General features: G+C 45.6%; 2 protein-coding genes across 2 annotated transcripts in view; both read left to right on the top strand.

Moving 5' to 3' along the window:
• Positions 1–2,440: 2,440 nt before the first annotated feature.
• Positions 2,441–37,397, top strand: CASP7 (caspase 7). Its single transcript, XM_045803179.2, has 7 exons — positions 2,441–2,567; positions 8,378–8,487; positions 27,143–27,279; positions 27,746–27,874; positions 34,419–34,594; positions 34,986–35,115; positions 35,793–37,397. The coding sequence occupies exons 2-7, from the start codon at positions 8,378–8,380 to the stop codon at positions 36,014–36,016; spliced, it is 906 nt and encodes a 301-aa protein (XP_045659135.2). The 5' UTR covers positions 2,441–2,567; the 3' UTR covers positions 36,017–37,397.
• A 12,036-nt stretch (positions 37,398–49,433) lies between these two features.
• Positions 49,434–51,487, top strand: part of PLEKHS1 (pleckstrin homology domain containing S1) — a 23,336-nt gene continuing 21,282 nt past the window's right edge. The window contains exon 1 of the mRNA XM_045802835.2: positions 49,434–50,036. The gene's annotated coding sequence lies outside the window, so the exon portion shown is untranslated. The remainder of the gene's footprint in view (positions 50,037–51,487) is intronic.

Genomic DNA, 51,487 nt, shown 5'->3' with positions numbered 1-51,487 from the left:
ATCACATAACAGGCTACTACCCCTACCTAGAGCTGAGATACAGAGCCCCCCACCACTTCCCACCCCAGGGCTAAGTTCCAAACCCTGTTGGAGAGAGTATGTCTGTGGCTCACTAGATGGCAGAAAAGTCACTGTGGTGCCACGCTGGTGGAACTTGCTAGAAATCTATCCTCTAGAACCTTCTGGAACTCTACCCTCTGGGTGCTAGAGAGAGCTGTTCATAGGAAGGTCTGTCACTGGAAGAATTCTGCTGTAAAACCATCTGAAGGAGTGCCTTCAGCATTGCTGGGTTCTGCTGGCTACCAGGCAGAGCAGTAGCTGGTCACTGGAGAAGCCTCTGTGAGAGCCCGATTCTCCAGGAAAGAACAGGAAGGAAAATTCATTTATTTTTTTAAGGCAACCTGATTCTGGTTCTGCCTGTAGCAAGTCTGTGATATGGGCCATTTCTCTGAGCCTCAGATTCTTTATAAAATGAGCAGAGGGATTGGATATTAAGGCCCCTTCCAAAATCTAACATCGTGTTTCACTCTATTTCACGAGTAACCTGCAAAACTTACATTTATAAATTAGTAACTAATTTTCTTTACTGGTAGGAAGTTTTCATTTCTTAATAATTCACAATTGAATTCCTTTAAAAAGCAAACTATCTTACTGTCTACAGGACTTAGTTATCACGGACATTTCAGAAACACGGATGCTAAATAGAGTAATGCAGCCTATCTTAGCCTGTGTGGGCTGCTGTAATAAAATACTATAGACCATGTAGCTTATAAACACCAGGAACTTATTTCTCACCGTTCTGGAGGCTAGAAGTCCAGGATTAGGGTGCCAGCATAACAAGGTTCTGGTAAGAGCCCTCCTTGGGGATGCAGACAGCAACTTCTTGTGCCTATGTCCTCATAAGCTGACAGGGACTAGAAAGTTCCGTCCAGCCTTTTTTTAACTAAGGGCACTAATCCCACTCTCCAGGGCCCCACCCTCATGATTTAAGCATTTCCCAAAAGTCCGAACTCCTAATGCCATCACGTTGAGCATTAAGTTTCAACATATTAATGGGGGGGGGATGTTTAACCAGGAACACAAACTTTCAGCCTATTGCATGGCCACACTGGAAATAGTGTAACTGTTTAAAATATTCAGGAATTCAAGATTTTTGCAGAATAAACTATAATTATGCCCTGACCCTTACCTGGGGCCAGCCTTCCTTAAGCCAAGAAAGTATCCTTACCTGGCGAGATTCTAGAGACAATACTGAAGTCTGAGGCCCAGGTAAAGCAAGCAAACACAAAGAAAAGATGTGGTTCTTGCCTGATCTCACGCCATGAAGGTTTCCTTTCATTCAAGGTGTTGAAAGTTCTTTAAAAGCAATTATTTCTGGGATAGATAAAAGTGTGATTTCTTCTCAGATACTCACACCGGAGTCTGACCGAGTTAATTAGTTGCTGTCCTGAGGAGCCTCGGAGAGAAAGGCATTGGAGGCACCGGCCGGAGCCCCAAGGGCGAAGAGAGGCAAAAGTGTGAGTGGTGCGCATGTGCGCATGCGTGCGTGCACGTGCGTGGGGACGCAGGGATAGGAATGAGGTGAAACCCGGGAAGAGCATGGTCCCTCCCGCGTTACCAAGTCGCGGGCACATGTCCAGTGGCTGACAGTTGGGGGCGCTCCATAAATATAGCGGGACGGATTCTGGCGCTACCTCCAGACAAGTTCTCCGAGTTGCGAGGCGGGAACTCGCCTAAGGGAGGAGTTCGGGGTCCTACCGTCCACACGCGAACCGAGGCGTCCCCAAGAGTGGACACCGGAAGCCCACCGGCAACCCCACGGCTGGCCCCAGAAGCCCGGCCCGGAGAAGGTAACCAGCTGCTGCGGGCGCCGAGCACACTCCCTTCCCCAGGGTTGGGGCGCCCACAGCACAGATTGGGGTCGAGAGCCTGGCTGGGGAAAAGCCCTCTGGCTGTGGGACTGGGTCCCTGATACTGGATACTGGTGCGGAAGCCCGAATAGAGGTGCAGACGGGGTACAGTAGAGGCAGGAGAGAAGGAGGGGCGCCCCTGGCGAGCACTGGGGCGTCGAGCGCCGCGAAGTCCCCGGAGCGCGCTCTTCCGCGTGCGCGGCTGGGGCTCTGCGCGGGGCCGGTTTGCAGAGCGCGTTCCCGGGTCACTTGGAGTGCTGCTGGCGGTGCAGAAGGTGCTCTCCCCGGGGACCGTGAGCGCGGCTTCGGGGTCGTAGAGCTGTCGGCCAGCTTTACCCAGCACGCTCTCCGGGTGCGCGGCCAACTTCGCCAGGGCGCCTTCCCCCCGGGCGACGCGCGCCGACCGTGGTGCAGACCCGGCGACCAGTTCTGCAGGGGGCGCTCTCCCGGGACGGTTCGCGCGTTGGAGCGGGTCGTTGGGCTCGCTAGCAACTCCGGGGAGCGCACTAGCGCGAGCGGGAGGAGACTGCCCCGCGCGACTCCGCCCCCTGCCGCTCCGGGCCTTTTAGTTTCGCTTTCGTTGGGGCGGCCCCAGACCCTCGCCGTCGAGGGACCGAGACGGACACCCGCTCTGGACGCCCGGCCGCCGCGGACACGGTAACTTCGGCCCCTGCCTCCATTTGCGCCCCTCCCGCCCCGGCCGCGCGCGCGCGCTCCTTCCCTCCCGCCCGCCGCGATCTCCCCTCCCACCCAGCCCGGCGCCCCTCCCAGCCCCCGACCGGCTCTCCTCCCACCCCCCCTCCCCCTGGCCCGCCGGCGTTGAAACTTTGGGGAGAGGGATGGGCGCCGCTTGCTCGGCTCAGCTGGTCCTCCCTTCCCTGCTGGCCGCGGGATTTGGAAAAGGGGGCGTGGATTGAGACCGGAGAGAGGGGATGGGGATCTCGCCGGGCTGACAGCGAGCGCCCCGGTGTCAGACAGCCCAGGGCGCCGGTCTCCGCGCCGCAGTTTGTCAGCTGTGGGCCTCGGCCCTCTCTGTGCCTGTCTGTTAAATGGGAATGGTGGTGACCGCGGGCTGAGTGAGGGTCGCTGCGAGGACGGAAGGAGGTGACTGATGCATATAGCAGTGCCTCGGTCTGGGCTCAGTGTGCAGGAGCTTCTGTCATCCTGGCTGGGGCCTCTGGTGCGGGGCTCTTGAAGATCCCTGGAGGAAGTAGAAAAAAGGCAGGACCACAGGCGACCTTGCAACCTTTAACCGTTGTATTCAAGTTTGTCGTTTATGGGGCAGTAAACTTACTTGTGGGTTATACTGGTCAGGCCTCTTCCCTTGAACTCTTGCTCTGGTGGACTCCGTGGCCCTAGACTTTGTTTGCTTACAGGCAGTTTCCTCCTTCAGGGGCTCTTGACCTTCAGCCTCCATAGGCAGCCCTCACCTATGGTTCATAATCCACCTCTGCTTCCTGTTAGTTGTGTGGCCCTGGGCAGGTTACTTAAACTCTCCGAAGAAACCGATGTTTCTTCTGCAGTATGGGGTGAAGGCTCGAGCCTCCTAGCAGTGCTGTGAGCCTTTGGTGACAGGGGGATACTGAGTGCCAGGAGAAACCCTTCTCCAAGTGCCAAAGGTGAGAGGTGGAGGTCCTCGGGGCTGCGTCTCTTTGAGCCTTTTAGGAAGATTCTCTTCCCTGGGGCAAGAGTGGGGTGCAAGTTGTGTTATGTCACTTTTCAGAGGAAGCAGGTGCAGTGAGTCCATCTCCCACCCATAAAACACACACACACACACACACACACACACACACACACACACACACACACAGAGTTCAGGATATATCTGGGGAGTGATTTCCTACCAGATGTGTACCAGTTGCCTATTAAAATGTGTTTAGAAATAATCACTAGAGGAATTTTTTTTCATTCTACACAAAGGCTGCTTAAGATATGGATGTGATTTTAAAATATGGGTGAAGGTTGACAGCTGAATGTTTTCTTAGTCTTGAATTCTGCCAACAGTGGTAATAATAAGGAATATTTATTGAACATCTAGAAGGTGCTACACTATGCTTAGCACTTTACATGCATTTTTCCATTCATTCCTCACACTCAGCGTGTGACTTAGGCATCATTATCTTCCCATTTCACAGATGAGGAAGCTGAGGCTCAAAGACATTGAGCACTTTGTTCAAGGCCCCATGGCTAATAGATGGAGGAGCCAGTTTAACCCCTGATCTGTTCTTCCCATGACTGGGCTCTCAGCTTGGTTGTGTTGTCTGTCCTGTATCAACAATTTATTCAGGGCACTGAATGATTCAAACATTTTAAGTACGTTTTAGTTAAAACATTTATAAAGAAATATTTCTTGGGGCGCCTGAGTGGCTCAATTGGTTAAGCATCCAGACTCTTGATTTCGCCTCGGATCATGATCTCAGGATCGAGCCCCTGCATCAGCCTCAGTGCTGGGTGTGGAGCCTGCTTAAGACTCTCTCTCTCCCTCTGCCAATCCCCAGTCTGCAAATAGGGTCCTAGTGGATCCTAGTGACAATAAGAGCGACAATAGCGAACCTAGTGCTTACATAGAGCTCCTGGCAGTGCTGATGCTTTCTCTGCATCACATGTTGATTCATTTAACGAGAAGATAGACACGTTTAATTGAAGACAAATGTGCCGTGGGATAAGCAGTAGCCCTGGCGTGACTGACTGCTCTTGGCAGCCTGAGCCCTACGAAGGGGACAAACACCAGAGAACAACAGTAGGCCTGCCCTCACCAGGCACAGCAGAGGTGAAATAGGCCCAGATTTTCTTGGTGGGCCCTGAGGATGAGTGGAAATACAGGGTCAACACCAAGTCTTGGCTTGACTGAAATGATCTGGCCAAAATCAGGCACCCCACCGGGTCAGCAACCCCTGTTCTGGGTGAACTTGATTTTACCAGAATTCAAGCGCAGCCTCATAGGAGTCAGAAAGTCACTGAGTGTTTGCTGTTCCCACTGTCTAGGAAGTGGGGACACAGAAGACCCTTGTAGCCTAGTGTTTGGAGGGAAAGCTCTGGAAAGCCTCCCACCACTGAACCATAGAAATAAGCCTGAATTTTATGTCCCAGTACCCAGTCCAAAGTCTCCTCCACGTGGATGGGAAGGACGAGGCATTTCAGCTGCACCCCGGCTCTGATGGAGCACGTGCACAGTTCCCTTCTGCCTGCAGAGCCCCATCCCCACGTTTCTCAGACCTCTGCTCAGATATCTCCTCCCCTGAGAACCTTCCCTAATTCCTCTGAGGCTCAGTCGGGTCCCCTGGCATGGCCACAGGATCTCATGGCACTCACCACAGTGGCAGCTCCACACTGGTGCCATCCTTTTCTCAGAGCCTGTCTGCCATCAAGGCAGCACCAGGTCAGCATGCTCCCAGCTGCGTCCCCAGCTCCTAGCACGCAACCCGATGTGTCAGAGCCCCCATAAATATCCACTGAATGAATGAAGAGGAGTCGCCAAAACTCTTCCCAGCACTCCCCACAACATCAGAACCAATGTCTGGCTTTCTTAGGAGCTGTTTTGCTTAGGGTTGTCCTTTTTAAAAAAATTGGTCGGGGGCGCCTGGGTGGCTCAGTCATTAAGTGTCTGCCTTCGGCTCAGGGACTGATCCTGGGGTGCTGGGATGGAGCCCTGCATCAGGCTCTCTGCTCTGCTGGGAGCCTGCTTTTTCCTCTCCCACTCCCCCTGCTGTGTTCCTCTCTTACTGGCTGTCTCTCTCTCTGTCAAATAAGTAAATAAAATTAAAAAAAAATTGGTCACATTGTTTTATCATTATATGTCCTAGACTTAGCCTTGAAGACTTAGCATTAGCAAGAGGCCCAAGGCTTAAATTCCACATGTCAAACGTAGCATCTTTTCCTCATGGATTTTGTCTGACTTTAACTTGTTAATTTTGAAAATATGTCTGTGCTTTGCTAACCACAATCCCCATGGAAAAGTAATTCTATATAAAGGAGATGAAATAAAAACTATTGAGTGTTTCTGCATGCCTGGGTTTATGCTTCTCTGATCTGGGGATGAGGTTATCTCTGTTTCCAAGAAACATTTTGCAGTCTAATCTGAAAAATCTAACCACCGCCAACCGGACACTTTTTGGGTATTGAGAAATAAGATGAGCACCCAGCTTCTCACAGTCCTTGTAGAGAGCTGGTGGGGGACCCTCCCTCCCTCTCAGTTCTCTCCTCACCGTCCAGCCCACCGCTAAGGGAAGCTGCAAGGTGACGTGATGATGCCACTCAGAACTCAAGGCCTCCAGGTCAGCACTTTGCCATCTTGGACGCCTCTCCTCAAGCTGGATTCCTTCTCCTCCCCACCTCCAGAAGTCCTTACTTGTGCTCTGGCGCACAATGTGTTCTGTCGAGTGGATGCCTTCTTGTTTTCCAACTGAGTGAAAACATCCCTGGGTGAGCCTAACAGGAATGAGGACCTGCGCCTGCCCACTGTGGCCCACTCTGTCTATGCAATTGCTCGGAGACTGAGACCAGCAGAAATTGGACTCTGGAGGGGTTTTCCCGTCGTTACTGAAAGCCAAGCCCTTCAGGGGGAGGAAACAGGACTTGATTTAGGAAAAACAACTTTAGTATACAGGCTCTACTTCCATCCAGCCTCATCACTTTTAGCTGATTCTTTTCCCTTCGGACATTGATTTCTTCCAGCTTTCCATTCAATTAATATTTATTCAGTAACACCATTTGTCTGTTGGTTGCTTCTGCTGTGATGAACTTGGAACTGTTGTGTTTGGGCTAAACAATAAGCGGAGTGAAAATAAACCAAAGACCAAGAGAATGGGGATGGGGGGACCTGATGAGATAGGTGTAATCAAGGCAGACTGCCCTGTGGAGGTGCCATTTAAGCTGAATTCTTAAGACTGATTATTAGCAAGCTGAGCAAAGATGTCATGTCCAGCAAATGTGTGGGTGGTGACTTCCAGAAAGAGAGAACGGTGAGCCCTGACAGAACCTGAAATGAGCATAATATGTTTAAGGACACTGAGAGGCTGGATGGTGTGATGGTAGAGGGCAGGAGGTGCTCTGGGGTGAATACTGCTGGCTTCAGATCCAAGTCCTATTTACTAGTTATGTATCCTAGAACAAGCTGTATCCCTTTTTCTAGCCTCACCTATCTCGTCTCAAAAGAGCAGTGATCGTAGGGGTGGTCTAACAGCATCATTGAGAGTATTAAATAAGATAATGCTTACAAGACAATTAGCATGTAAATACTAATTCAGTTTCTATTCTTTTTTTAAGATTTTATTTATTTAAGAGACAGAGAGAGAGAATGAGCAGGGGGGAGGGGCAGAGGAAGAAGCAGACTCCCTGCCAGGTAGGGAGCTTGACGCAGAGCTCTATCGTAGGACCCCCAGATCATGACCTGAACTGAAGGCAGACGCTCAACCAGCTGAGCCACCTGGTGCCCAGTCAGTTTCTATTCTTACTGTTATATTTTCTTCTTTAAAGTAGAGGAAGTAGTAGATTAGTAGGAGATGCTACTTTTTTTGTAAAGGGCCAGGTAGTAAATATTCTAGGCTTTTCAGGCCACGTGGTCTCTGTCACAATTGCTCGACTCTGGTTGTGGCAGGAAAGCAGCTATAGACAATATGTAAATGAATGGATATCTCTGTATTCCAATAAAACTTTATTTGCAAAAGCAGGTAGTGGGCCATAGTTTGCAGACTCCAGTAGTAGATAACAAAGGGTCTTAAAATCCTAGGAGATGGGTTTAGATTTGAGCTTTTTAGATGGTAGGGATCTCTTGAAGTTCCTTTTTTTTTTAAAGTTTTTATTTATTTATTTGACGGAGAGAGAGAGAGAGCACAAGCAGGCAGAGTGGCAGGCAGAGGGAGAGTGAGATGAAGGCTACACTGAGCAGAGAGCCCCACCCAGGAACCCTGGGATGACCTGAGCCAAAGGCAGACAGACGCTTAACCAGCTGAGCCACCCAGGTGCCCCTTTTGAAAATTCTTGAGTGGGAAAATAATTTTGGTAGAACCACGTAAATAAAAAAATCTGATACAGATGGCTTTATACCCCAGGCTGCTCTTGTGTTTAAACTGGGTTTGAGTGATGCCAGGAAAAGGATGAGACCCTTATAACCTGTCGGGAATGTAGGGGGAGTTTCTGGTCACTACAAACCTTGACCTACCTCCCACAGCTTCTCATATAGGGAACCTCTAACAAAATCACGGAGGCCGGGCGCAAAGCTCCCTGAGGGCACGGATTTTGATTCCGTAGCTGATGTCTCACCCATCTCCGGAACAAAGCCGGAAATAAAGCTGGTGCTCAAGCATTTGAATGAATTGTTGGTACAGTAGACCTGGAGCCCAAATATGCCAGACTGCTCACCTGCAGCCTTAGTTAAAAACTGTATCCTTGCGAGTGCTGCTTAAAAATACCCCGAGGCTAGTGATACCACAAAATAGCAACGGTCTGGTTTGTTTTTCTCCTTCCAGATGGCAGACGATCACGGCTGCGGTGTGGAGCAGGCAGCTGGGGACGCGGGCAGTCCAGATGCAGTTGACGCTAAGCCAGACCGGTCCTCCTTTGTCCCGTCACTCTTCAGGTAAGTTTCCTTCCTTGCCCTGGGCCTCTTCAGCCCCCCATGCCCCTGCTACCACCACACGCACATGGGGAGAGAGACATTCTGGGCAGGAGGCCTGTGCTGTGCATGGAACATTTGCACAGAATCCTGCCAGCTATCTGTGACAACACTGGGATTCCCGTGTGCACTCCCTGTCTCTGGGGGCAAGCCCAGACTGGGGGGGTCTCTTGCTCGGTGGCTGTGCATCGGGGTGGCAGCTGTCCGGGAGTGAGGAGCTGTCCTCAACAGAGGTGATGTGCAGCCGGCCTCCTCTGGGGCAGAGTATGGGCTGCTGCTGCCAGTTGGGACCAGGTTTGGCTGAAAGGCTGAATCCAGGGACACGAGACAGGAGGTATTAGCATAGCACTCCCTCAAAGCAAGCACCCTGTCTAGTGATCTCACTTTGTCTTTTCTTGAGTTCACTTCTAAAATTCTAAATTTTGCATTTAATAATAATAAAATCTTCGGTTATTACATTCTTGTATGCCAGCTCAGTGTTGCATGTTGTAGCCCTCATAATCCCAGGAGATAGTTCTACTGTTATCATCACTGAATAGGTAGGGAAACTGAGGAACAAAGGTTTACTCGTTTGCTTCTCTGAGGATAGTTCATAAATGGTAGAACTGAGATTAGAATGTACATGGTACCAGCACCACTCAACAGCTCTCCTGTGCTTTCCATTTAAAAGTGGAACTGCAGGGACACAGAGGAGCCCCTTAACTCCTTTCAACCTTGGTCATGGAATGGCAGGCCGTAGGGCTTCCTGGCAGGAGGCTGGAGTGCTTTGTGGGTCAGAAGCATCTGACTGTTTGGTATCTCCCAAGCCAAGCCGCACCTGGGAGGGACAGTCACAGAGATAAAAGTTGAGGTTAGGGAGTGCTCCCAAGCAGTGCTCAGGAGGGGAAGAGTTGGTGAGGAAGGGCAGCCTGGCTCCCTGCGACATGCCAGAGAGAGCCTGGGGTCATACCATCCCAGACAAGACTCGAAAAAGTGGGAAGATCCCCAGCATCCTGGACCCAAATTCCGCTGGCCTTGGTGGCCATTTAGGGTCAAGAATACCCAAGCAAATGATCAGAACACACAGCTCCAACCCCCGAGAACTTTTGAAAGCCATCAGGTCAATCGATCCAAGCTAAACCACCCCCCAGTGCCAGCCCCTTAGAACAGCGGCCATCAAATGCTTCGTTCATGTAGCTGCAGAGTAAAACGACATGTGCACTCGTACATTTTAAGGTGACACAGAAATTTCTTGTCATAGTTGTAAAGGATGTGAAAATATTTCAGTTTTCCCAGCTCTTTGCATGAAGCGGGTTGCCTCTCAGTGACAGAGAAGAGGAACCATGTAATGGCCATTTCACAAGTCTTATTTAGTAAAACCTTTTGATGTACTTCCCAGAAATTATAAAAGCCCGTGGTGTGTTGTAATTATTGACATTTAAAAATCGCTTGTTTATATGTATGCAGTGGAATCTAAATCCACAGGAGTTTTTGGTTGTTTTTTTTTTAAGATTTTATTTATTTGAGAGAGAATGAGTGCGGGGGGGCTGGACAGAGGGAGAGGGAGAAACAGACTCCGTGCTGAGCAGGGAGCCCCATGCAGGACTCGATCCCAGGACCTTGAGATCATGACCTGAGCCGAAGGCAGATGCTCAACCGACTGAGCCATCCAGGCATCCCATCCGCAGGAGTTTTATAACCACGTTTCTCCATTAAATTGGACTCGAGCAAGCTGTCTTTAATAGCTAGAATTTTTGTTGGTTTTTTTTCCTTTGAACTCTTGTGTTTCCATTTATTTCCCCCACAGTGTTTTACTCTGTTGTAATGGATTTAGTTGCTTGAAAGTCTTTTATTGATCGCCTCATCATGCATCCCTGTAACATATAGGTGTGTACGTAGACATATGCATAAATTGTAAGGCCTTTTTCCAGGTATCATGAGTATTAAATTTCTCCTACGTTAAGTTACTAATAATTTCTCCTAGACTAAGTTTCTGTCTGGCTATTATTAATTCACAGTTGGTCCAAACAAATGTTGACAAATCGTCAGTGCTATTAAAGCGTTATTCATCAAAATAATTATTAAAATAGAAATTGCATTTAAATTACAACTTTTAATGGGGAAGCAGGCTTTTAAAAAGCTGTTTACAAATAAATGGACAAATAATAGTCATTGCTAGAATAAAAAAGAGTTCAGTATCACCTCTTTTGCCTGTTTGTCATTTTTAGAGGTAGAAGCGCTGAGAAACCATGAATAAGTACATGGGATGGCCAACAGTTCTCTTATAATAATGCCACTTAATTCTTCGAATTCCTTCTAAGTTCTCTGCCAAAAACTGACAAATCGATTAGGTCCTTCTGCAGTTGTATTGAGAATGATGAGAAATTACCTGACTTATAAAAGGAATTGTTATTCAGCTCTTAGAAACGTTTATTTTTTCCTTTCTGGGAAGTACATTTAAAAGGCTTTATCAAAACTTCTCCAAAAACCATACATTAAACCTGACTGTCTTTACTTAGAGGCAACTTATGTAACCCAAAATATTCCTGACAGAGATAAGATAATTAAAATAGCAATGTTAAACATATGTCAGTATCCTTTCTTTTTCTTTTTTTGGTAAAATGCTTATTTTAAACTATCTGCTTTTTAAAATATTTCATTGTTGAGACCTTGGAGCTGCAAATGTAGCTCATTCACTTATGTAAAATGTCTGTTCTGTATTCCAGTTGACAAAGCCAGTCCTTCTTGCCAAACCAATCAGCCTCACCAGATTTGCTTTTAACCAGTAAAGGTCTGATACCATTTTCAGTTCAGCAAATGTTGTATTAGGCATCCCCGTGACAACCATCTTGTTTCTAATTCTTGGAGGATGGTGGGTGGGTGGACGGATGGATGGATGGAAGGAAGGAAAGTAGGTTGGATGGACGGATGCAAGGAAGGAAGGATGGAGGGATGGATGATGGGTGGCTGGATGCAGGAAAGGAAGGAAGGATGGAAAGAAGGTTGGATGGATGAATGCAAGAAAGGAAGGATGGTTGGATGGAGGGTGGGGAGAGAGGAAAGGAAGAAGGAAAGGGCACAAAGAAAGCCCATTGCTGTGTTTACCTCCCTGAATCAGTGTTTATTTGCTTTGCTGTCACAGAACTCTGGCTCAAAGTGATAGTCTTTGGAAATAATCGGGGTAAAAAGGCAAGGTCATTATATAAAAGCCATATCACTCCCATTCCATTCTATTATATATATTTTTTATTAGTGTATTTCTTAAACATATGAATGAATTTGGAACAGCCCGGTGTGGCCCCAAACAGCCCCATTTCTAAAATGCCATCCTTCACCCTTATTAGACTGTTGTATAAATAGGAAGCCCATCACGGTGCTTCATTCAAGGGGACCCACAGATACTGATATTTGAATTGTCTGTTTGTTAGAGGATGTGGAGGTTTTGACATCATTTAAGAATAGGATGGATGAGATCCTGCTCTTTTTTTCATGTAGTGGGAGACAGGACACTGACAAAGGGGAGGCAGTATCTCAGGCAGACCAGTTTTAGGAGAAATACATATGGAAATTGAGGATCTGATCATTCATTTCCTTAAAGTTGTCTGTGTCTGCACCTTCTGGACGGTCTTTGAATGCCCTGTTCGAAGACCTCTGCCTTAATAAGAGGCGCATCATTTTGCAAAAATAGATATGGTCTGTGATATGGGTTTTTTACCCCCTTACATGCTTTGGAAGGTCAAGAAGCCTGGATAGTCTCCCATATTCTAGTGCACTGTACCTTTTTTTTAATAGCATGGCTGACATTGACCTCAAGCTTCATGTTATCAACATAAACAGTAATTATCCTTGCAAAATACTTGAATTATATTCCATTTTCCAATTAAATATTCAAATTAAATGAAACGGGCAGCGGCCAGATTTTGGAAGGGTTTGTTTGTAAGTCACGTAAAGGATTTGGAAGCTGTTTATTTTAGTTGTATGGATTGTAGGACATGACTGTTGAATTAAACAATACTGAGCTACGGTAAATGGCAACTTAGTGTCTTATTCTTCCAGGCTGTGTATTGTTAGTTTTTTATTTTCTCTACCTTCACTGGGCATCAGAATCCAACCCTAGATTATGTGATGCACAGGCCGCTTACCGAGGAGTCAGTCAATTCAAATAAACTTCTACCAGAATTTGTGATGTACCCTTAAAATTTAGGTTTTATCCTTTCATTTTTTTTTCACGTAAGATGGAAGGTTCTTTCATGTGACTTTAAAATTAACCATGTTGGGGCACCTGGGTGGCTCAATCAGTTAAGCTTCTGCCTTCTGCTCAGGTCATGATCCTGGGGTCCTGGGATGGAGCCCCACATCAGGCTCCCTGCTCAGTGGGGAGCCTGCTTCTCCCTCTGCTCCTTGCCCCTGCTCATGCTCTTTCTCTCTCTCGAACAAATAAGTAAAAACTTTAAATAAATAAATAAAATTAACCATGTCAGATGCCGTTTTGGGTCACTAATTTATTATTTCAGTCATTCATTAAATATCTATGGAGCAACAGTGAGAAGTTAAGCCCCTTGTACCAAGTCCCATAGTTGATCCGTGAATTTGAACCTGCGTTTGTCCGCCTCTCACACCGAGCTCTCAGTGCTGCCTTCACGTGCCAGGCTCTGTGTTTGGCCCAGGGCTGCAGCTGGAAACAAGGTCAACAGCATCCATGTGGTCCCAGCCCCAGACACTCACATCCCTGCAGCCAAGGCAGGCATGCAACAGGTAACTGAGCTATGGTGGTGGTAGGCAGGGCAGAGCAAGGCGCTGGGAAGTAAAATTGAAAAGGGGACCCAGCCTGGTCTTGGGTGAAGGAACCCTCCTCCCTGGAGATGTGATGTGTGCTGAGACTTGATGGGGGGAGAAGGATGACAAAGGGGGGTGTGGGTGCGTGAGATCAGGGTGGTGCATTCTGGCAGGAATGTGGGATGTGGAAGGTACCCCAGAAGAGGAGATGGGAGAAATGGACAAAGGCCAGATTTTAGAAGGGCATGTCTGTAAGTCACATTAAAGATTTGGATTCGATCCTAAGAACAAGGAAGTCATGAAAGAGTTTAAGAAGTAGAGTGACTTAGGGGCGCCTGGCTCAGTGGGTTAAGTGACTGGCTCTTGGTTTTGGCTCAGGTCATCATCTCAGGGTCCTGAGATCAAGCCCCACATTGGGCTCTACACTCAGCGTGGAGTCTGCTTGAGATTCTCTCTCTCCCTCTCCTTCTGCCCCCCCCACCATGCTCTCGCTCTCTCTCTCGAATAAGTCTTAAAAAAAAGAAAAAGAAAAAGTAGAGTGAATTGATCAACTATACCTACCAAAAAACAAAAACAAAAAAAGTGTGGGAGCTCCAGAGCTGCCGTGCGGGCAGGCCCTGAAGAGGGGGCTGTTGCAGTTCTCCAGGCCAGATGCTAGTGGAACAAAGCGGGCGGAGCGGAGCGGCTGGACCCCAGCGGTGGGGAGAGGTAGAAGCAACGGGACTTTGTGACCAAAAGGAAGGACGGGCTGAAGAGGAGAGAGATGCTGAGGAAAGCGGCACCTGAACTCCAAGGAAGATTGGAGTCATCTCGTGACCCCTGAGCCCTCTGGCTCGAGAAATGGGTGATGAAACCGCTATTTCCATTGGCATAATGACAGAAGGGCCCCGCGTTTGCCACCGTTCATACCTTCCTTGAACATTGCTGCTGCCTTGGCTTTGCTGCCCGAAAGGGCATGACAAATTTGGGGGTGCCAGGGCCTTGGCCTGTGATGGGACAAGACTCGGAACAGTGTGATTTGCTGCAAAGAGCGGGTTTCCACGGTCACACGTGGCCCGTTGACACCCTAGGCCTTCAGCTCTGTGTCCTGAGATTCCAACGGGGATTGTTTATCCTGTTGAATGGAACTCATTGGGGTGACCTGAATACAGCAGAGCAAATCTGGGAGGTGCGGCAGCCCCTCCCGTGGCCCCCTCCGCGGAGTGCGGGACACCAAGTATCCCACACGTCGGGTGTGTGGGTGCATCCACGCCCCTGATGGCCGGCACCCCACCCAGCCTGTCCCATCCCCAGCTCCCTTCTCCAGGGTGTCAGAATGCTATCAGGTAAGGCAGTGGGGCGGGGACAGTGGCGCCCCCTGCCTATTTCTAACTGTGGATACCTGCCTTCCCCTGGGGACCTCAGGGATTCTGGGAAACAAGAAATAAGTCTCCTTCCCCCCCCCCCCCCCCAAAGGACTCCCGGGCCCCAGGTAGTTCCAAGCTCTCAGACTTACCTTGGCTTTGTCGCCTCCGTGTCACTAGATGGCATCACAGCATCGTTTTATTTCCATTCCATGGGTCCCTGAGTAAACCCGGCTGTTCTTTAACTTACTTTAAAAAAAAATAAAATGATGAAATTTTATTAAAATGTTTTCTAATTTCCTGATTATTGAAGAACACTTGGAAAACACAGGAAACCACAAAGGAAAAATATTCAAGATATTAATTTAAAATGAGTAAAAATGTTTGGACTTGTAAACAGAAAAGACTTAGAAGAAATCAGTATCTGCACCGTCGATATTCCTTATGAACCACAGTTTATGGAACAAGTTCTAGAATCATCTGTGCTCGAGGAGAGGGCTTCCTCTTGAAGTAAAGGTAACCCTAGCACCTGGCACGGGGTATCTGCCATGCAACGTACCTACCATCCAAGGTAGCAGCCTGGTCCCTGCGCTGGATGTGAACTAGGGTTCTTACTGACTGTCTAGGCATGGCTATGGAAATGACTGCAAAGAGCTAATTGCTGAATTGTAGCGTACTGGGAACTGTGGGAGGCAGGGGCAGGGAAGGAGGAGGAGGGAGAGCCCGAGGAGTTGGAAGTGGACAGGAAGAGCCTGCCTGTCAGGGCCAAGCCACATGATCAGGCCAGGCCTCGAAGCACAGGCTCTTGGAATGTGGTGGAGGCCCATGGACAGGGTAACTTTGGTCCTGGTGGCACCACTGGGAGCCACTGTAGATACAAGACCGGGCACACTTGAGCTGTGAAATCAGAGGCGCCCTTCTCAGTCCTGCTCAAGGTCTCTGCTAAAGGAAATAAAAGACGAAGTAGCAAACAGATTTCACACACTCAGATTTCCCCGGGACCTTGGTGGATGCTTCTGGGTCCCTGCAGAGGGGGTGTTTATCCTTCCATTTCCGGAGTGAAGGGGGCAAGAGAAAAGCCTTGTTTTCAAAACTTGATAAACTCCCAGTTTTTGAGGCACTTGTTCAGATCCCATGGGCTTTCTGCTCCGTGTCATCTTTGTGCTCCGGCCTTTGTGCTCCTCGAGTGTATTTAGTGAAGGCCACTAGCTTCTAATTCTTTCTCCTCCATTGCTACTCGGGTTCTCCACCAGCTAAGTTTTCTATGTAAACAGATCCCTGTAAAAATATATGTTCTTTGTATAATTATAAGAAAGATCCAGGTGGCCTGTCTTTTCATTTGGAGGGGAGGGTGTTTCAGAAGAAGCAATGCTTTGGAATTAGAGAAAAGGACAAAGATAGCAGACCTTTAGCTCATTCCAAAGAATATGTTCCAAATTAAGCAAAAGCTCTTCGATCACACCCATTGACTGAAAGAGGGCCAGGGCCTCTCAAAAGAAAAGGAATGTTAAAATATAACGCAGGGAGTTGGCTTTTCCATAGAGGAAGTCTTCGAATTCAGGCTATAGAAGACCGAATGCCTGTCTCCCAAATGTGTATGTGAACAGTACTAAAGGTTCCATGCTGTATTTGAAGCAGTGACACCACTTAAAATGACAGCAGGGGTGGCATGGAGGCGAACATCCCAGGTTCTGGTCCTGGCCTCCCAATCACTGGTTGAGGGACTGGCTAGTCCTTTGACTTTTTGAGCCTCGGTTTTCTCCTCTGCATAATAGAGATATGAACACCTGTCCATGGGATTGTTTCTGAGACTTGAATAAACTGTCAGCTTGCTGAATCATCCGGTGAGGAAACCATACATCCTTCCTGAGGGGGAGGAAATCCTCCCATTGTAATGTTAAAACTGGAAGACTCCTGAAAACGTGGTGTGTCCCAATTCCCTCCTCTGATGGCACAGTGAAGACCAGACAGGTAAAGTGCTTTCTTTACCCACAGTCACCCAGCAAGACCAGGCCCAAGACCCAGGTCTAACTTGGGGTCCAGTACTCCACCCCTTATATCAAGGGCCAGTTCCGACTGTCGTGGCGTGGAGCCTTTCAACCACATTAATCCACCAGCAGGACAGTTTTTCTCTCCTACCCAAGTGGGTCAGCAAATTTAATTCTTCATCGAAATTGCTCCCCTTTCTGCTTCACTTCAGCTGAGGGATGGACAGCGTTCCAACAGGGCTGGCGATGGGCTCTGTGATAAAGAGAGCCAAGTGCCCATTCCAGGAGCAGAGAGCCACACCTCCAAAACTCTGGTCACGGGATCTAGAAACTTTGACACTCCACGCATGCAGAATTCCTTGTTATTTTAGGTTATTGGCCTCCTAGAAGGGAAAAAGTGAGCTGGAGGGTTAAAAGAAAAACGAAGAAGGCAAGTAAATGATCAGGTTTTCATAGTAATAAAAATGTTAAAACCCTATTCTAGAAGTAAGTCTAGTTAGAGAAGTACTACAGGGGGTGTCTGGGTGGCTCAGTGCGTTAAGCATTGAACTCTTGGTTTCCACTCAGGTCATGATCTCAGGGTCATGAGATGGATCCCCAGTCAGGCTCCATGCTCAGCAGAGACTCTGCTTGAGAGTCTCTCTCTCCCTCTCCCTTTGCCCCTCCCCCCCCTAAAATAAATAAATAAAATCTGAAAGGAAGGAAGGAAGGAAGAAAAGAGAGAAAAGAAAGAAAGAGAAGTACTGTGAATCTAAGGCCTCTTGTTTCTCCAGGGCACACACGGTCACAAGTAAGAGATGCACAGTGTGGCCTTGCACATTCAAACCCCGAACTTGCTGGAGCTCGGGGTGTTCTGTCTGGCACACTTCTGTGATGAAGAGTCTGCCGTTCCTCTGAAGGTGGCAAAGATAAATGCAGTGAGTGTGTCAGAATGCGGGCTGAGTCCTGTTAGCCATTCTAAGTTCTGGATCCTGAAGACATCATACATCAGTTTTAGGCCATTGAATTCTGTCCTTGATTTCCCCTGGTTGATTTCTTTAGTCTTTTATCAAAATTTATTTTCCTTTCATTTTTTTTTTTTTAAAGACAGAGAACTCGTGCATGGGCAGGGTCAGAGGGGCAAAGAGAAAAGGAGAGAGAGCCTGAAGCAGGCTCCACACGCCATGCGGAGCCCGACGTGGGGCTCGATCCCAGAACCCTGAGATCATGACCTGAGCTGAAATCAAGAGTCGGCTGCTTCACCGACTGAGCCATGCAGGCGCCCCTTTTATCAATTTTTATTGTCAGAGGTCTCTGTTTTGTTGTTCAGGGGGGAGGAGGGAAACGTGCATGTGAATAAGTTTGGGGGAAGGACTCTTTTTCTCCCTAGCCTATTTTAAACCAACTTTGTTTCCCAAAATAGGTGTATGTGTGCAAATTCGAGCTTCAGAAAAGAATGTATAGAGACAGTTTTCCCTTTGTTCACAGACCTGAGGACGGCAAATGGTTCGGTTTGCCCAGGGCTAGCAGGCACTGCAGGTCTCCATGGTCAGCCTCACGGCTTCCATTGGCCATGACCTTGAACCAGGAAACTGAGAAAAGCATCGTTGCACTGTTTGCTTCATAAGTGTTTCGTTTTTATGTGTTCACATTTTCCTCATTGCGTTTGGAGGGGTGAGATGAGAAGGCGTAGACACTCCTGGATCACTCACTTTATGCAAGACCATTGGAAAAGGTTTATCTGCCTCATTTGAAAATTAGGGTAGTTGGTCTGCCTTTGTAGTCTTTTGTTTTATTATTTGTATTAGTATCTTGAGTGCCTTTATAAGGAGAAAAATAACCTAAAGAATTGAACTCTGATTCCCCACCAAGTCACCTCCTATTTTTGTTCATTTATGTACATATAATTTTACATATTTTGCCATTTCTATCCGTGCTGTTCTGCCACCTTCTGTAGACTGGCACTTTGGTGGGTCACCTCCCATCTGCACGCTCATCACTTTAAATAGCTGTGTGGTATTTTATGCCACTGACACTCAGTCTCTTGCTTAGCCATTCCCCTGTTTCCGTGTTTTCACTCTTAAAAATGGTGCTGCCGGCTGCATCTTTGTGGACGTTTGGGGTTTTTTATCCCCCCCCTTTGGATCCCGTGCTCCTAGAAAGTCACTTTTTCTCTAGGGAGCTGTCCCAGGGTGGGGAGGAAGCAGCGGTGTGGAGCCTGGGCATTTCTGCTGGTCAGCAGAGAAGGGGGAGGCCAGTGTGACTTTCCCAGCCCCAGTGTGAATGGTCCTATGGAAAACTCCAGCGTGCAGCTCACTGCTGATTCAGTCACGGGCCTTCAGGGCCGGGCAGGCTGTGCCAGTCTGCTGTCCCCTGCTGAGCCCTGAGCATGTTGAGTTTTTATTATTACAGAGAAGAAGGAAACTCACTGCCCATAGTTGCCGGGCGAAGCCTAGTTCTGATGCACAGGGGGGTGCTTTCGGATGGAGACACGAGGTACCACCTTCACTCTTTCCTTTCCTCTCTGCCTCGCTCTGTGCCTTGGTATGTCAGGACTGTCGGGGATACCCGCCTTTCAAATGTTGAAACCATGAATGAATCATCCCAAAAATATTTAGACAAAGCAGCTACGAAAACCAGAGCTCTAGTTCCGAATGAAACAGCCCTGGGGAAATGTGTGCCTGGTGGTGTGTTTACTTTCCTGCTGATGAATGTCTGCAAACAGATAGAGCTTCTGGGGATCCTATTCATGGAGACGCTTTAGAAAATAAACAGTAGCAGGTTTGCATGTTTCTATCCCCTTCCAAATATAGAAAGGTATAATTCACATTTCGAGCAGCCTAGGGGATCTGTAAGAGGATAAAACCTGTATTTATCCACTCTGGTGATGGAGAAAATTATACTCACACCCCGAGTGGATTGTAAAAATTCATTGTGCACTTTCTGAGGTTTTTTACTTCTTCGTAAAGGAGGCAGAGTCCTTTATTCTGGAATGTTTTCTGGTATGAGTTGCTGTAGGCTCTTCAAGGATGTCTTTTTATATAAATAACCATCAGAGCTTGGTTGTAATTTTTTGCCTCCTGACTTTGTTGGAATGACTAAGTTGGCCTCGCGCTGTGGAATTTGAGGTTCCAAAAAAATGAGTCTCCAACCTAAGAAGTTAGGATCATCTAGTTTCTTCCTGATAATCAGTGCTGTCATGATCTGTGTTCCTAGCAGAGATTTGAGCTTATCTACATATGTCTGGGTCCTTGCTCATACTGGTGAGGAAAGACAACAGGAGAAATCAGAAAGATGTGTTAAGAAGCATTGTAGGAAATTAACCACCCGTCGCATTTTAGTGCACACTTACGAACACTTGCTAAGTCGTTCTGCCAGGCTGTCCTGGTTAGTGCAGTCTTGCTTATCTGGCCCTAAGAACAGTAATCTCACAGCCAGATTTATTTTTGAAAATCTGTAGCCAGTTGTGAAACACAGGATCTTTTAAGAGGATTTGGAACTTTTAATTCACTGTTCTGGTTTATCATGAGCCTTGCACTTAATAGCAAGTTTCAAAACAAGAATCCTGTGTTTCTTCTCAGCATTGTAATCTCGGCCAAAGTTTTCAGAAAGTGAAAAAGGTCAAGATAAAAGCTGGGTTTATCAGCAGAGAATTAGCAGAGGCAGAGGAGAAGGGGTGAGTTTGGGGGGAGCAGGTAGAACGGGAAATACTAGAATCTGACTTAAAAAAATACCATGGCCAGCTTTCATTTGCTGTGTCTTTCCATGCCTCTCATCTATACTTTGCAGAATAAACGGAATAATGATTATGAACGGGCTTCGTAATACATAAAGCACGACGCAAACATTAACGATACTTGTCGCTGGTGACATAGGGCGATGGGAAGTGGCTCCTCCACCCTTTTGCACCGCTCGTCAGATTCAGGAGAAAGGCTGGCTTCCATTGACCTCGTCCTGAAAGAAGGTCCACGTGCCCTCCCTTTTGGGGTCTGTGCCATAGCCATGCACACGTGTTCCTGAATCTTCTGCAGAAAAGTCATAGGAACTTAGGACGACAAGAATGGCCACTTCTAGAAGATCTTATCTCTGGGAGACGATCACCAGCTGAAGAAATGTCTAATCTGGATCTCTGAAAGCTTCTTAGTACCCTTCTCGTTCCCCAGCCCCAGGCAAACCTGCTGTGCCATGGACTGTTGGCATCTTTCCGCAGTGGCCAATTAATGAGCACAGTCTCTTCGGAGCCCTTGAGGCCCTTGCTCCTGTCCAATAGCAGTTGTTTATCTGAGGATCTGCTTGGCTTTGGCGATTGATTTACAAACAGACAGTAACTCTTTATGAGCGGCTGGCACTGGGATTGCAAAGCTTCCCTCCCCCGACTGAGTGACTGCGCCACCAAGGCCGTGCAGGGGACTCTCCAAACACTGTGCAAACAAGGCAGAAGAGGAGTGGCATTTCCTGGAAGCATTTTGGTTGTGTTGTTAAAGTAATTTCAGCCTCTCGTTCTGTTTGCCTGGCACCCCTAGCAGACCTTGCAGGTTTCTCGGGAAGTTGCAAATCACACACAGGACCCCGACAGACAGTCTCGCTGCTGCCAAGGGGCACCTTCCATAGGCCACGCTTCCCGAAGTGTATCTAGTTCGACCTTCTGGCCGAGAGCCAAGGGTCCCAAAGGCTGCGCCCACATGGGAAGTGATGTTTGACAGGAGAGGGCGAGCTGGCTCTTCTGCCCTGCACGGGGGTCAGCAGTGAAAGTTTAGAGTCAAGAGGGCCCATGCAGGGCGCCCGGGTGGCTCAGTCAGTTAAGCGTCCGCCTTTGCTCAGGTCATGATCTCAGGGTCCTGGGATGGAAACCTGCATTGGGCTCCCTGCTCAGCAGGGAGTCTGCTTTTCCTTCTCCCTCGGCGCCTCCCCTCCCCCCACTTATGCTCGCTCAGTCTCTCTCTCTCTCTCTATCAAATAAACAAATAAAATCTTAAAAAAAGAAAAGAAAAGAGGGCCCAAGTGGTGGTAAGACAGGCGAGTGCTGAGGCCCTCGCACATCAGAGGGTGTGAGCATCTCCAGGAAAACACCCAGGCCTGGCTCTGATTCTCTAAGTCTAGGGTGAGGCCTGGGCATCTGTATTTTAACAGAAGTAAGAAATGATGGAATAGGGGACTTGGTGTCAGACCTGTGAGTGAGTCTGGGCCTTCACCCCTGTTTGGCATTGTGTTCTCGGACAAACTAATGTCATCTTTTCCTATGAGGTAGGGCCAGTGCCCTACAGAGTTGTTGTAAAGACCTTATGAGGTCATGTGTACAAGGCAGTGAGTGTTCCAAGATGGTACTTATGTATTTATGACTGCCATTGTTATTGACACAGAGAGGAGAAAGAAGCTCAAAAAGCTAGGAAATAAAATCCCGTGTAAAATCACAGTGAGACACAGAATCATGGGGTCTCTCAGGAGCCCTTTCAACAAGTAGCACAAAAAAGTATGAGTCCAGAAATCTTCAAAATGGGCCAAATAATGAAATCCATTTGCAGCAGATGATTTTTAATTACTAAATAATTTGTATTTTAACCTTTTGAATAACTTATTTGCATGTACTAAAAAAGAGATACAGTCAAACTCTTCCTCCTTCCTGCTCTCCTTGCCCCTGGCCCCCATCACACAGGTGACCACTCTATGATATACAACAAATACCATTAGTAATAATAATAACATTTATGTACGATCAACTGAAGTCCACACACTGTTCTAAAGGCTTTGTGAAAATCAACTGTTCACAAGCTGTGAGGCAGATGGTATAATTTTGTCCTTTTTACAAAGTAGGAAGCGAAGCATAGAGAGGTTAAGTAACTTGCCCGTGGTCACTCAGCTGCATGGTAGAGCCAGGTTTCAAAGATCAGCCGTCCAGCCCTAGAATTAATGGGCTTATCCATTACGTCACCTTTTAAGAGTCTATGCAAATACAAGCAAACATAAAGATACGATATTTTTCCCTCATTTTTCCCCAAAGGGTAGTATACTGTTCTCATGGTTCTGCCCCCTCTGTTTTCTTTCATGCTTAACCTACGTACTGGAAATCCTCCCACCATCAGGGCACAGAGAACTTCCTCATGCTTGCAGTACTGTGTTATTTGGACTAAAGACCCTCCCCTTCATGGTTCAACCAGGAAGCAGAGACTGAACTGAATCTTTGTACCTGCCCTGCAGGTCCTGGTGGGAGTGGCCAGCTGGAGACACTCCTGTCTGCCCGCCAGGTCTTCAACTGAGGCATGCTCTTAAAGTTAACAGTTGGAAGTAGGAGCGGCAGAGGGGAGAAGAGCAGACTCGCCAGTCCACCAGTGTTTCTAGATAGCATTAGGTGTCCGCACAAGAGAAATACGCAGGCAAGACCCCTGCCCCGTGTGCGTGCAGAAGCAGCTACCAGGGTCTACCCTGAAACAGTCGCTTCTGAGAACTCCTGTCTCTTCCTAAATGTGAGGCTGTGCTTACTGTCTCTGCAGCAGCCTTGCAGCCAGAATTAGCTAAATGGAAGTGAAGGCACTGCTCTCACTGGGGTCTTGAAGGGAAAGTGGAATGGAAAGGGCGCTAATCCCAAGGAGAGGGTGCCTGGAAGCCTCACAACAAGTAGGATCCGTTGGGCTCTGAGTCTAGCAGAATGTATCTATTATGCCGTGGACTTCGGTCCACTTTTTCTCTTTTCTTCCTGGTGCCTTCTGCATCTTGATAATCACTTCTTCCTTTTGTTTGTCTCTCCAGTTGCGTGCTTTAACTTGATCACAGGGTAGCTTCCCCAAAGTCAAGCTACAGACGGAGTTTTCCCAAGGTCTGTGCCTCTTAGGAAGGCAAAGTCAGGGGGATGGAATTGACTGCTCTCTAACACGTATCCCTGGTCTGGGAGGACCTGGGTTTAGCAAAATCTGTTTCAGTTAGAAGGAGAAATAACTATTGACTGACTCAAATCCAGAAAGAGGAAGCAGATATTTTATTTCATTTTGAAAAATGAGAGTTCAAGTTAGGAGCAGGCTAGGTAAGGGAATTCCCTCCCTTTTGAAATATTTACCAGGGATAAGAATCACATTTCATATTCAATTTTAAGGTACTTTTCGTAACCATAGAAAGTATTTTCTTTAAAGGGTGTATATCTTTATTGCCCTTTTGTAGTCCTTTAAAAAAAAGTTTACTTCCCAAATCTATTCTAATAGAAATGGAGACCTTTTTTTTTTTCATGTAACTTATAACCAAGCCTGTTTTTCTTACAAAAGATGGTCACTGGTTTTGTTTTGCTCATCATTGTGGATGGGCTAATGGCAACTTTAAAAAAAATCACAGTGTGTTTCTTACTTGGTGGTTTGTTGTACAATTTGTTTCAGAATAATTCATATTGCAGAAGATAGAAGTAGAGCTTTATCTCTTAAAGACCTCCAGCCTGTTAGTCTTAATACTGGTCTTATTAGGGTCTTTGAGTGGCCTTCAGTTAGCTAAAGACTTGTCAAGAGGCAATGAAAAAATGCAGGGAGAATTTTAACAAGGTCCTGGTCCCTTGTAAGCCCTGACCAATGTTAGTTGTTGTAACAACCTGTAATAACCTCCTTTAGAGGCATAGATTGAAGATTTTGTGGGCATACAAAAGACCACGTACAGATAATTTTCCACGTTTACAGAGGGCACTGTCGGAATGGGTGATTGACAGGGAATTCAGAAGTAAATCCTACCCCCATGCATGGTGTGTCCTTGAACACTGCAGAAGCTCGCTTTGCTGATACTTGTCTCCACTGAGCTCTTATGGAAGCCCAGGAAAGGGAGAGGACTCCACAAGAGTATTTTCTGCCCATGAAATCGGCCATGTCATTCTGTGAGGGTCACAGAAGGCTCAGTTTTCCAGGAGAGGAGGTCAGGGCTTTGCGAAGGGTCCCATGGGCAGATGCCTGAGTCCCAGCCCAGTGCTCATTTGTGCTGGAGAAAAGCTGGCATCGCCCCTGTAGACCAGACAGAAAATGTAGGGAGAAGGTGAAGGCTATCTCTCTTTTAAATGTATCAGATGATACTACGGAAGACAGTTGGCCTTATAAAAGTGGAGGATAGAGCAGGGTTGCTGTTGAAAAACAGCAATAAGCAATCTGCGGAGATTCGACCCACAGAGCCACTCTGTAATCTGGACCCACGTAGGAGGGGCAGCATCAAAGGCCATGTCCTTCCAGAGATTCTGAGAAACTACAACAGGCAAGGTTCAGTGAAACTCAGGGTGCAAGGCCCACATTTGTCAGGTAACAAGCTGAGTTTTTATTTTCACTTTACTCCTTCCAACATTTGACAAGAATTTAGGGACAGTGGCAGACAAGTCTTCTTCCAAACACTCTGGGTTGTGGGGCTCTGGAGCACCAGCTTGAGACACTGATACCACCTGAGGCCCACGTGGTGGTCTCACTTTGCTCATCCCTACCTGGCAGACCTTGAACAACCCCTGCCCCCCATGGACCTGTTTCCATATCTGTAAAATGAGGGGATAAGACTGGATGCATTCACTCCTAGAACACATCTTTTTGACTAGAGCCCCTCATACAGTATTTAACAGAAGCGGAAAAGAGTGGGCATGTTTGACTTGTTTTCGACCTTAGGGGGAAAGCATTCAGTCTCTTCTCATTAAGTATGATATTGTCTGTGAATTTTTCATAGATGCCCTTTTCAGGTTGAGTTAGTCCCATTGTAACCCTAGTGTATTTAGCATTTTTATTGTAACAGTGTATTGGATTTTGTCGTTTGCTTTTTTTTGCATCAATGGAGCTGATTATGTGCGTTTTGTCCTTTATCTTTGTCTTTTAATATGATGGATTACATTAATTGGATGTTAACTAACCTTGAATTCCTAGAATCAATCACACTTGGTGATAGTGAATAATCCTACTCAGAGACTGCCAGATTTGGTTTGCTAATATTTTCTTAAGAATTTTTGCATCTAAAGGCGCCTGGGTGGCTCAATCAGTTGGGCATCCAACTCTTGATTTCGGCTCAGGTCATAATCTCAGGGTCATGAAATTAAACCCTGTATCAGGCTCCATGCTGAGCATGGAGTCTGCTTAAGATTCTCTACTTCTTGGGGTGCCTGGGTGGCTCAGTCGGTTGAGCATCTGCCTTTGGCTCAGGTCATGATCCCAGGGATCCTGGGATCAAGTCACATATCAGGTTCCCTGATTAGTGGGGAGCCTGCTTCTCCCTCTCCCTCTGCCATTCCTCCCACTTGTGCTCTCGGGCTCTCTCTGTCAAATAAATAAATAAAATCTTAAAAAAAAAAAAAAAGATTCTCTCCTTCTTCCTCTGCTCCTACTCATTTGCATGCTGTCTCTCTCTCTCTTAAAAAAATACATCTATATTCATAAGGGATATTGGTCTGTAGTTTATAAAAAAATATTTAAGGAGCAACTTATATGCCAGGCATTGTTCTAGGTATCGGGGATTCAGCAATTTTTCAGAACAGATAAAAACCTTTTCTGTCGTAGAGTTTCATTCCCACGAATGACCAGCGTGGCTGCTTTCCACTCACACTTGACATTTTTTTCTGTGTCCTCTCAATGATGCTGCATGTTCCAGCCTCCCTGCCAGACTTTTGGTAAGTTGGACAGACAGTGTCAGGAGACTGGAAGGCGACTACTTTCTTTTTTAAATCACTGCTCCTTTTCCCCCCTTTTTAATGGAACTACTTCTAACCTCAGGTATTCGTGTTCTGAGTATCATTGTGATACTGTCATTGTGAAATTGGCTTTGTGTTGTCATGCTTTGTTCATTCTCATTGTTATATAGTATTTCCTTATATGCATATTCAGTGGTTTATTCACTGCACTGTAAACGGACATTTGGATTCTTTGCTGCTCGGGGCTGTTGCTGAACAGCACTGCTGTGCACATGCATACATCTGTCCTTTTTTGCAGACGTGTTTGCTCTACTCTGGGGTGTATTCCGGGAGTGGAGTTTCATGTTTAAGATGTGTTTAAATTCGGGGCGCCTGGGTGGCACAGCGATTAAGCGTCTGCCTTCGGCTCAGGGCGTGATCCCGGCGTTATGGGATCGAGCCCCACATCAGGCTCCTCTGCTATGAGCCTGCTTCTTCCTCTCCCACTCCCCCTGCTTGTGTTCCCTCTCTCGCTGGCTGTCTCTATCTCTGTCGAATAAATAAATAAAATCTTTAAAAAAAAAAGATGTGTTTAAATTCAGTTTGGGTAGATTCTGCCAGTTTTCCACAATGGAAGTACAAAGTAGGTTCCCAGCAGCTACGAGTGACAACTTGCGGGTGCCCTATGCGGGGTCACCGGCGCACCGTAGCCATGCTGGTGGGTGTGTCTGGGTATCACGGCACAGTTTTAGTGTGCATCTCTCTGGCATCTGATGAAACAGGGTAGGAGATCCTGTTCATTTTCAATAGGACAATTAAATAGAGCCATCTGCTCACCTCGGGCCTTTTCTTACAGCGATTACAGCCTCCTTGGGCACCCCTTCCATGCTAGCAGTAGAATCAGGAGGCCATTCCTGTCCACACATCTTCCACAGCCCCTGACTGGCTTTCTGTTTCCCCAGTAAGAAGAAGAAAAATGACACGGGGAAATCAACCAAGACTGCCCAGGACCAAGTGCCTATATACCAGTATAACATGAATTTTGAGAAGGTGGGCAAATGCATCATAATAAACAACAAGAACTTCGACAAAAAGACAGGTCAGTGCTGTGGGCCTGGGCTGACCTTTCCTGTCCCCTTCTGTTGTCTTTAGCTTATATCAGACTTTGATTAGAGAAGGGCCGTGCCCGTCTGCTGGGGCAAGAGCCCCCCACCCAGTGCTGCTTTCGTGCGCAGGAGGCAGGCACGAGGGACATCGGGAGCTTCGAGTCTGAGGTCCCACCACATTCATTCGCTGATGGGGGACTTGGACCAAAGGGCTTAGAATGGAGGGGAGCTCTTAGGTCTTGACTGAGGCAGAGAGTTGCCGTGACGAGGCTCACCTTCTGTGGCCAGGCTGAACAACCTTCTCCTTTGAGTTTGCTTCTTCTCTCAGTTGCTCATTTAAACTGTGACCTTAGGAGCATTGACACCGGAGCCAGCAAGGCTGCACTTAGCACCCAACCAGATGCTGCTGGCCGGCAGCACTCAGCCAGGGATCGCTCATTGTGGCCTTCATTCCTGCAGGTATGGGCGTCCGAAACGGAACGGACAAAGATGCCGAGGCCCTTTTCAAGTGCTTCAGAAACCTGGGTTTTGATGTGGTTGTCCATAATGACTGTTCTTGTGCCAAGATGCAAGATCTGCTGAAGCAAGGTGCGTGCCCACCTTCTCCCCCTGCCTCCCCCCTGCTCCGGGCAGGGGCAGCGAGCCAGCCCTTTTGGGAGGGCGCCACAGTGGCACACAGCGATTGCAGCCCGGGGAGCCTGTCCTTACTCCGGCCCAGGCAGAGGCCTTTCAGGAAACTTCAGTCTCTCCCTAAAAAATGAAATCAGCTCCTAGGACAGCAAGTAATAGGTTTGGTATCTACAGAACAGTCTCAATTTCAAAAAGCTAATTCACAGGGAAGGAGCAAGTCTGTGGCTTTCTGTCCAGTGTGGGGTTGAAGTGTCAACTTTTCCCTGGTGGCAGATAGAGAATAATAATCTCCCTACATTTTAGAGGTTTATGTTTTATTTTTTTTTTTTTTTTTTTTTTTTTTTTTATTAATAATGATTTTTTATTATATTATGTTAGTCACCATACAGTACATCCCCGGTTTTCGATGTAAGGCTCGATGATTCATTAGTTGTGTATAACACCCAGTGCACCATGCAATATGTGTCCTCCTTACTACCCATCACCGGTCTATCCCATTCCCCCACCCCCCTCCCCTCTGTAGCCCTCAGTTTCTTTCTCATAGTCCATAGTCTCTCATGTTTCATTCCCCCTTCTGATTACCCCCCCTTTCTTTATCCCTTTCTTCCCCTACTGATCATTCTAGTTCTTATGTTCCATAGATGAGAGAAATCATATGATAGTTGTCTTTCTCTGCTTGACTTATTTCACTAAGCATTATCTCCTCCAGTGCTGTCCATGTTGTAGCAAATGTTGAGAACTCATTCTTTCTGATTGCTGAGTAATATTCCATTGTATAGATGGACCACAACTTCTTAATCCAGTCATCTGTTGCAGGGCATCTCGGCTCCTTCCACGATTTAGCTATTGTGGACATTGCTGCTATGAACATTGGGGTGCATATGGCCCTTCTCTTCACTACGTCTGTATCTTTGGGGTAAACACCCAGTAGTGCAATGGCTGGATCATAGGGTAGCTCAATTTTTAACTTTTTAAGGGACCTCCACACGGTCTTCCAGAGTGGCTGTACCAACTTGCATTCCCACCAACAATGTAGGAGGGATCCCCTTTCTCCACATCCTCTCCAGCAATTGTTGTTTCTTGCCTTGTCTATTTTTGCCATTCTAACTGGCGTAAGGTGGTATCTCAGTGTGGTTTTGATTTGAATTTCCTTGATGGCTAATGATTTTGAACATTTTTTCATGTGTCTGTTAGCCATTTGTATGTCTTCATTGGAAAAGTGTCTGTTCATATCTTCTGCCCATTTTTTGATTTGTTTATTTGTTTCTCGTGTATTGAGTTTGAGAAGTTCTTTGTAGATCTTGGATACCAGTCCTTTATCTGTAGTGTCATTTGCAAATATCTTCTCCCATTCCGTGGGCTGCCTCTTAGTTTTTCTGACTGTTTCCTTGGCTGTGCAGAAACTTTTAATCTTGATGAAGTCCCATAAATTCATTTTATCTTTTGTTTCTCTTGCCTTTGGGGATGTGTCATGAAAAAGGTTGCTTTGGCCGATGTCGTAGAGGTTGCTGCCTATGTTCTCCTCTAGAATTTTGATGGATTCCTGTCTCACATCGAGGTCTTTCATCCATTTGGAGTTTATTTTTGTGTATGGTGTGAGATAGTGATCAAGTTTCATTCTTTTGCATGTAGCTGTCCAATTTTCCCAGCACCATTTATTGAAGAGACTGTCTTTTTCCCACCGGATGTTTTTTCCTGCTTTATCAAATATTAGTTGCCCAAAGAGCTGAGGGTCCATTTCTGGGCTCTCTATTCTGTTCCATTGGTCTATGTGTCTGTTTTTGTGCCAGTACCATGCTGTCTTTGTTATCACAGCTTTGTAGTACAGCTCGAAATCCGGCATTGTGATGCCCCCAGCTTTGTTTTTCCTTTTCAACAGTTCCTTGGAGATTCGGGGTCTTTTCTGGTTCCATACAAATTTAAGGACTATTTGTTCCAGTTCTTTGAAAAACGTTCTCGGTATTTTGATCGGGATAGCATTGAAAGTGTAGATTGCTCTGGGTAGCATGGACATTTTAACTATGTTAATTCTTCCGATCCATGAGCATGGAATATCTTTCCATCTTTTTATGTCTTCCTCAATGTCTTTTAAGAGTGATTTATAGTTTCTAGAATAAAGGTCCTTTACGTCTCTGGTTAAGTTAATTCCAAGGTAACGTATGGTTTTTGGTGCTATTGTAAATGGGATGGATTCCCTGATTTCTCTTTCTTCGTTCTCGTTATTCGTGTACAGAAATGCGACTGATTTCTGAGCATTGATTTTGTATCCCGCCACGTTACTGAATTGCTCTATAACTTCTAATAGTTTGGGAGTGGCTTCTTTTGGGTTTTCCATATAGAGTATCATGTCGTCTGCGAAGAGAGACATTTTGACTTCTTCTTTGCCGATTTGAATACCTTTGATCCCTTTTTGTTGTCTGATTGCTGTTGCAAGGACTTCTAGTACTATGTTGAATAATAGTGGCGAGAGTGGGCATCCTTGTCGTGTTCCTGATCTTAAGGGAAAGGCTTCCAGCTTTTCCCCATTGAGAATAATATTTGCAGTAGGCTTTTCATAGATGGCTTTTATGAGATTGAGAAATGTACCTTCTATTCCTACACTCTGAAGGGTTTTAATCAGGAAAGGATGCTGTATTTTGTCAAATGCTTTTTCGGCATCGATTGAGAGGATCATATGGTTCTTGAGTCTTTTCTTGTTGATATGATGTATCACGCTGATTGATTTGCGAATATTGAACCACGCTTGCATCCCAGGTATGAATCCCACTTGATCGTGGTGGATAATCCTTTTAATGAACTGTTGGATTCTATTAGCAAGTATCTTGTTGAGGATTTTGGCGTCCATATTCATTAGGGAAATCGGTCTGTAATTCTCCTTTTTGAGGGGGTCTTTGCCTGGTTTGGGGATCAAGGTAATATTGGCCTCATAGAATGAGTTTGGTAGCTTTCCTTCTGTTTCTATTTTTTGAAATAGCTTTAGGAGAATAGGTATTATTTCTTCTTTGAATGTTTGGTAGAATTCCCCAGGAAAACCGTCCGGGCCTGGAGTTTTGTTATTTGGAAGGTTGTTTATCACTGACTCAATTTCTTCATCATTAATTGGCCTGTTTAAGAAATCAATTTCTTCCTTTTTCAATCTTGGTAGTTTATAGGTTTCGAGGAAGGATTCCATCTCTTCCAGATTGCTTAGTTTATTGGCATATAGCTGTTGATAAAAATTTCTAATAATCCTTCCAATTTCAATGGTGTTCGTCGTGACCTCTCCTTTTTCATTCATAATTTTAATAATCTGGGTCCTTTCTTTTTTCTTTTGGATAAGTCTTGCCAGTGGTCTGTCAATTTTATTGATTCTCTCCAAGAACCAGCTTCTAGTCCTGTTGATCTGCTCTACTGTACTTCTGGTTTCTGCTTGATTGATTTCAGCTTTAATTTTGGTCAACTGCTTCCTTGTGCGTGGATTAGGCCTGTCCCTCTGTTGCTGTTCCAGCTTCTTGAGGTGAGAATATAAAAACTGCATTTTAGATTTTTCTATTCTTTTGAGTGAGGCTTGGATGGCTATGTATTTCCCCCTTAGGACTGCCTTTGCAGTATCCCATAGGTTTTGGACAGTTGTATTTTCATTCTCATTTGTCTCCATAAATTGTTTAATTTGATTTTTGATTTCCTGGTTTATCGAGTCATTCCTGAGCAGGATGGTTCTTAGTCTCCAAGTGTTTGAGTTTCTTCCAAATTTTTCCTTGTGGTTGAGTTCCAATTTCAGAGCGTTGTGGTCTGAGAATATGCAGGGGATAATTTCAATCTTTTGGTATCGGCTGAGACCTGTTTTGTGTCCCAGAACATGGTCTATTCTTGAAAATGTTCCATGGGCATTAGAATAGAATGAGTATTCTTTGGTTCTGGGGTGCAGTGTTCTATATATATCTAAGAGGTCCAACTCGTCGAGTATGGCATTCAAAGCCTTTGATTCTTTGCTTAGTTTTTGCCAGGGTGTTCTGTCTATTTCTGAGAGTGGAGTGTTGAGGTCCCCTACTATTAATGTATTTTTATCTATATGTCTCTTTATTCTGGTTAAGAGTTGGCTTGTGTATCTTGCTGCTCCCCTGTTGGGGGCATATATATTTATAATTGTCATATCCACTTGTTGAATACTTCCTTTAAGAATAATATAGTGCCCTTCTGCATCTCTAACTATAGTCTGTAGTTTAAAATCCAATTTATCTGATATGAGAATTGCTACCCCAGCTTTCTTTTGAGGTCCATTTGCGTGAAAGATGGTACTCCATCCCCTTACTCTCAGTCTGAATGCATCTTTGGGTTCGAAATGAGTCTCTTGTAGACAGCAAAAGGATGGGTCCTTTCTTTTTATCCAATCTGCAACCCTGTGGCGTTTGAAACCAGAATTTAAACCATTAATGTTCAGGCTGAGTACTGAGAGATATGCTTTTAATTCTGCCATGTTGTCAGTAAAGTCTTTGTTTGTATTGGCTGTGACTTTCTGTTTTGTATCACTCTTGGGGCCTTTTTACTTTTATAGAACCCCCCGTAATACCTCCTGTAGGGCTGGTTTCGTGGTTACGAAATTGGCTAGTGACTGTCGATTCTGAAATGTCTTTATTTCTCCATCAATTCTGAATGACAGCCTTGCTGGATAAAGGATCCTTGGCTGCATGTTTTTCTCTGAAAGAGCTTTAAAAATGCTCCCCCAACCCTTTCTCTCATTCCAGGTCTGTGTAGACAGGTCTGATGTAATTCTGATGCCTTTGCCTTGGTACGTGAGAAATTTCTTTGCCCTGGACGCTTTCAATACTGTTTCCTTGGATCTCATATTTGCGAATTGCACTATGACGTGACGTGGTGTAGGTCTGTCATGGTTGAGCTTGGGAGGGGTCCTCTCTGCCTCTTGGACACGAATTTTTGTTTCCCTTGCTAGATTAGGGAAGTTTTCAGCTACAATTTGTTCAAATATCTCTTCTAGACCTCTGTTTTTCTCCACCCCCTCGGGGATGCCGATGATTCTAACATTGGATCGTTTCATTGAGTCAGTAATCTCCCGTAGCCAACATTCGTGGGCGTGGATTTTTTTAAGACCATCTTCTATTTTTATTTTTTCCTCTATTAACCCATCCTCCAATTCACTAACCCTTTCCTCCGCTTCCGTGACCCTGGCCGTCAGAGCCTCTAGTTTTGCCTGCATTTGGCTCATAGAATTTTTAATTTCTGTCAAATTCGCTCTCATTTCCGCCCTTAGGGATTGTATATTCTCAGTAATATTTTCCTGAATACTTTTTTCAAGTCTACTCATTATCTTGACCATTGTTACTCTGAATTCCATTTCTGATAATTTGGTTACATCCATATCCGTTACTTCTGTGGCAGAGGCCACTGATTCACTGTCTTTTCTTTGCTGGGGGGGGCTTCTCCTTCTTGTCATTCTGATGAAGAGAGGTTGCGGGCTTTCCAGAGCCCAAAATTATTGACTGGGTCCCAGGCCGTGCCCCTTGTTTTATAGGGATCTTAGAGATGTGGGCTTCTTCTTTAAAGATTTTATTTATTTACTTATCTCAACAGTCGTGAGTCTTCTGCAGCGTAAACAGGCTCTCCGTTCGCGGGCAATTCCACACGGAGCATGGCCCCACGTTCCCCTCGCTCAGTCTCAAAGGCACCGGCAGGCCTAGAGGGCTGTGAGCTCTGCTTCGCGTCTGCGTCAGCTCAGCTCGCGGCCGCACCAGGCTCCTCTCCTCCGCCAACAATATGTTTTGGCGGCTTGGGTGGTCCGGGAGTATCTCGGAGGGCTGCTCCTGGATTTCTGGGCGCTGGGTGGTAGGCCTCGGTGGGCGGCTGGCCTCTGTGGGCGGCCAGGAGCAGAGCGCCCAGAGGCGCGCACTCGTGACCCCAGGCAGTCCTGCTCCCTGCTTCACTGGGTAAGGCCATACGCGCGCTCCCCTCTCCAGGCCTCAGTTTCTCAGTTCCTCCAAAGAGAACTGCTCTGGGCGGAGAAGGATATGAGCCCCAGGGCTCAGAGACATGGCGGAAAGCGCTCTGGCTGTGGGGGGCGGGGTAGCAAGCCCGAACCGCCTGGGAAGGAAGTGTGGCTCAGCAAGGTTTATGTTTTAAACAGATTTTACAGATACGGGAACTAAGGCAAGGCACAAAATGGCGACACAAAATGGCGACATAACTTGCCCGGTGTCGCAGACCTAACAAACAGCAGGGCCATGCCCTTCAGCGCCCCCAGCAGCCTCCTGAACCCTTCCCACACGGGGGGCACCCCTCCTCCCGAGGCAGCCCCATCTAGGTCTCAGACTGTGAGAGAATTCTAGAATTCCCCCTGTCTCTAACTTCTCTCCACTGGCCTTCCTTCTCTCCAGAGAGCTGCTCCTCCCCCTGCTCCTCCTCCTGTCTGACAGGCAGTGGCCACTGCCAGGCTGGGAGGGAGGCCCCTCTGGAAGTCCCAGGGGACTTATGTCTTAACCTTTTCCATCCTCAAACCACTTGCTTGCAGCCTCTGAAGAGGACCACAGAAATTCCGCTTGCTTCGCCTGCATCTTGCTAAGCCACGGAGAAGAAAATTTAATTTACGGAACAGATGGCGTGACAGCAATAAAGGACTTGACCGCCCATTTTAGGGGGGATAGATGCAGAAGCCTTCTAGAGAAACCCAAACTCTTCTTCATTCAGGTAATCCCTTTTCAAAGTACCGTTGAAAAAGGAAAAAGATGACAGAGACATGACAGAGTCTAGACATGACGGTTCTAGCACTTTTACAGATGTATGCGCTGTTTCAGCTGGGGTTTGCAGATTTAGGTTTTGTTTTTCTACCCCTCCATGCTTGGCATCTGTATTTGCATCAGATCACTGGTTGTGAGGATTTCTTTAAGACACTGCAATATTTTTATTGGCTGTGCTTGCTAATTTCACACAAGCTTTGTTCATTATGTATGTATATATCAAATTCTTGTTGAGCCGCTAGTGCGGGCCGAGTACAGCCCTAGGCACTGGGACGCAGCAGTGAAGAGCTCACATGTTCCTATTCCCGACTCCACGGAGTGATCTCTGCTTTGGTACTTAGGCTTGCCGGGGGACAGAGCTCGATGATGGGGTCCAGGCCGACTCGGGGCCAATCAATGACACAGATGCCAGTCCTAGATATAAGATCCCCGTTGAAGCTGACTTTCTCTTCGCCTATTCTACAGTTCCAGGTATGAAATCCATTGCCTGTGAACCGGACCATGCCATTCTACCTTCAAATTGCAGGCTTGGGGCTGTATGCGTTTCCTGTTGCTGCAGTGATAAATTCCCCGAAACGTAGTGGCTTCAGACCTACAAGCATATTATCTAATAGTTCTGGAGGTCAGAGATCCAAATGGGTTGACAGGGTGACCCAGAATTCCAGAAGGAACATTCTGGAGGTTCTAGGGGGGATATCCACATCCTTGCTTTTTCCAGCATGTTAGAATTCCCTGGCTTGTGGTCCCCTGCCTCCAGCTTCAAAGCCAGCAACCTCGAATCTCTGCCTCTACTCTCCTGCAAATTCCCCTCTTGAGGCTTGGATTAGAAAGTAGCTCTCCCTACAAAGGGAAGAGTTCCAGAGTGCTTCTCCAGAATCTCCTTTGGAAAGCTCCATGTGCCCATTTGTCTCCTACACACTTAGGTATTTGATATGTATCCGTGCAGGAACACTTGTGCTGGGCATCTTCACGCACCCTTCTAGAACCTAAGATGTTTGTTCTCTGAGCACACAGCATAATTTTCACAGGGATCTTGCATGCAGAGAGAGTAAGATAATTTCAGAAAAGCAGGCTTCATACACCAAGAGCCCCTTCCTAGTGGCGCGTGGGGCAGCGAATCTGATCTTCTCCTTTCTGTCTTGTTGAAGGCTATTACTCATGGAGGAGCCCAGGAAGCGGGTCCTGGTTTGTGCAGGCCCTGTGCTCCATCCTGAATGAGCATGGCAAGAGCCTGGAGATCTTGCATATCCTCACCAGGGTGAACAACAGGGTGGCCAGGCACTTCGAGTCCCAGTCTGATGACCCCCACTTCCACGAGAAGAAGCAAATCCCGTGTGTGGTCTCCATGCTTACCAAGGAACTCTACTTCTGAAAAAATAACCATTTCAGGGATGCATCTGAGCTGAAAAATCAATGGATCATTTGTTGATGAGTCTTTTTTTTTTTTTTTTTTGATGCTCTTGAAATACCCAGAAATTCTAAAGGATTTTTAATTCAAGAACATTTATTGATTCAACAGGAAAGAAACTTTCTGGTGCTGTCTTACATTCTTATGTTTTTGGAGACTTTCTTCTTTCTTTCTTTCTTTCTTTCTTTCTTTCTTTCTTTCTTTCTTTTTTTACAATGTTATCCATTTGATGGCTTTGTAATTTCTTCTTAAGACGAATTTTCTGTTTGTATTTTTCTCCTTGTTGTCCCACTCAGTACATACAACAGAAACAACCTCCTCAGATTCTTGGCTGTGTCCACCATGATTGGTGGTGACATGGCAGACAGGATCCACCTGGCCAAGAGGGTTCCAGTGCTTGAAAAAAAGTAGCCTGTATTCACCCGTATTGCAGAAAGTGGGTATTGAGTGTGATTTGAGTGATTTTTCATTGGCTTAGGACAGATTCTCGTGCAAAACTTCCCAGATAAGTTAAAGGGGAAAAAATGTTAATGATTCTAATATATCTGTCTGATAGAAGACAGAAACCATTCTAGATATTTCAGTAGAAGGAATTTAATAGAGGAAATTGACCAACAAAGATGATAAAAGAGAAGCCAAATAAAAGAAATCTGTGACCACCTAGGACTATGAAAAAGTGTGCCCCCCTTAATCCAGAAGCTGGGCCCACAGGAGCCGGCAGCGTGATGGGGGCTGCCTGATGAGGGCCGGGACCACCAAGGGATTGTGGGAATTGGAGCCATGGCAGAGACAAAGCCCCTGCTTAGATGGGGCAAGACCAGCTGGGTCAGATGTGGAGAGATACCCGGGCTTCATCTCTCCTTCCCTCGAGTCTTCCTCCCCGCACCTTACCTAGAAGCCAGCTGACAAGGGCCCTGGGAAATGTGATATACTGCAAACACAGACCACAGCAAAGCCTAGTGAGGTAGGGCAGGAATAAGAAATGGATATCAGAATGGCCCATAATGTGAATGTAAGTAATCTCGTTCCCTGATGTTGAACATTTCCTCCCTTCAATCATTTATTCGTTGAGTTGTCAGATAATCTCCGTATCACCCACTATGTGCAAAATAATCTTTTTTAGCTTTGAAATCTACCTGGAACTTTTTAGATTATTCCAATCCTTATTCTGAGTAAATTTTTTGTTACCACTAATTCTCTATGGGGGAAAGGTTTATGGCAAAGATTTTTGCACTTTGTTTTCAAGGTTACCTTTTGAATTCTTGACAGTTTTATTCGGCCTAATAACTGGTTAACACACAAATGTTCATATTTATTGATTAAAATGTGGTTGCTTAATTCCTAACCTGCTCAGTTTGCTTTCCTTCTAAAGTTTTTTATGGCAGTGGAAAAATGGGAAAACAGGGTAAGAGTTGACCCCACTGACTTGACCTCCACACAAAATATAATTCATGTCTCTTTTGAAGCTGGAACACTAATAGAGCAGTAAGTCAATCACTTTGGAAGCTGAAATTCTTCACATAAAGAGTTAATTAACTTATAAAACTGTATGCGATGGACTACCATTTATTAATTCGTCAACAAAATCAAAGCAAGTAGAGTATCTTCTTTCATTAAGAAAACTACTTTAGGGCCAGTTTATTAGAGCTGTCCCTGGTTTCCTGCCGTCTAAAATATACCAAATGTACAAAATTTAAGTGCAGATCGTGAATCAAGAATCAATAAGCATCCTCCCTACCATTCTCAGAATTCACCAGCTGTTCTTTGGAAAACAGACTATCCTACTAAAGGAACCTCTTGTAGAAATAAATGTGCCTAAGTGCATTGTAACTGGAAGTAAAAATTTGAAAATTATCGCACTCTAGTCATTTCCCTTGTAAGCTTCTTTAAAGATTCCAAGTGTCAGGGTTTTGGATTTCTTTAAAAATCCTCTGAGCGATCATAGGTTCTAAGCCTCCAAATAACGAGTATTCCTTCATGTCCTTTAGACCAGAGATAGAAAGGGCTGTGAAGAAAGAGCCTTCACCCTCGAATGCTTCACTGGGCAGACACTCTTGTTTATCAAGATCAGAGATCCTATTCCAAGTTGGATATGTGCTCAGTCACACCTGCATTCTTAAACTTTCTGGTCTTTCTATAAACCGAAATTCTGAGAAGAACTCAATCCTGGTGAATACACATTCCTAGTTCTCCTTGTTATTTAGAACCCAACCTGCCCCTTGCAGGAGTAATAGGCGCAGCCCTGCCGTGGCTCCTGGGGAAGCCAGTGCAGGCATATGCTATCCTCGCTGGCATTGTGGGCTCAAATCTGGGCTTCTCTTTGTTTTTTCTCAAGGTGCCATTAGCCTATTTTAGTGTTAGCTGTTAATACTTTCACAGTCAGCTTTAGGCTCTGCCCTGAGCCTTTTCTCTGAGCAAATTTCCATAAACCAGCTAAGCCTATTGTGTTTATGAATTGCCCAAAATAGGTCTCAAAGTGCTGGAGCTCAGTGTAGTCACATGGTTTAAAATCTCCAGGAAAGGAAGGTCCCTCTGGGAGAAAGAAGATGATGTCTTCTGGAAAGGCACAGGCCCTACGTGACAAATCCTTTATTTTGTCCAGTCTTGCTGCCCATCGCCTGAAAATCTTGGCACCAGCTACTCTGGGAACCAAAGATCGCCTTTGGACTCCTGAGGAGCAGACCCCTCCCTCCTTCTAGCTTTTCATCTTTCATGCCCTTTTCCAGCAAACGTCTGGCCAAGTGAGAAGCTTCGATGGTCACCAGGTTAAAGCAGCAATTCATCTGCATCATTAGCAGAGAGACAAGTAGCAGCAGCCCAGGGATCTCTAATTTCTGAAGAAATGGGATCCTTAAGAGTTCTTCACAGATAGGCAGATCAGAAGTTTCTTTTACATTGTTTGCCTTGTAGATGTGTCCTATCTTGCAGCATCGAGTGTGTGAGCATGTGCGCCGTGTCGTCAGCATCCCCGGGGAGCTTGCCGGAAATGCAGGATCCCAGGTTCTGCCCCACACCTGCTCAACCCAAATCTGCATTGTAAGCAGGTCCCCAGGGGATCCAGGTGCACGTTACAGTCTGAGAAGCTCAGTTTGGAGGGCAAGGATCCCTTGTTTACACACCTTTGCTTCCCCCTTGCACTTCTGAACGTGGAACTGATCATACAGGCCTAAAAGGAATTAGTGAAAGAACACGTATGTTTTGAAGCTTCTGCAGAAGACAAGTTTTCAGGCATGTCTTAACCTTAGTATCTTCTTGTGAAACAACATGTCGCCCTTAATTTACATGGTAGACTTTTTCTGCCCTTCCCCATTTTAAATGAGCCTTCTGAGCGACATAATAGGATTGCTTATATGTTCTCAACATGTCTTCAAATGTGATTTGCAGCCTTTCAAATGTCTTCATAAATAGAATGGGATTAAGGGAGCCAACCCTTGCATGTTTTTGTTGGTGCAAGAGCTGTTGTGCATTGAAGCCTCAGAGCTTGTCTCTTCCCACCTGTCCTCAGAGCCTGGGGGGACACCAGGAGAATTTGACTTCTCCAGGTCACTGTGCCCTCAGGCCGTAGATCACCGTTTGATAGACCTCAGAGCTTTGTTTTGGATCAGATGGCAAGTAATTCTTTTTGATTCGTAATTAACGCAAACACACCAAGAACAGATTTGGAAGGCCCCAGCTACCATCACAGTACTGATGTGGACAGGGAAACCCCGTCAGCTTGCAGGTTGATGCACGAATAGCCATTAAAAATCACTTGGTCAACAGTCAAAAATGCACAAGACAAATGTGATGAGTTGGCTTTGCCATGAGTTTTGATTTATAAGGCACTATAAGCATGTATGGCAAGTTTCTCATAAGTTCGTTTTAAGCATTTAAACCCAAACCATGTCAAAGATTTAAATTTAGGGACATGGTGTTACGGCTACAGGTAGATACAAGGCTGCGCATTTCTTGGGTTTTGATGGTCTGACCAAAGTAGGCAGCATGAGGTTCAGGGAGAATTTGGGAGAGGGAAGTATAAACAGTCTGATCGGTTTGGTCTAAATTGCTGGTTCCAGCTTAAATGGTTTAAGCCGATCTCAGCCAGCGCAGTGTCATACTTGTTTCTTAGGGTCCAAGGTTAGCAAAGGTGTTTTAACCATTAGCGTTTTGAAATCTGGCTCTCAGTTCTAATCCCAGCTCAGCCATTTGACCACCTTATATTCATGTGACTTCACGCAATCTTTCTATTTCCTCACCTACACATAAGGGTAGTAACATCGTGGAGATTAAACAAGATAATGTATGTGAAGTGCTTATTAGCACAATGCCTGGCACCAAACACTCAATAAAAAGGTATCAAAGATGGCGATGATGACAATGACATGAAGCTTATAGAACAGCAAGAAGGAAAGATGGTCCACTGGACCCTCTACTCACTCTTTCTGCCTCAAGGACTGTTTCTTTGATGTCTTCCAGTCTGTGCCTCTCAAAGTGAGGTCTCCCAGAAGGGCCGTGGTGACACCAAAGATTGATTTATGCAGCAACCATTGAAAGAGTCCTACTAAATGCCTGGTGTTGGATTAGGGGTGGGGCTAGAAAGATGACCAAGAAGTGATACTTTCCCCAGAGGAGGTTAACAAATCACTGCAGTAAAACAGTGGCTATAAAGGATTTGTGCGGACATTACTCCAGAATGCAGATGGGGGGTGTTCCTCTGCTTGAGGATTCAGAGAGGGGTTCCTGGAGGAACTATCCAATCCTCTTTCATTTTAGCCGCCCCAGAAAGGCTGAGAGGAGGCAGTACAGAAGGGGAAAGTAAGGTCGGTAGGTAGTAGATGATATTTTTACTTAAGAGATTCTGAAGCTCTGGGTACCTGAGGACCCTAGGGGTTATGTGTATGAAACAGAATCCTGCACTCAGTATTCCTGGGATGGAGACTGGGAATCTGCTCATTTAACAAACCTGCCTGGTTATTCTGATGTAGGTGCTTCATACTGATATCAAAAGGCTGCCTTGCAGATCAGCACAAGTGGCAGCAAAGCCTAAAATAGCTGGAAAAAGAGCACCAAAGGGCCAGCAATGCACTGACTATTCACACACCTGGCTATTCACAGTCTTAACCAGCTCAGGCTGCTGTAACATCACCATGAAGTGGGCGGCTTAACCAACAAACGTATTTCTCACAGTTCTGGAGGTTGGGAAGTCCAAGATCATGGCACTGGCAGATTTCATGTCTGCTGAGAGTCGGCTTCCTGGATCATAGATTTCACCTTTTTACTGCATTCTCACCTGGCAGGAGGGGGAAGAAGTTTTCCGGGGGGGGGGGGTTCTCTTTCATGAGGGCACTAATCCATTCATGAGGACTCTACCTGCATGATCTAATCACCTCCCAAAGGCCCCACCTTCACATATCATCATAGTTAGGGGCTAGGATTTCAACATAAGAATTTTAGGGGGACACAAACATTCAGTCCATAACACCTGGCTAGCCATCTTACCCTAAGATCGAATGGCAAAGGATCAAAGGCACAGATGTGCTCAGGACTCGAGAACACTTGCCCAGGAACTTCAGAGGCTGTACAGGAGCTTCAAGGCCATGGCAACTTTTAAAGAAGCCCAGGATGTGTAAGGGAGAAGCAGACGGCACTCAGCTTGCAGTGGATGGGTCTAGGTGTCTGCTTCTCCAGCTGGTGTCAGCAGGCACACTTCTTTCCTCTTCCTCTCCAATCACTTAGGCAATCATTTCTAAACAAGATGGGACACTCGTCTTCTTCCTTCCTCCAGTACTTCATGGGTACCACACTGCAAAACACTCCCTTTGACAACATTACTAACATGTTTAAAGGAAATTTCCTCTATATCACCTTTCACAATTAGTATTAACTGGATTAATGTTAAGTAGGGAAGGGAAAAAATAATTTTCAAGTGAATGTTTTTTATGCTAGGGTAAAGGACTAACCCTTAAAAGCTTAGGAAAATCAGTTTTTGCAAATTATCTTTTCTGAAGCTTCCAGCTGTATTAAATGCTGACAGTTTTTAAGCACTGAGATGAAAGAGACAAATTCCTTTTCTTTTGTGTTGCTAATTACAATTTTGCTTAGCATTATGAAGCCTGCTTTCCTCTTGAGACATTTGCCAGCATACATTAATTGTGCAAATATTTACAGACTGCTGAAGCACAGGGGCAGCTTATACCAAAAAAGATATGGAACACTTGAAAAAAAAAGCCTCTCTGACACATTACATTTGTGGCCAGCTACCCAGAATCAGTGTAAACTATCTGCCCCTTAGCCCCAGCAAATGTGTTTAAGGAACATTGTCCCTGGGTTGATTTAGTGTTTACTTGGCTGGCAATGGCCCCTAAAGTCTTTCTTCAAAAGCCTTCTTTTTCTCAGGGTTAAAAATAAGGTTTCCAAAAATGTATATTTGTCTTATGGATTGCTATACTGTCAACACTTAATCTCTCAGGCCACCCACATGGCACGGAAGAGTTCTATCCAGGGGTTGTTCCAAACGCCAGGAGCTTCAGAAAGTTAAACTGAACAAGCCTGAAGATTTGACTTGCACCCCCATAAGGCTCTTAGAACCACCTTGTTTTCCAAGCATGCTAGTTAAAAACCAGGGCTCTGAACTCAGACAGCCCTGTTCAATTCCTAGCTTTGGCAACTTCCAAGGTATATGACCTTGAAGAACCTCTCAACCTCCATAAACCTTGTTTTTCCATCTTAAAATGGAGAGAGTCCTATGCAGGTACCTAGGAAACAGTACCAACCTCCAAGAACCATGTACAGAGTCAATGAAATAATGAATGCAGAGCACTTAGCACAATACCTGGCACACAGAAAGGACTGAATACATATTTGATTGTGTTTCTTAAAACCAGGCTGAACGTATAATAATTTAGGCCACAGAATGGGGAAAGGAAACGGGGGAGGGGAAGGAGTTACGAGTGGATTCTAATATCCAGAAGAGGCTCTTTCTGAAGATAATGGCTACCCATGCAGAAGAGAGGAGGAATGTGGGCAAGAGCTCAAGCTGCCGAGTTGCTAGGAGATCTCAGGAAGGCAAGAGAATGGCGGAGCCACCAGCCTGAGCTTCAGAAGAGGAGTGGACACTGAGTGTACAGATGCCCAGTAAAATAGAGGGTGCCCCATGAAGTTAGAATCTCAGAACAATTTGCTTCAGTATAAGTATGTCCCAAATAGTGCATGGAACATACTTATGGTAAAAAATTATTGTTTCCCCAGGATTCCAATTTAAATGGGCAACTTGTTTTTGAGGGGTTTTGTTGTTTTTGTTTGTTTTGCTCTGTTCTGTTTGTTATTCTTGTTTTGTTTCTGTTTGTTGTTTTGTTTTTTTGTTTGTTTGCTCGCTGTGGCCACCTGGCCCTAACTGCAGACAGCTGCTCCAGCTGTCATCACCTCACCCTGGCCCCTAATTCCCACCTCACGGGGAGCAGGGAGGAGTCAGAGAAATCATGTGTGGGAAATGGCTGTGCAAACTCCCCAGAAGTATAAAATCAAGTGAGGAAGACATTTCCTTTGGTGGGTGTCGTTATGAAAACTCTGAATCATCAAGCAAAAGCCAGGTCTTTGTAAATTTTAGGAGATGTATGGAAAATTCCAAGGAGTCTGGGGAGTTTGTTCAGAGCAGGGGCTCTAAAGACCCCAATGAGAGGGACTAGATGTGATGCTTCCCAACTGTCGCTGCACCTGAGTCTCACCTGGAGCGCTTTTCCAGGCCCCAGGCAGCGCCGAGACCAACAATGCCAGGATCTCTGCCAGTGGGACCAGGAGTCCATGCGGTTCAACGCCTCCATGTGATTCCAGCGCGCAGCAGGCTTGCGAGGCAGTGGTAGAATCCACCCGTGAAAGGGGAGCTGAAAAGGTTAGAAACCTTGGGCGCTGGAGAGGGTGTTAAGGGGTGGTTACACCCTGTAGTGTAACCTGCCCTAAGAAGGGAAGGGGGCTAAAAGAAAAACAAATAAAAACAAAGGGCGGAGGGAATTGGTAAAGATAGGTATATTCCATCTGCTTAAAAAAAAATTAAACATTCTAAAATAAGTACCAAGAACAAATGAGAATGGCTACTTTTAAAACCAGGAGGTTTGGATGTGAGCAAAAAGCAGTGGGTTAGATAAGAAAAGCAGGTGAGAATTTTCTGTAATGAATCCACCAGCTCCTAACAGCCACACACCCACTGGCAACAGGGGTCCCTCTCACTCCAGAGGGCAAATGATCCGTGTGTGATCGAAAAGGGCTGTGTTGGAGGATTTGTACTTCCCATGAAATCACAGATGGCTCACAATTTTTCCTCTAACTTCTGACAGGGCTTGTGGTAGCTGAGGACCAATTTCTCTTTCAGGCATAAAGATTTAGAAGGTGTGGGTGGTTATGTAAAAATGTAGGAATTCATGTGCTGAGTCAGTCACACCTACGTGAGAAACCAGCACTTGTCTTTGATAAGCCATGATAGTCACCTACAGGGAAATAACCTTTTATATATACATATGTTTTTCAATCAACAAATATTTATTGAACTCCGTGCTAAGCACTATTCTTGGCATTGGGGATAGAACAGGTAACAAAACAGTCTCGGTCCTCATGGAATTTATATTTTACTAGAAAATATAAATAGTTCATGTATGTCATATAGTGAGAAGTGTTATAAAGAAAGATAAAGCAGGGGACACCTGGGTGGCTCAGTCAGTTAGGTGTCTGCCTTTGGCTCAGATCATGATCCTAGGGTCCTGGGATCGAGTCCTGCATCAGGCTTCCTGCTCTGCGTCTCCCTCTCCCTCTGCCTGCTGCTCCCCCTGCTTGTGCGCTCTCTCTCTCTCTGACAAATCCCAGGACCCTAACATCATGACCTGAGCCGAAATCAAGAATCAGATGCTCAACTGACTGAGCCACCAGGCACCACTGATATCAAAACTTTTATCAGCTGGTTTCCCTTCTTGGTTGTAAAACAGGAAGAATGGTATCTGCCTTGCCTCTTGTCATGAGGTTTTTGTGTGAACAGAAAGAAACATGGCAAATGGTTTGTAAATGGTAAACTACAGAATCAATTAAGGTGGCATCATGAGACCCGTAGACTATGAGGGCTGTTAGGTACCTGGCAGTCATCTTGTCACCTCCTACCTCAAGAAGGAGAAAGAGGACAACTCCAAGTTCTCCTAGTGAATTGAAGCAGACCACAGCATAAATTTGGTGTCCTAATTCTAGATCTGGTGAGTTTTGGCTCCGCCATGATGTGTGTTACCAGGTTCTCTCTTAGATGATTTCTCAGCCTCCTGGGGCCTCTATTTATTCATGTGAAACATGGAAAGAGTGACCTGGCACCCACACTGTCACTATGTGGAGTATTTTGGAAAGTCTTCAGAATCAGGGAGCTTAGCCCCTCTCATTAGAGGTGGGGCTTATGCCCAAACTCAGTTGCAAATGGCAGACACAACACCATTGATTTATTTGAAAAACACTTGTAAAGTACTTACTACCCTCCAAGCACTCTTGTAAGCTCTTCACAAATATCTGCTCATTTTGCCTCATCTTAATGGATGAAAAAACTAGATAGCTCGTACCAGCAGGTACCTGAGAGGCATAAATTAAATTCTCTCAAGGATGATACCTCCTTAGCCTTCAAATTATTTTCTACATATGATGTTCCAAATATTATATCCAGTACCCAAGCAAAGGTAACTAGGCATGCACAAAGATAAAATAGCATCTAATAGAATCTAGCAGAGGGGCACCTGGGTGGCTCAGTCGGGTAGGCGTCCAACTCTTCAGCTCAGGTCATGATCTTGGGGTAATGAGACTGGGCCTCATGTGGGACTCTGCACTCGGCAGGGAGTCTACTTGATTCCCTCCCCCTTTCCTTCTGCCCCTCCCCCTGTTCATGCTTGCACTCTCTGTCTCTTTCTCTCTCAAATAAATAAATAAATCTTTAAAAAAAACAAATATTTGCTCATTTAATCCTCATCACAACTTTATCAGGTAACTACTATTATCATTCTCACTTTCAAGTTGAGGAAACTGAGGCACAGTGAGGTTAAGTGACTTCTCCAAGTTCACAGAGCATAGCAATGAACCTGGAAAGTCTGATTCCACACTCAAAAATAGTATGCTATCTCCTTTTTTACTGTTCCTTTTTTATCCTTTCTCTTCTTCCAAACTCCCTCCCCCATCTCTATCCCTGGGCCAATTCCTAATGTTCAAATCATAACATCTCTCAACCAAAATGATTTCTGTTTGCACAAGACCATTTAATGTAAATTGACTTAAATAGTCAAGAGAATATCAGTTTCTCCGAACAGTGAGTCCAGAGGAAGGATGGAATTCAAGCATGGTTTGACCCCAAGTTTGCAGTCATCAAAAGGAATGCTCTGCATCTCTGTGATTCTTTCAGCTGTACTCTTTCCTTGTGTCAGCTTCATTTTCAGGTTGGCTTCCCTCAAGGAAGCAAAATGCTCTTCCTTCCACACATTGCACCACCCAGAGGAAGAAAGGGAGTCCTTGATCCAGCATCCCACTCACAGTGCAGATTCCTTCTGCCTATGAACCAGTGGGTGAGGCGAAGGCCAGGATCAAGAGAATGTCTACTATCCAAGTGTCACATGTGCCCCAGGGATAACTGGGAAGTGGGAGGGTCGGAAGGCTTCAAGACCCAGCTGAGGTGTTACCTCCTCCATGAGATCTCCCTTTTGGTTTCATCCTCTTCCATCTTTGGAAGAACAGGTCCTTCCTCTGAATTCCCATGACTCCCAATCTGCATTGCTCTGACAGCACTCACCACTTCATATTCTTAATTTTGGATTCCTTTTGGATCATCTTCACTTGCTTCTCCAAAGCAACTCTCCACTATTCTCCACTCCTCTCTGCTATGTTCTGTACCCCAGAAGATGAACCATTTCTCTTTTTAACCCACACCCATCAGATTTTCTACTCTACACCACTCCACTAAAATAGCTCTTGCCAAGGTCATGATGGCCTCCATGTTGCCAAATCCAGTGCCAGTTCTCATCTTGCTCAGCCTCTTGGCAGCATTTGACATGGATGACTCTGTCCTCCTTCCAAAACATTTGCTTCCACTTCCAGATACAACATGCTTCTGCGTTGTCACGTACTCCTCTGTTCCTTTCTAATCTTCTTTGCTGGCTTCTCCCCTTCCTACCCCACTTCTACCCACCCCTGCTCTCTCCATGAGGGCCATGGTTTTGACAGTGGCCATGCCTGCCTTCCTACAACCACTGCTTCTGTGTCATGGCACCTCAGCCACAGCTACCACTCTCATCGGAATCTGGAAACGCTACTCCCTCCTCTTATTCCTGCAGGCCTGGAGGGAAAGGCTTCCCACTATTGCTAGGCACTGAATGCTTCCCCACCCCTTGTTAGTTCTCTTAATCCAGCCAACATCTCTATAGACAGTCCCTTTAATAACTCTCTTCCACAAATGCTTGGAGTGCTATTCTCTGCTAGAACCCTGACTAACACACTGCTTGTTTTCTTATGCCTCTTAGCTCCCATATTAACTTATAAGGTCAACTAAGAACAATGTCTGTGTTTAATTCTTCTTTTACCCCCAATAGCGCTTGCTATCCAATTGGTATCAATAAATTCTGAAATAAAATATTCTTTCTTATTAACTGCCTTCAACTTGAACAGGAAATGAAAGTGATACAAGCATTAACACGCATGCGCACGCACACACACACACACACACACACACACACACCCCTCCCAGGACAAAAGGCAAAAGAATGAAATAATGCTAAGTGCTGATTTTTGGGGTTTTGCCTGATCCTCAAATTCACAACTTATTCAAAATCTATATAAAACATGTTCTTTCTTCTCCAGGCCCAGAAATGAAAGATAGTTACTTCTGTTACAATAGAAATTGAAGTACAAATAAACTGAGAAGCAGGGAAGCCCCTTTGCTGACCAACAGGAGGATCTAAGAAACATAGGGTGTCAGGAGTTCTATCATACCCTATGCAGGAGATGGGCTTTCAGGAAAGAAGCTACTTTGTGTGGTCCCAACTTTTGAGAGTCTCCTTCCTACTTTGCTTGTTTCTCTCTCTTCCTATTGTGAGCTACATCACTACCCCTTCCCTACCAACCCTGACCCCACTGCTCCAATTCCAACCAGGTGAGCAATATAAGGATTCATGGCAATAAGGGGAAAGGAAAGGAAGAAAAAAGAAGCCCCGTCATCCTTCGTCTGGCCCCAGTGGTGATCTTGTTAGCTGTCTCCCTAGGCCACAATCTTCAGGCCATCCTCTATGATCTATGGACATCCCCTTTTCCCCAGAAACTGGACCCAAGAATTCTTTTGAAATGAAGAGGATTCTGACTTCAATCTTCTATGGATCCAAGGGTCCTCCTTTGACATGTGTGTCTGCTTTTGCTTTTACAAGTGAAACCAAGTATAAAAATAGACTGTTGTATATGTGTTGGGGAAGGTGGGTAGATGATTACCTTTATCCTCTTTCTCATATTTCAAAAACCTTTAGAGAGCTTCAAGAAGGATAAACTGGATGTCCACGTGGATGACCAAACACCCTACCCTCTCAGTTCCTTGACCTCCTCATCAGCAATGACCTTCCGTCTACACCATAGCAAAATCACTCACTCCCTGCAACAGCTCTACTTTCAAGACCATCAGTCAATCGTGCTGACCTCAAGCATCGCTTCTTACCTTTCCAGCCAATTTGCTCTTTCTTCAATCTCACCAGTACTTCCTCCCTAGGAGTCCCCTTCTATTCTCTCTCCTCTGTATGCCCCTCTGATTCCATGGTTCATCCTTTGGGGCAGGCTTTTGCAAATATGCTAAGTTCCCTTGCTCCTTTGTCTATCTGCGGTATCTTCCTGGCATTAAATAAGTAAGTAAGTAAGTAAGTAAATAAATAAATAAATATTTTTAAAAATAACACCATTAACCTGAAATGAACTTCACCCCTCAGCTCCCCCATTCTGCTCCTGAACAGCTGAATGCCACTAGAGAAAACCACACATCGGTCAGACAGGACTCTTGATCAATTCAGGGTCACCAATCTCAAGAGATTCTCAACACTCCCAGCATCAAGAAATACTTGCAGAGTGGGGAAACATGTAAGGAAGGACCTGGGGATTCTGAAATGAATGCACTGGATACAGGTAAAGGAACAAGCGAAGGGACGAAGCAAATACATCAGTGCCGAAGAGAACCAGACAAGAAGAGTACACTGGAAGCCAAGAGAAGAGAGAATTTCAACAAGGTTTGACTGCCATTGCCTTTTGTGAGCAAACCTCTTTTTTTTTTTTTTTAAGATTTTTGTATTATTTATTTGAGAAAGAGAATGAGCACACAAGCGGGGGTGGAGGGCAGTGAGCAAAACTCTCCTTTTTAGGCGTTGTTGGGTGGCCGTACGGGAGAGCCTGCCTCGTGCCACCCTGTTGATGACAACTCTGTTATGGATGAAGAGGCAAATAATCCTGGAGACCATTGGCGTGTGCAAGTGTGTTGGAGAAGTCAGGCTTTTACTTCCTCATCTGGCACAAAGGAATCTCCCCTACCTTCCCCAGGAGAATATTGGGAGGATATGGATGGGTAGGAAGCAAAGATATTATTTCAACAGTAATGAGTGTACGAGGTCAAAGTTGACACTGTTCTCAATGAGAAACATTGTGACTATGAACAAAAGCTAATGGGATTTTTTTTTTATTTGTTTGCTTTTACTTTTTGATGCTAGACAATTGGAATGCCAAGGGCAGTTCTGTGCCAAGCCACAAAAAGAATGAAAGCCCAGGACTTCCCCTAGGACGGCAGCTTCCATACTAGCTAAAGGCAAGCATAAAATCTGCCCCAAGTCAGTAGTTTAGGAACTTCCTGTTGGTTCACATTTCAAACGGATTGTATTTAATTTTCACCTCACCACTCAGAGCTCAGAGTGAACAGCGATGAGGTCAGGAGACCCAGGGACGGGGCACTCTGCTGAGAACTGAACCAGCAACCCCTTGGCTTCTAGTAAGTATTGCTTGGTTTGAATGTTTTAGGTTCTCAAGGCTGTGGTAATCTGAAAGATTAATTGAGGAAAATTGCTGTTTGGAGCTCTTGGTTCATAACTGTAAAGTCAGAAGGAAATAGGGCCTCTTGGTATCATGCTGATCAAATTCCAAATGACATTAAAATGAGCAGGTTGTAGGCAATGGTCCCGGGTAGGTGCCCCTGAATGTGATCAAAGAGATAAATCTGAATGGCTTTTTTGTTTGCGGGCAATGACAAGAAATGCAAGCAGAACTCTGAAAAGGTTTAATTCTTCTGTCTTAAATAGGAGGAAAAAGTAGAGTGGTTCAGACAACTGTCAGGTTAGAATTCTTGCTCTGCTTCTTGTTTGGTTCTGTGGTCAAAGGCAAATGGCTTAGTATCTCTGAAAACAGTTTCCTCATTTGTAAAATGAGTATTATACCATTGTAAAAGTGGTGTCGTTTTACAGAATTATATGTAAAACTATATGTGAAATCTATATGTTTTATAAATAAAAATATATATGAAATTGAATGAGATTTCATATATAAGGTATAATTTTGCTTATATCACATAAACATATGTATTTTGCTTATGTGATATAAGCAAAATTTATATAATAGGTCTCATATATAATGGGTTTCACATATGTATACATATACTGGATTTCATATATGTAATATGAAATTTGTATATATAATATGAAATACATGTTATGTAGGAAATCCAGTATTTATATACATATACAGTTGAATCTGGAACAACATAGGGATTAGGGTTGATGACCCCCCACACAGTTGAAAATCCACATATAACTATCGACTCCCCCAAAAACTTAACCACAAACAGCCTACCATTAACCAGACGACTTACCCATAACATAGAGCTGGTTGACACATATTCTGCATGTTATATGTATTTTATATACAGATATAGATATGTAGATATATTATATGTATTATATATAACATGCAAAATATGTATGAAGGGCCCTTTGTCTCCTCCCATTTTCCTGGGACTGCCCTGGCACTGCCCTGTCTGATGCTTCTCCCTATTTTGAGAGTCTTACTCTGATCACCAACACATCCCTGGTTGCAAAGATCTCCCCTGCCCTGAGGCACTTTGCCCTGTGAGATCCCCCTTCTCACAGGGCCCCATCACCATGGGGTTCAAGGGACCTCGGCACAGCTGCCAGGAGAGAGCTCCCCCTCTCGGAGTCCAGAGCCAGGCCGGCACCCAAGGCAGCTGAAGAACAGGGATATGCCCTGGTCCTTGCTTGTCAGTTTCCCTCTGCAGAAAGCAAGTTCCTGGCATGGAGAAGGGCTTATCTTATGCTTCCTCTTGGCTAGACATGCTTTCTCAGCTGCATTGGGTCCGTAGCCTCCTGCCCTCTGCCCTGTTCTTGTCTCTCCTCCTTGGTGCTGTTTCCCGCAGGGGCTTTGTTGTCAGAG

This window comes from Ursus americanus, chromosome 6, assembly GCF_024610735.1.
Source record: "Ursus americanus isolate L20-20 chromosome 6, mUrsAme1.1.p, whole genome shotgun sequence".
In the NCBI taxonomy this organism is placed as follows: Eukaryota; Metazoa; Chordata; class Mammalia; order Carnivora; family Ursidae; genus Ursus; species Ursus americanus.
This window is presented reverse-complemented; position numbering and strand designations above follow the sequence as displayed.

Coding starts and splice junctions, on each gene's coding strand:
- CASP7 (XM_045803179.2), top strand. CDS start 8,378: ATGGCAGACGATCACGGCTGCGGTGTGGAGCAGGCAGCTGGGGACGCG. Junction 8,488..27,142: donor TTTGTCCCGTCACTCTTCAG/GTAAGTTTCCTT, acceptor CTGTTTCCCCAG/TAAGAAGAAGAAAAATGACA. Junction 35,116..35,792: donor CGCCTATTCTACAGTTCCAG/GTATGAAATCCA, acceptor GTCTTGTTGAAG/GCTATTACTCATGGAGGAGC.